The 72089-nt window shown below is 44.1% G+C and overlaps 1 protein-coding gene across 1 annotated transcript; it reads left to right on the plus strand.

Annotated features, from left to right (window-relative positions):
- The first annotated feature begins 3147 nt into the window (after positions 1 to 3147).
- On the plus strand, positions 3148 to 41890 carry MCM5 (minichromosome maintenance complex component 5). Its single transcript, XM_053469052.1, has 15 exons — positions 3148 to 3410; positions 8965 to 9091; positions 9361 to 9489; positions 10385 to 10557; positions 10681 to 10836; positions 11147 to 11313; positions 21195 to 21366; positions 31402 to 31513; positions 31769 to 31912; positions 33098 to 33340; positions 38369 to 38481; positions 38677 to 38805; positions 39693 to 39835; positions 39915 to 40042; positions 41347 to 41890. The coding sequence occupies exons 1-15, from the start codon at positions 3244 to 3246 to the stop codon at positions 41446 to 41448; spliced, it is 2205 nt and encodes a 734-aa protein (XP_053325027.1). The 5' UTR covers positions 3148 to 3243; the 3' UTR covers positions 41449 to 41890.
- The last annotated feature ends 30199 nt before the right edge of the window (positions 41891 to 72089 follow it).

Consider the following 72089-nt stretch of genomic DNA (forward strand, 5'->3'; position numbering starts at 1 on the left):
AGATTGGGACCATCATGAGTATGGCTTTCTACAAAAAATATAAAATTCACAGTCTCTTCCTCTAAACTTGCCCCTTGCTTTATTGGTCTATTTCTTTTTCTTCAGGAGATTAATCCAGTAGTTTACGAACTTCACCTTCCTGCTAATCTTTGTATTCCAAGATCTTTTCTTGTATTGTTACTTAAACCTCTGATCTGTAATCGTTACACAAAACAAATTCTTCTTCCCATTAAAATAGATACTCACCTTGAATATGAGATGCAATCCATTCTGGATTTGAGAAAATCTAGGAACACTGTCCAATATCTTGTTCACTGGAAGGGTAATGGCCCAGAGGAAAGATCCTGGGTTTCGATTAAGGATTTACATGCTCCGCAGCTTCTGAAAAGATTTCACATGAAGTTTCCTGACAAAGCAGGGATTATTTGGCCTACTGCCGGTCCTCGAGAAGGGGATAATGTCACCCGCTCTCGTGGTCCCCGTTGCCCCGCTACACATACCTCACGTCAGGATAAGGTGCAAGTGTTGGGCAAGGGATCCTCATGTCGGAGCGCTCCCCATGCTGGGTGCGTATCCCGCTGCTGCTAGTTTATACGCTAGTGATCCCTCCTGGATCACGAGAGAGCAACTGCTGCCACTGGCACCGGATTTTAAAATCCGGAAGTCACAGTCTCCATACCCTGGGGTCTTCAATTCGTTGCCTGTACTGAAGTTTCTTTTCGTGTATCCATCCTTATCCTTACAGATTTGGCTTTGTTTTCTTCATCCAGTGTATGATCCGGACCGTCTGACTACCCGCTCTAGAATTTGACCCATTTTTCATCTGACTACCCGTCCTGTGTGTGGCCCTTGGCCCGTCTGACCCTCCGCTCCGATTTTGGCTCTCAGTTTATCCGCTTGAGATTTTTGCTTGCTTACTTATTTAGCGAATCATGCCCCAGACCCGATTATCTCTGTTTTGGGAAATCTAACAGGTCCTCACCTGTCATACTCAAGGACTATCTGCTGTGTATAAAAATATATATATACCAACTCCAAAGCCTCCTCCCTGTTGGGATCGTCGAAAACCTCGGAAGCTTTACTAGCGTTAGTTTCTGGTACGGCTCTTCTGGGAAAAAAACTTCTGCAGTGAGTGCAACGGTCAACGGTAGGTGTGACGGCTGGTATGCAATAGAGACGGAGACTTGGGGTATTGCTATATGGGAAAAAGAATTGGACTGCAGTATAGACCGGGAAAGCGGTGTAAATCTTTTTTTTAAGTAACTTCTGCCGTCCATTCGTTTGATTGCAGCAAAAATAACTATTGCCTGACATTGGAAACAAGAATTAAATATCTCACGGCGTATGGTCGTTTCCCAGTTGAAACTCATGCGTTTATATAGAAGATCCCGTGTCTCCCCATCTTGATGTGCACAAATCTCTTTATTGTGCTTTTTCTTCTTGCCGTTCTCCTTCATACTGAATTTCTTAACTGCTACTTTAGACTTTCAAACATACAAACTGTTTTTGTTTCTGATTGTGTCTTCTTTATGTATAAAACCAAATATGTAAAAAAATTGTATGCCCAGGCAACATAGTTAGTAACCAAAATGAGGACTCTGCACACTCCTAAGGAACTCAGGTGCTTAACTGTGCCAGGAAGGGCCAGCTCCCCAGTAGATCAAAATACCGTGTTTGCTCGATTATAAGACGAGGTTTTTTTCAGAGCAAATGCTCTGAAAAACACCCCTCGTCTTCTAATCGGGGTCGTCTTATAATCAGACCTCAAATAGAGGTCTGACTATGAGACTAAGATCCAGATCCCCCGCACCGCTGCAGGGGACCTGGATCCTTCTGTCTCCCCACCGGTGGAACTCTGATCTCTGACAGCCGGGGAAGGTCTGCGCGATGGACGCAGACAACCCCCGCTGCTAGCCACACCTCCTTCCGGCTGCAGCGTAAGTTGTCCACGCGGATCGCGTGGACGTCAACCCGCTGCCCCGGTATACAGCAGGAAATTGGAAGCACCGGTAAGTGTGTGGGGTGGGGTGGAGTGTTAAATGGGGGGAGACAGAAGGAAGACTGCTGCCCCGGTATACAGCAGGAAATTGGAAGCCCCGGTAAGTGTGTGTGTGGGGGGGGAAGTGTTAAATGGGAGCATAGGGCATTTCTGGAGACAGAGTGCTCTATGAAATGCCTTTTAACCCCCTCAACGCCACTCTGCCTCCTGAAATGCCTTATACCTCCCTATATTCCACTCTGCCCCATAATATGCCTTTTAACCCCCTAAATGCCAGAGTGGCATATAGTGGTATAAGGCATTTCTGGAGGCAGAGTGGCACATAGGGGGTTAAAAGGCATATCATGGGGCACAGTGGCATATAGAGGGTTAAAAGGCATATCATGGGCCACAGTGCCATATTGGAGTGGCAAGCCTGGGGGCAGATGTGCGTAACTGGGGGGCAGGTTGGAAAATACAAGGAAATAAAAACAAAAACAAAAAATTTCTCAATCATAGCTTTTATTAAAAAATGTACTAGTTTACATTAACATGAATTAATTAACATTTACTGGTAAAACTTTTTTCCTAGAGGGCTTATATTCAGGCTTCCCCCCCCCCTAAATTAATATTCAGATTTTGGGGGGTCATTTTATAATCGAGCAAATACAGTAGATAAAGGCTCCAGGCACTCAAGGGTTCCAGCTCAGGCAGATTTATTAAAGGAAGACAGAAACGTTGTTTCTGTCTTCCTTTAATAAATCTGCCTGAGCTGGAACCCTTGAGTGCCTGGAGCCTTTATCTATTTTCAGGCAACATACCGAGACTATTTTGAGTCATTCTCTCGATTCATAGTACTGTAGTTGTGACACGAAATGTGTTTGAAATGTTTTAAATTGTGCAGTTTCTATTGGAGACGGCTACTATAAAGCAAATCGAATACCCTCTATATTATTTAGCTTTTCGTTATTTGTTGCCATGCAACTGAATATCACCCGTGTTTTGACCCCTGTCCATTTTAGCACTGTGCGGTAAACACCCTACCCAATAATCCTGCGAGATTACCGAAAACTACGTTAACGTCAGGGACGTTACTAAACGCTTTGAAGGTTTATCTTCCAACGAAAGTCAGAGGCGTGGGCTACGGCCGGGCGGAGCCTACAGGGTGACGATAATTGTTTTGGCGCGAAAGTGGAAGGGTAGTTTCGCGCGCTTTATCGTTTCTGTCGTAAGCCGTTTTTTCGCTTTCTTGTTTGATTAGAACAATGTCTGGGTTTGACGATCCTGGGGTGTATTATAGTGATAGTTTTGGTGGTGAGCAGGTTGGTGATGATGGCCAAGCAAAGAAGTCCCAACTTAAGAAGCGATTTCGAGAATTCCTTCGACAGTATCGTGTGGGCACCGATCGTACTGGATTCACTTTTAAGTACAGGTCTGTATGGTATTAAGTAAACTTGCGTTTGTTCTGATAGTATTGCACGCTTCGTTGTACTGTTGCATAAGTAGTCGTTTAAAAGTAATTTGTCAGCGATCACCGAGCGCTGTTGAGTAGCACCAGTAGTCTACGCTTTACGTTATACAGTGGCATGGAACTAAATACGCATATGGACTAGTTCGTACGCCTGTTAGTAAGCAACACGTTTTGTAGCTGTTAAATCTAGCGTCTTGAGTTTTCATATCTAAGAAATAGTATTGTGCTCTTCGATGGGTAGCCACGAGGTGCTTTTATTGCATTATCGCTTTAACAATTCTTCTATCTCAGTAGTCCTGTAAACTCGGCAGTTTTGTAAGCCTTTCGCCCTGTAATACGACTTGCGAATAGTGGGGCTTGACAAGATGTGCGTTTCACCTGTGGACCGATATGCTGCATAAAACATGATGCTACATTCCCATTCCTCGCATCAGGGATTTTACATATGCTATGCATTTGGTCAATCTGTGCCTATGCCCTATCTTTGAGCCCTACTTATCGTAACATTGAACCCCAGGGCTCCTGGTGTGAGAACTGCCCCGTGGCCCCCTAACTTCACCAAGCAACATGCCTACGGTGTCACCCTTGCCCCCCCCCCCCAACTTGTGGTATGCCACACATGTAAACACACATTTATGCAGACGGGCTCTGGCGCCCCTGTCTATGGGCAGGTGGGCTCAGGGTACACCCCAGGGTATTCCAACTGCTAGTATTTTAACTCTTTCTATGTTCTTATTCTACCACCAGCCTTTGTCAAAGTAGTATTTTTTGTGTGTATTTTTTCCACGCAGTATTCAAGGTATGATTTTAAAGGTCCTGGTATACGTCACTGTCACACAGCACCCCAATATGTCTTCAGCAACATCTTGTGAGTGCAGAGATAGCCCACGTGCATGGGTTTGTCGGGTTAAAAGGCCACATGTGCATTTTTCAAATTGGAAATTAGACATGGTCATCCTTCCTGTGTTAATTAGGACACTGTTGAACCTGGCCAATTCAATGTACCCCAGCAAATCATTCATTTGTTTAAAAGTAGACACCCTATGGGCATTTAAGATGCCAGTATTTTAACTCTTTCCATGTGAGAAAATAAACCGCTAACTTTAGGACTTGCTCATAAAATTTTTTATATCTATAAATATTCTGGCTTTTTTTACATTTTGGGACTGGAAGGTTCCCCTGATGGTGACATCATTGGGGAATTATTTTTACGTTACCATTTAAAAAAAAAAAAAAAAAAGTGTTTTTTTTTTTTGTTTTACATGTATTTTACTAATTAGTGTGATTAGATGGCTAGGCTCCATTGACTTGTATTCAACCAGCAAGTGGAGCCAGACCCTCCTGGGAACTCTTCAACTCTATTTCTTGAAACGAGTGGTAAAATCTCGCTGTTGCGCGTCCTGGGGTAGGTTTTTGGTGTCGCTGAATGCCTCGCTGTCGAGGCATTTCAGCGACACCGTTGAAGTTTAGGAGGTGATCGCCTCCTAAACTCTTCTTTAAAGCGGACTTCTGCCCCCATACAGTGTATGGCGCATGTTGACACCTCGGGGAGGGGCTAGACATGGCCCCGATGCCGATCTCTGTGTTGCTGAATGCCTCAACATCGAGGCCTTACAGCAACACTGTGCAGAAAGCGAACGTAGATCGCTCTCTGCACTCGGAAGTCATGACGGTCAATTGTCGTTAACCGTTTGTTTTCATGTGACGTGCCCGGACCGTCAATTGTCATCAAGGGGTTAAGGACCCCAGACTGTTTTCTAGTCTTTGTACCCTTTGGGACCGAGGCTGTTTTAACACTTTTGCACTGCTCGTGTTTAGATTTCAACTCTGCAGGGAATTCTCTCTGGAGTGGCATATGTGGGAGGCAGCGTGGAGTGGTATATGTGGGAGGCAGCGTGGAGTGGTATATGTGGGAGGCAGCGTGGCATGTCTGGGAGGCAGCGTGGCAAGCCTGGGCTCAAATGTGCATCAATTGGGGGGCCTGGTTGGGAAATAAAGACAAGAAATGCATTTTATCCGTTTATTTTTTATTCTGCTGTTTGTATTTAACATTTGTTTATTAAATTATTTTAAATAAATGAAAAATTTACATTCACTTTTTTTATCCGATTAATCGAAAAAATAATCGGCCAACTAATCCATTATGAAAATAATCGTTAGTTGCAGCCCTACTACCATCCTTTGTCAAACTTTGTGGTAGTAATTTATTGGGGTTTGGGTTTGTCGGGTTGTTTGTGAGGTAAAATGCCACATTAGGAAGTGAGCATTTTTAAACTTGGACCTTTAACATCTGATTCTTCTGCTCATGTCCTATTTCTGCCTTTTTTCCCCTCTCAAATCTGTTTATTAAAAGGTAGTACAGTAGATACATGTGATAATTGGTAATTGGTTTGTAAAAAGCTTATTTCACAACTGTACTTGGCCTCCATTAGGCAAAGGTTATTTCAATGTTAGAATCGCATGGTTGGATTATGTATCTAGGAAAACCAACTCGCTAGTAGGCTTCGATTTTGTTGATGGGCTCCAAGCTATTTTTTTTTATTTCTTCCCGGGACAGGAAAAAAACACTTTTACTTTCAGTAAAAGGCTTCGTTTTTATCTTACATCAGAAGAGCCATGAGGGTTCTAGGTCTTTTGGCTGCATCCATTCGCGCAGTGCCATTATCCTGAGGTCTTGAAACGGGAATCAGGCCTTCCCTGAGACCTCATACATGTTTTCGGGGTCCTAAAAGTACACCTCACCTGGTGGCTGGTGCAAGATCTTTTGGAAGGGTATGTTGATTTATATAGTAGTGTTGCCTCATCGGTACAGATGGATCAGGAAAGAGTTGGGAGAGTTGTATGTAAGGTCATGTGACAAAAGGAAAAAGATGATTAAGGACAATCAAAAGCCCTACAATTTCCTAAAACTAAATGCATGTTGGTTGGTTCTTACTAAATGCATGTTGGTTGGTCCTTCATCAGAGGTCTTCAGTTCAAGTTCATTCATAGTCTACTTTAAGCAGGGAGGCACCAGATCCTTCTCCTCTGGTGGCATATACAAGGATCATGATTTGGATGGAAAATCAGGTGGCTATTTCCCATCTTTGGAACTCAGAATGTGTTAGCAGACAAGTTGAGCAAAGATTCTCATTCCGAGACAGTTTGGAAACTCTGCAACAAGACCTTTTCAGAGATTGTTCATGGCAACAAAAGAGAATTTGAGACTTCCAAACTTCACTTTCCTAAGGACAAGAGATACTTGATGAAATTGGGGTTATAGTATAGTTGTGTCTTCCTTCACATACCTCTGATTCCCAGTGTTATAAAGAAGATACTGGAAGAAGTAAATGGCATTGTGATTGCTTATTGGCCCAGAAGAGCCCAGTTCACTAACCACCTATCTCAAGGGAATTTCTAGATTATTCCTCAGTCTGTGGGCATTTAAGAGCATGCAGAAGCCTCACTGATCTCAAACTGAAATTTATAGCATGGCTTCTGAACAGGACCTTCTTGGACAAAGGGGATTTCTAAAGGCTTGTTTGGGGGTTCTACTTTACTCCAAAAAAAAAACTCCTACTTCTGTCATCTTATAATAGTTTGAGGGTTTTTTTTTAGATGTAGCAATTAGTGATGGGAAGTTCGGATCATTAAAGTGAATCGGAGCATTTCGATTCGTTCACTGAAATGATCAGATTCATGATCCGGATCTTCGGATCACTCAGTGTGCCTGCACAGAGTTACTGTTTTCCAGTAACTCCGTGCAGGCACACTAACGATTGGCCCCGCCCCTTTTATTATGAATCCTCCCCCCCTGCCTCCAGTGATGTCAATGAAGGCATAGAGTCGTTCAAAGTCCTGGGGGCAGTGTGAACATTATTAATGTATTTATTTATAAAAGTATGGTATCAGTAATATTCTCTGAATGATTTGAATCTCTGTAAGATTCGGATCCTTGTAAGATCCGGATCCCTGTAAGATTCGAATCATTCGACTCTTCGGTTCATTCGACTCTTCGGTTCATTCGACTCTTCGGATCATTCGATTTTTTTTTTTTTTTTTTTTTTTTTTTTTTTTTTATTTTTTTTATTTTTTTTTTATTATTTTTTTTTTTTTTTTTTTTTTGAACGACTCTCTGACTGAGTCATCGTTCCTGTGTGAATTAATGAGCTGTAACCTGACCCCAGAGTCTGTCTGAGTGCTCTGCAGATGACTCACAGCTCTAGGATCAGGTTACAGCTGCATGATTCACAGACTGAACCGCTACAAATGAATCGTTCAGTCTAGTGAACCGATTCATCCGGATCACTAAAAAGAACCGGATCAAATGAACGATTCGTTCATGATCCGGACATCACTAGTAGCAATATCAGTGTTAGAGCATCAAGTGTTGGTTCCTTAGATTTTTTCTGAAAGGTTTTGAAGATGGCCTAAAACCAGCTGCCATCAAGGTGCAAGTTTCTGAAATCCCTTCCATTGTTGTTAGACCTGGTACAAGAACCCTTACTGAAAAGTTTCAACAGGGATATTTGTAATCTCTCTGCAGCATTTCATAACCTTATACTTCCTTGGGACTGGAATCTGGTGTTTGAAAATGTATCCTTTTGAACCTCTCAAAGATTGCCATCTAGCACCTCAGCTAAAAGCTGGAGAACTTCAGGATTTGTTTTGCAAAGCCACATATCTAATTTTTCATCAAGATATAATTATGACAATATTGCCAGAATTTATACCCAAGGTTCCTTCTGTTAGGAGATTGGCCTTCCCACCATCTCAAATCCTCTTTCACAGCTTGGTCTAAAGAATGACAATTTACTTTGAGATATTTAGGCTACCTCTTGAACTGTATAGCTTCATCAGATCTGCAAAGCTGCTACCTGGTCATCTCTAACACTGTTACAGACCTAACATCTTGACCTGAGAAAACTGCTTTTGGGTGTAAGGTTTAGGAGGCAGTGGTTTAGCATCCAGCCCACATTAGCTCTGGCTTGCTACATGCTAGTTTATGCTGCCACTTGGAAGATGGGGGAGAAATATTAGCTTAATTTTAATTTCCCCGATGGCAGTACAAAAACCCAGTGTATGCTGCTGCTTGGAGTCTAGGAAACTATTGGGCTTTATCCTGATACCTTTGGACAGGACAATCTAAAATACTGGCCACAACCTCCTACCGGCACCAACCCCCCCCCCCCCCCCGCAAACTGATCACCAGAAAGTAACAACCCAAAACAATTTCACTGAAAAAGAAAAAAAAAGCAGCTTTAATTAAGGCAGGGAGTACTGCCACTTGGCATCAGGGGAAATTCATATTACGCTAATATTTCTCCCCCATTGCAGTAACACTTTTTATAATTTTAATATATAAAGGTTTTGTACCATGTTAGCTGTTGAGAAAACAGGATAATTTTAACTATACTTTTCTCCTATATTATATATTGAGTCTTAGGATATTTTCTAGGAAACCTACTTAAACTTTGTTATCCATTCTTGATAGCTGTGTTTAAACCATTGAGTAATTACAAAATCTGTCCTGCAGGGATGAACTCAAACGCCACTACAATCTGGGGCAGTACTGGATTGAGGTCGAAATGGAGGATCTGGCCAGTTTTGATGAGGACCTTGCAGACTATCTTTTCAAGCAGCCCACTGAACACCTGCAGTTGGTAAGGGTTTTTATGCTTGTTTTGGCAATTCCAAATACCGTAGTTTGAAGGTACACTTAAAAGTTCCCGTCTGCTTTTTGTTATGCATGGTAGGATGAAATGCAGTCTGCCAACGTTTAGTGATGAAGCTGATTCGTTTGCAAGGGGATCATAACACAGATTTAAAGTGACCTCCAAGGGTGTTAAAAAGCAAATGAGTTAGATATTCTGAGAGATTGTAACACATTTTGTCTGTATCTTAATAAGCAGCTTTCTCAATGATATTTCAGCTGGAAGATGCTGCTCAGGAGGTAGCAGATGAGGTCACACGTCCTCGACCCCTAGGTGAAGAAACAATCCAGGAAATCCAGGTCATGCTGCGATCTGATGCTAACCCTGCCAGCATTCGCAGTCTGAAGGTGAGAAGCAAGTAAAATAAGTAATGCTATTGACAGGTTAACGTCAAGTGAATGCAAATGAGTGTTTCAATTTATACGGATTGATCAATTAGCTGAAAAATACAGCTAAATCTACTTCATTAAGGATTGGTGTGATTTATCCTGTCAGCATGTTAATTGGTTCCCATTTTCTGTTTTTTAAAATGTTAGTTTTCAAACAGTAGCATCCAAAATATTAGTGTTAATGGCTTAAGAACCATGCTGTTTTTTGTGCCCTTTGTGACCAAGGCTGTCAACATTTCTGCCGTGCTTGTGTTTAGTTGGAATTTTTAGTGTAACTACACGATATCTATATTTTGAAAAATCTTTTACGCCTCTAACAAGCTAATAAGAAAACTGCAAAAAAGTAGATTCTACGGTTTGTCCTGAGCTTAGAAATACCTAATGTTTTTTTTTGTTTTATTATTGGGCAATAAGTTCAAGTAGCGTTCTGCTATTTCACAACCATTTTTTCCAAATCTAGTACTTCTGCCTTTGTCTGCTAATTCATGTATCTTTGAAGCCAGTCAATGCCGTTTACCCCATCAAACCATATATTTTTGAAGACTAGACACCTGGTGTATTTCAAATGGCAATACTTTAGAACTTTCCATACACTCTGTTCAGGTATGAATTTACCACTCATGGTATATCATTGTCACACAACACCCCAGTATGTGTTCAGCAACATCTCCTAAGTACAGTGATACCACCCATGCACGGTTTGGTCAGTCTCTGCCTATGAACTCTTTGGACCTGGCCAGTCCAATTTACCTTATAAAGCCCCCCCCATTGCTTTTTTACTTCACATTAAGGCCTTAACTAATACTATAGCTGTCCTAATTGTGCAGTTTTTTTGTTTTTGTTTGCATCTTAGTCGGAGCAAATGTCTCACCTTGTAAAGATCCCTGGTATTATTATTGCTGCCACTGCTGTACGAGCAAAAGCCACAAAAATCTCCATCCAATGTCGCAGCTGTCGAAATACAATTGGCAACATCTCTGTACGGCCTGGTTTAGAAGGTTATGCTTTGCCACGGAAGTGTAACACGTAAGTTTTTAATTTGTTGTACGGTGTGAATTTGCTTTTGAATACAGGTAACATTTTAAATATCCCGATGTTTAAATTGTGGACATTTTCTAGAAATTCCTATATTTTTTTTTCCCCCCTCAGTGAGCAGGCTGGACGTCCAAAATGTCCACTGGATCCTTATTACATCATTCCAGACAAGTGCAAGTGTGTGGACTTTCAGACATTAAAGTTGCAGGAATCCCCAGATGCTGTGCCCCATGGCGAGCTGCCACGACACATGCAGCTATACTGTGACAGGTATTCCCTTTTTAACATTCTTGATTAGTTTGTGAAACAGGTTTGTGAGGATTTTATGCTCCTAGTGAACTACTCTTGACTGTTCTCTCCAAAAATATATAACCTTTTTGTAGGTGTATTTTGAGCTGGTGGGCTGCTAAATGATCACAAGGCATAGGCAGCACAATTAAAATTTTGAACTTACAAATGCTTAGTGTGATCTAAACTTAAATTGCACAATATGTCAAACACATTTGTAGATTTAAGAATGAATGAATTACAAATTGCAGGCAATTTAAACAATGACAAGTAATTCTATATTTCTCTAAAGGTACCTTTGTGACAAGGTTGTTCCGGGGAACAGAGTCACTGTCATGGGTATTTACTCTATTCGAAAGACCGGCAAGATGTCCTCCAAGGGAAGAGACAGAGTAGGAGTAGGTATTCGCAGTTCCTACATACGTGTGGTTGGTATCCAGGTGGAAACAGAAGGCACAGGTGAGATGTATGATCATCCAAAGTACTTATTCACACCTAGGTTTTTGAACAGTTTGAAGAGACGCCAATAACCATATGCACTTTAATGCATAGGATACCTTAGCAATTTCATTACATTTTCGGTTACCCCCTTTCAAATTGATTAAAATGACTGTTCAGTTGTGAAAACCTTATGTAGTCCCATATGCATTATCTAGTGGATTCCCTTATTTTTTTTTTTTTTTTTTTTTTTTTTTAGTAAATCACCAACTTAATCTTGTAATCTGCTTGATGGTGCTGTATTGCTTATGTAAGATAAACAAAAAACCATGAGGAGGGTGGACCATTCATAATATCAAAATATTTTAAAAAAAAACTCCACCACCTGTATTCGGTAAAATGCAATAATCGCAAAAAACACTTACCACTCACATTTTTAGGTCACTCTCTGCAAGCCAACATTGTATTGAAAGAGGTAAAAATTCGTACTTGGCTGCATCAGAATTTCAAAGTCCTCGTGCTGTAGTAATTAATGCAAATTATCTTCAAGTGGTGTCGTCAAGCTCGCTCCATACTCTCCTGCACTCTCAAAAAATATAAAAATGCTCCGGATTCACAAAAATGAAAATAGTTTTCTCATGTTAAAAATAGCCAACATATTAAAATGATAGAGACCCAAACTTTACAGAAAAAAATGACCGTTTTGACGTAGACAGTGTCTTTTATTTTCTCTGAAAGTAATAGTTTTTTGTTTGTGGCAGCTACTTAAATCTCTGCTTTTGCCACTTAACAGGAATAATCTGGGTCCCAAAAATTACGTAACTCCTATTAGAAAAGAATAGTTATCTCCTTGTTGGGGGGTGACTTTAATATGACGATGGACCCGCGACTGGACAGCTCCTCAGGACGGTCGTGCATCTCCTATTCGCGCATCGCCAGGGTTAAACAGGCCCTCCACGCTATACAGTTAGTGGATGCGTGGCGTGTCCAACATCCCTCCACCAGGGATTACACATTTTTCCCCTTTACATTCTCGTTATACGAGAATTGATACTATTTTCGTGTCTCACCATCATTTACCTATGCTGTCCTCCTCCAGTGTGGGCCCCATCACTATAAGTGACCATGCCCCGGTCCATGTTACTCTCTTTTAAGTGTCTCCCTCCTTGCTCCTGGTGTTGGAGGCTTAATGAGTCCTTGCTTTCCACGCCTGCCCATGTTCAAATTCTTGATAAGGACCTCAAACAATATTTTTCGGAGAATGTTTCTGCCATCTGCCCTTTTCCACTGTTTGGGAGGCCCATAAGTCAGTGATATGGGAGCGGCTAATTCAAATGGGGGCTACTGTTAAGCGTATCAGTTTGGGTGAAATCATGCATCTTACTAATGAGATAGCTCGTTTGGAATCTAGGCATAAACCCGCCTTAGACCCTGCCCTCCTGGTCCAGTTGGTTGCTCTGCGAGAGAGGTTGGCGTCCCTGGTGGATAGTCGGTCTAGGCGACTTTATCTCCTAACCCGTAGTCACTTCTATGAATCTGGGGACAAGGCGGGTAGATTGCTTGCTAGGGCTCCTCGTGCCAAGCGGGCTCAGTCCTTTATACCGAAGGTCTGGGATAGCTCCGGTGCCACCCTCCACGCCTGACATAGCAGCTTGCTTCCGCGATTATTATGCATCCCTGTACAACCTGCCTCCAGCTCCGGGCTTGGCGCCGTCCTTTCGGGATTCCCTGCGGCAGTATTTGGCTAAATATTTAACAAAACATATTTCCCCATCGGATGCTGCGCTTTTGGATGCCCCGATTGACCTTGCTGAGGTGGTGGCGGCCATTAAATCTCTCCCTACTGGCAAGAGTCCTGGTCCTGACGGACTTATGAAAGCATATTATAAACAGTTTGTTGCCACTTTAGCCCCCCATTTGGTTACCTTGTTTAATGGCATGGCTGATGGGGACCACTTTGACCCTCATACCAACACTGCCCACATTACTGTTATACTGAAGCCAGGTAAGGCAGCTGACCTATGCGAAAGCTATCGTCCCATCTCATTGCTCAACACTGACATAAAATTATTGGCCAAGATTCTAGCTACTCGTTTGGGGCCCCTTGTACCGTCTCTCATCCATCTGGACCAGGTTGGCTTTGTCCTGGGGCGGGAGGCGAGGGATAACTCCACCAGAGTCCTTGACGTTCTTGACCGGGCTGGGCGCCTTCATACCCCGCTGGCTCTGGTCTCTATGGACGCTGAGAAGGCGTTCGATAGGGTCTCGTGGCCCTATCACTTCCAAGTGTTGCGCAGTTTGGGCCTGGGTGCGACTTTTTGTAACTGGGTCTCGGTACTCTATTTTAACCCCTCTGCCAGAATCAAGATTAATGGCTTTCTCTCGGACCTGTTTCTCCTGGCCAATGGTACTTGTCAGGGATGTCCACTGTCCCCCCTCCTGTTCGCGCTTAGCATGGAACCTCTGGCCAATGCCATTAGAGCCAATCCTGGTATCTCTGGAATGTTAGTTTCGGGGGTGGAGCATAAACTGGCCTTATTCGCGGATGATATGTTGGGGATCCTGTCTGCTCCCCTTACGTCCCTACCTCATTTCCTCCTGGAACTGGAGACGTACCAAGCATTTTCTAATTACAAGATAAACTTGGGTAAGTTGGAGATATTGGGGGTCCACCTGGCGGACTCTACTAAGCGGGGGTTAAGCTCTTGTTTCCCATTAAATGGTGCGGCTCGTCCCTTCGATTCTTGGGCCTCCAACTCCCTGCGGATCTCTCCCTGCTATTCTCATTGAATTTTGTCCCCATCCTGCAGCGGGTCTCTCAGGACCTGTGTAAGTGGGCCTTCCCGCATGTTTCGTGGTTCGGGAGGGTTGCCGTCGTTAAGATGAACATCTTGCCACGGTTCCTGTACCTCTTTCATGCCCTACCGATTTTTATTCCCAGGGATTATTTTAAGCAATGCCACTGTTTTTTTTTTTTTTTTTTTTTTTTTTTTTTTTTTTTTTTTTTGAAGTACATTTGGTTGTCCGGACACCATCGCCTCGCTTTTTCCCATCTGGTTCGTCCTAAACTCCTGGGAGGCCTGGGTGTCCCACACTTGGAGCTGTATTACCATGCGGCTCATCTGCGTTGAGTGGACTATTAGGGCTCCTAAGCAGTGGGTGGCACTGGAGGAGGACGCACTCCCGCACCCCATACACTCTTATCCGTGGCTACCCACCCCCAACCGGCCCACCGCTCGCCTTAAACATTGCACCATTTCCCCGACTATCCGTGTCCTCCGGAAATACATGACCAAGGGTTTTTTGACGTCCTCCACTAGCCCTCTCTTCCCCATTTCTGGCAATCCTGGCTTTGCCCCTGGCTACAGAACAGGCAGGACTAGACCGTTTTCTCCTTTAGTTTCCGGTATTTTGCGTTTCTATCAAGTTTCTGACTTGGACTCAGTCAAACCGCTGCAGACTCTGTTAGGGGCGTCTCGGCCGCGCCCACAAGACACCTTTTTTTTTTTATGCCCAAATGCGCCACTTTATTGCTTCTTTACCATGCCTGGCGGGTTACCGCAGACCTCTGACGGAATTTGAACGCCTGTGCACCTCTAAGTCTGAGCCGCCCCACCTGGTTTCCACGCTGTACTCCATTCTCTTTACTCTCGAGTGCTCCTCTAAGCCGTATTTCCTGGCCCTTTGAGAACGGGATCTCCCGGCTCTCTCGGGGATGAGGTATGGGGTAAGATTATTCAGTTGGTTCACAAGGGCGCTATTTCAAGTAGGATCCAGGAAACCTCTTACAAGTTATTGATTCGGTGGTATCGCACCCCACATGCATTACATCGATTCCTCCCGGATGTCCCGGACCGTTGTTGGAGGTGTGAGACGGGCCCTGGCACTATTTTACATATTTGGTGGACTTGCCCCTAGGGCTGCAACAACTAATCGATAAAATCGATAATCGATAATGAAATTCGTTGCCAATGAATTTCATTATCGATTAGTTGAATCGATTATCGATTATAAAATGAGGGTTTTTTTCAGAGCAAACGCTCTGAAAAATACCCCTCATTATATAATCCGTTTAGTCTGACTCACAGCAGCAGCTCCTACTTACCAGTCCCTCCCTGTAATCACTGTGACAACTGGCCCCGCCCCTTCCTTCTCCCAGAAGGCCAGAACCACATGGTGGTAAAATGGTAAATTAATATTTGGGCTGCTGAAAGTTAGGGGAGGTGGGGGTTAATTTAGGGGCAGTTATGGTTAATGGGGTGTTTAGGGTTAATGGGGTGTTTAGGGGCAGCTATGGTTAATGGGGTGTTTAGGGTTAATTTAGGAGCAGCTGCGGTTAATGGGGTGTTTGGGGTTAATTTGAGCCAGTTGTGGTTAATGGGGTGTTTAGGGTTAATTTAGGGGCTGTTGTGGTTGACAGGGTCTTGGGGTTAATTTAGGGGATGCTGTGGTTAATGGGGTGTTTAGGGTTAATTTAGGGGATGCTGTGGTTAATGGGGTGTTTAGGGTTAATTTAGGGGATGCTGTGGTTGATGGGGTGTTTAGGGTTAATTTAGGGGTAGTTATGGTTAATGGGGTGTTTAGGGTTAATTTAATGAGGACTGAGGGTTAATTTGATTTAATAAAGTTAACTTAAGGTGCAGTTAGATATAAAGGGGGGCAAACTAAGGGGAATCTAAATCCTGGGGGCAGTGAAGATTAACCCAGTACTTATTTATTAAAGTATGGTGTCAGTGTGATGCGAACAGGTCTGTGACTCTATGAGGGGACTATGAGATCTGGGGGGTATAAGGCATATACATTATATAAGACATATGTGGGGAGGGCAGTGTGGCATGCCTGGGGAGGACGGAGTGGTGTATGGGGGTGTATAAGGCATATCTGGGGTGGAGTGGCATATGTGGGGAGGGCAGCGTAGCATGTCTGGGGAGGATGGAGTGGTGTATCAGGCACAGTGGCATATGTGGGGGTACAGTGGAGTGGCATATGTGGGAGGCAGCGTGGCATATGTGGGAGGCAGCGTAGCATGTCTGGGGAGGATGGAGTGGTGTATCAGGGGGTATCAGGCACAGTGGCATATGTGGGGGGCAGCGTGGAGTGGCATATGTGGGGGCTGGTTGGGAAATAAAGACAAGAAATGCATTTTATCAGTTTTTTTTATTCTGCTGTTTGTATTTAACTAGGGCTGCAACTAACGATTATTTTAATAATCGATTAGTTGGCCGATTATTTTTTCGATTAATCGGATAAAAAAAATGTAAATTTTTCATTTATTTAAAATAATTTACTAAACAAATGATGTTAAATACAAACAGCAGAATAAAAAAACTTTGATAATACATTTCTTGTCTTTATTTCCCAACCAGCCCCCCAATATATGCACATTTGAGCCCAGGCTTGCTACGCTGCCTCCCCACATATGCCACGCTGCCTACCACAGCACTCCACGCTGCCTCCCACATCTGCCACTCCACGCTGCCTCCCACATATACCACTCCACTCTACCCCCCACATGCCACTGTGCCTGATACGCCTTATACCCCCTGAAACACCACTCCATCCTCCCCAGACATGCCACCCTGCCCTCCCCACATATGCCACGCCATGCTGCCTCCCACATCTGCCACTCCACAATGCCTCCCACATATGCCACGCTGCCTCCCACATCTGCCACTCCATGCTGCCTCCCACATCTGCCACTGTGCCTGATACGCCTTATATCCCCTGATACCCCACTCCATCCTCCCCAGACATGCCACCCTGCCTCCCAGACATGCCACTTCTCTACCCCTAGATATGCCACTCTACCCCCAGATATGCCTTATACACCCTGATACACCACTCCGCCCTCCCCAGACATGCCACACTGCCCTCCCCACATATGCCTTATATCTGGGGGTATAAGGCATATACAGTATGTCACTTCACTGCCCCCAGGATTTAGATTCCCCTAAATTAACCCTAAACTCCCCATTAACCATAACTGCCCCTAAATTAACCCTTAACCACAGCATCCCCTAAATTAACCCTAAAGACCCCATCAACCACAGCATCCCCTAAATTAACCCTAAACACACCATTAACCACAACTGCCTCAAATTAACCCCAAACACCCCATTAACCACAGCTGCTCCTAAATTAACCCTAAACACCCTATTAACATAACTGCCCCTAAATTAACCCTAAACACCCAATTAACCATAACTGCCCCTAAATTAACCCTAAACACCCCACTAACCATAACTGCCCCTAAATTAACCCCCACCTCCCCTAACTTTCAGTAGCCTATATATATATATATATATATATATATATATATATATATATATATATATATATATATATATACATACATACATACATACATACATACACACATACACACATACACACATACACACACACACACACATACATACATACATACATACATACACACACATACATACACACACACACACACATACATACATACATACACACACACACACACACATATACATACATATACATACATATACATACATATACATACAGTTAGATGAGTGTCACAGCCATGTGGTTCTGGCCTGGAGAAGGAAGGGGCGGGGCCAGTTGTCACAGTGATTACAGGGAGGGGGAGTAAGTAGGAGCTGCTGCTGTGAGACTGAGTCAGACTACACGGATTATATAATGAGGGGGATTTTTCAGAGCGTTTGCTCTGAAAAAACCCTCATTTTATAATCGATGATAATCGATTCAACTAGGGCTGCAACTAACGATTATTTTAATAATCGATTAATCGGCCGATTATTTTTTCGATTAATCGATTAATCGGATAAAAAAAAACAATATGCAAATTTTTCGTTTATTTAAAAGAATTTAATGAACTGGATGTTAAAAAACAACTTAAAATTTACATTAACATTCTTATTTTGTTATGATGTAATAAAAAACAATATTTTCAAAGTACAAGAACCCAAACACAATATTTATGAAACAAAATAACCCCAAACATTCTGAAAAGAGGTGGACTATTACTGTTCAAGAAACTTTGCCCCAGCACTTTGCACTTTGCACCCAGCACTTTGCACCCAGCACTTTGCACCCAGCCCTGGCACTTTGCACCCAGCACTTTGCACCCAGCACTTTGCCCCAGCCCTGGCACTTTGCATCCAGCACTTTGCACCCAGCATTCAGCACTTTGCACCAGCACTTTGCACCCAGCCCTGGCACTTTGCACCCAGCACTTTGCACCCAGCCCTGGCACTTTGCATCCAGCACTTTGCACCCAGCATTCAGCACTTTGCACCAGCACTTTGCACTTTGCACCCAGCACTTTGCACCCAGCCCTGGCACTTTGCACCCAGCACTGGCACTTTGCACCCAGCACTTTGCACTGTGCCCCTGCACCCAGTCTCTAACTCTGCCCTGCACCCAGCCCTGCCCCCACATTCTGCCCTGCCCCCACACTCACACTCTGCCCTGCACCCACTCTGCCCTGCACCCACACTCACACCCTGCCCTGCATCCCCACCCCCACTCTGCCCTGCACCCAGTCTCCCACTCTGCTCTGCACCCACACTCACACCCTGCATCCCCACCCCCACTCTGCCCTGCACCCAGTCTCCTGCCCTGCACCCCCCACCCCCACTCTGCCCTGCACCCCCACCCCCACTCTGCCCTGCACCCCCACCCCCACTCTGCCCTGCACCCACACTCACGAACCGCTCTGTGCGAATGGAGCCACTCGCACAGAGCGAACCGCTCTGTGCGAATGGAGCCACTCGCACAGAGCGAACCGCTCTGTGCGAATGGAGCCACTCGCACAGAGCGAACCGCTCTGTGCGAATGGAGCCACTCGCACAGAGCGAACCGCTCTGTGCGAATGGAGCCACTCGCACAGAGCGAACCGCTCTGTGCGAATGGAGCCACTCGCACAGAGCGAACCGCTCTGTGCGAATGGAGCCACTCGCACAGAGCGAACCGCTCTGTGCGAATGGAGCCACTCGCACAGAGCGAACCGCTCTGTGCGAATGGAGCCACTCGCACAGAGCGAACCGCTCTGTGCGAGTGGCTCCATTCGCACAGAGCGATTCGCTCTGTGCGAGTGGCTCTGTGCGATCCGTGCACATAGACATGAAGAATACTTACCTCCGGAACGCGTCACATCCGTCACGTAGCTTGAAGAAGGCGGAGACTGCAGAGCATGTAGCAGAAGCGGGGAACGCTCGCGGAGGTAAGTAAAAGGAGCCGAGTGCTCCAACAACGAATTGATCACTCGATTAATCGATAACGGAAATCGTTATCGATGATTTCCGTTATCGATTATTATCGATTTTATCGATTCGTTGTTTCAGCTCTAGATTCAACTAATCGATAATGAAATTCGTTGCCAACGAATTTCATTATTGATTATCGATTTTATCGATTAGTTGTTGCAGCCCTATATTTAACATCATTTGTTTATTAAATTATTTTAAATAAATGAAAAATTTACATTTTTTTTTATCCGATTAATCGGCCAACTAATCGATTATGAAAATAATCGTTAGTTGCAGCCCTAGTTGCCCCCTTTTGGAAGCTAGTGGAAGGGTTGATTTGGGAAGTAAATGACCCTCACTATGTGCTGACCCCTGAGGCGGCTCTCTTGCACCATACATCGCTCCCGGTCGCTGTTTATAGACACTCAGTGACGTACCATATATTAAGTGCGGCCAAAGCTGTCATCCCCCGTTTTTGGAGAAGCCGTGACACTCCGCCGATCCAGGCTTGGGTCAGTAGGATGAACTTTATTGCCCACATGGAGGAGTTGGTGTGGGCCTCCAGGGGCAAGGAAAAGTTGTACATCAGGCGCTAGTTCTGGTGGAAGGAGCTCACTTCTTCCCCGCGCTTCCCTGCCCTTTTACAGTCAGTCTGAGGAGCCCTCGTGTGGGTGTGCCACCCCTGGGTCCGCTTGCACGGCTCACCCTTCCCTGCTCTGGGTGTTCCCCTCTTTGTGCCCCTCGATTGCTTCTCCAGCACTTGGGTGTTATGTGGTAGTAGTGACACGCGCCGTCTGACTCTGACTTTTATGTTGTGTTCATGATTTTGTTTTTTTGTTTGCTCTCTCCGTACTGACATCTCCGTGTGCTTACATACGTACCTTTTTGCCATATGCATTGTGTTGAGGGGGTCTTTGTTGGACACCGCTCTCCTATTATATACCCTGATTATTGAGCACGTCTGCTCTGCACTCTGTACTTCTCCCTTTCGTTACGTGTCATGATCTCTATTATGCATGGTTATCGCCCTGTGAACTGATGTCGTTTGTTTATGACCATTGATTCATCGTGATTTATTTTGCAGTGCATTGTGCCTCTGTACTATACATGTGCCTTTTGGTATGTTCTCGGATGTAACACATTGTTGTATACCTGATCTTTTATTAAACGGAGACTTGAAAAAAAAAAAAGAATAGTTACGCAGACTGCGTTTTGCATAAACATGGGATAGAGTTCTCCTTTAACTGATAGTTCAGTTATGTCAGGGAAGGTTTTGAATGTTCGAGAATACTGCGAATGGTGTCTGCCGAATTTGGTTGCAAAAGTGTTAAATTCAGCAGACTAGGTGGAACACCTTTTAAGACTGTATTGACTAACAAAGATTGCAGGTGAGTCTGAACTCAAGCTTTCTGACATCCCTATTTCTAATAGAGCCAACAACATTCAGCTCTTTCAAAGACTGACCAGTTGAGCTGTCAATTACCAAATGTAAGCCTAGACTGACACCGCGTTGCAGCATTTCCCCTTTTTTGCAGCAAGTTTTAAGCAGACTGAGTGTCACTAATTTAGTGTGCCGAATGTCATATTAAACATGTATTTTTCATGAGCTTTAACAAGTCTATCATTGTAAATAATATGGCTGTGTCTGCCCTTTTATAGGGAGAAGTGCTGCTGGTATTGTAACCCCTCAGGAGGAAGAAGCGTTCAGACAGTTGGCTTCAAAGCCTGACATCTATGAGACGATTGCTAAGAGCATTGCTCCTTCCATTTATGGGAGCAGCGACATCAAAAAAGCCATCGCGTGTCTGTTGTTTGGAGGGTCCCGCAAGAGGTAGACAACTTTTCTTAACATTCAAATTAATGTACCATTTGAAATCTTTGTTCCTTTTTTTTTTTTTGTTACGTTACATTGATTTTTCAAGACTTTTAATCCTGCCGCTACTGCTCCCATAAGCAAAGATCACAAAGCGGCAACACCGCTTTCTTAGTTACCATTATCATACAAACCTGTTTCCTTCACAACAATTGACTTCCCAGGCACGTTTCGGGAAAAACATCCTGTTGACAAAATTGCTTTCTTCTTGTAATGCCTCCACGGGGAGGCTTTCAACAGCAGAAAACTGCAGCAGGGGCCTTGTCTGATCGCTACCCAGAGCCTTATTAAAAGGGCTATATGTCATTCCATGTGGCGGTGCACAGAGATGGCTCTGTTTATCAGGTAGGGCAGAAACAAAGTTAACCTCCTCAGTGTTTCTGCCTTACTCAGACTGTTTATCTGTTTATTTTTTTTAGGACTCTTGTCCTTTTCTCATACTCATCCAATGTCCTCAGTGAGCCATGGGTATTTGGGCTTCTGATGCCAGGATTGTTGGTGACCTCTAGCACTGATGGGCAGGGTCACTTTTTATTTTCTGCTGTGCTACAACTTTAGAAGTCTAGGCTCTGTGGTTACTATGGCCGGTGCAATACAGTATGGACCCCCCCCAATCGAAAACATCATAAGAACTGGTGTCCTAGTTTCACTTTTGTGGCAAGCCCTGTTTAACCACCTCTCTGCTCCTCTGTACTCTGTATGAGGAAGTGCAGTTTTCCTGCCTCCGGCCATATTTTGACCGCATTCAGTTCCACTTTGGTGGACCTGTGGGCATTGCATGCTGGTAAGACTTACTTTTTCTTTAGACAACACTGTTCCTGAGCTTTTCTGCTGCTTATTACTACTTGTGCCTGAATCTGATTGTGTGTTGCACCCAAGTAAATGCTGTCTACTGGGAATGCCCTTTCCTCTGTGTTCTAGCTGTGTTTTGTTCCTCATTTTTTGGCCGTTTGTATTTTCATGATCATGATACAGACCATCCTATCCAAGAAGATTCACTGGGTGGGGGGGGCGAGCTACTTCTAAAACCAAGCATCGTGTATGCTCCTTGTGTGACCTCCTTGCTTAAGGAAGCACTACAGTTAATTATTTGCCCACTTCAGCTCCTCATTTTTCCATCCTGAAGAGGCTGGCAATAGTCTGAAGCTGAATTTATCCCTTATTATGCTCCCTCTTTGGAGGAAGGAGGAATTACAGAAGCCCCCCCCCCCCATTAAAATAAAAAGGCATAACCAACTTATAGCTATCAGTGTCTAGGTGTAGGAGAAGTTGCACAGATCACTGGGGAGACCTCACTTGGAGTATTGGAGACCGTATCTCCAGAAGGATATATATATGTTGGAGAAAGTTCAGAGAAGGGCTACTAAAATGGTTCATGGATTAAAGGATAAAACTTACCAGGAAAGGTTAAAGGATCTTAACATATATATAGTCTGGAAGAAAGATGTGACATGTGACAGGAATCAACAAGATAAAGGAAGAGTTTATTTAAATGGAGATATACTACCAGAACAAGAGGAGTGCTCAAGCAATTAAATACTGTTAAGGTAGACAAGGCCCCTGGATGGTATACACCAAGCCTAATTCTGGCCCAACCATTATTACTGATCTTTAGGGATTCTTTCAGTTCTCAACCGGGCAATTACTGGCCAGTAAGCTTAACATTGGTAGTGGGGAAGTTATTTGAGGGCTTGCTAAAGGTATACATTCAAGAACATATCTTGATCCAGAATCCAATTGGTAGAAGTCAACATGGATTTGGGAAAGACGGGTCTAACAGGTCAAACCAACCTTTAAGCATTCTATGAAGAAGTTGGTAAAAATATAGATCTGGGTGTGGCTGTCAATGTGATTTTATATGGACTTTGCTAAGGCATTTGATACGGTCCCACATAAAAGGTTACTCTACAAATTAACAGAAATAGGCTTGGGGCAAATGCCTGTACTTGGATCGGAAGTTGGCTAAAAGAATGCGGCAGAGTTATGAATGGCTGTTTCTCAGACTTTATGCAGGTATTAAGTGAAGTGCATTAGGGGGTCTGTCCTGGGTCCTCTATTTTATAAATGATCTCCCAGGCTGCATTGAGAGCCATGTCAGTTTTTGCTGATGAAACATCCAGATTAGTCTGAATTACCCTGCCTAGTTTTCTTTGCAGGAGGATTTAGACAGAGTTTGGGACTGGGCGTACAAGTGGCAGATGAGGTTCAACATAGATAAATGCAAAGTTATACATGATGGTAAAAATAATACAAATGCAAACTATACTATAAATGGAATATCCTTGAGGAAAACTACCAATGAGAAGGATTTAGGAATATGGTAGACAATAGACTTAACAGTGTGCAATGCCAGCAAGCAGCTGCAAGGGCCAATAAGGTTTTGGCATGTATAAAAAGGTATTGATTCACAGTAGGAGGATATCCTCTTGCCTCTTTACCGGTCACTTGCAAGACCTCGCCTTGAGTATGTGGTACAATTCTGGACACCAGTCCTTTAAAAAGGACATTATGCTACTAGAAAAGCTGCAAAGGAGGGCTACAAAATGAATAAGGGGATTGGGAGATACTAGTTGCGAAGAGACTGAAAAAGTTAAAATTATATCCATTGGAAAAACGCCATCTTAGAGGGGATATAACACATAAATGTATGCATAGCCAATATATAAAGAGCTCTTCAGTAACCTGTTCACTAACAGAAATGTACAAAGAACAAGAGGTCTCCCTCTGAGACTGGAAGAGCGCAGATTTCATGGATGACAAAGGAAGGGATTCTTTACAGTAAGGACAATAAAGGTATGGAATTCACTGCCTAGGGAGGGTGGTGCTATCAAATACATTAGATGCCTTCAAAAGGGGTCTGGATATTTTCTTAGAAAGGCATGACATACAGGGCTATAAATAGAATATTTTAGAGCTTCTTGATCCAAGGAGAAATCCTTGAAAAGAAGGATGTTTTTCCCCGATGGCAGAATTTTTTTTATTATTATTTTTGCCTCCTTTTGGATCAAGAGTAGGAAGGCTAGGTAGAAGGGTTGAACTTGATGGGCTTAGGTTTTTTTTTTTTCAACCTTATGTGCTATGTAACTATGCAATATGACATAGTCATAAGCTAGAGGGGCAAACAGTAACATCAGGAAATATTACTTTACGGAATGGGTAGTGGATGCATGTAATAGCCTTCCAGCAGAAGTGGTAGATGTTAATACAGTGAAGACACTTAAGCAAGCATGGGATAGTCATAAGACCAAGCTAGATATAGGATAAGACCAGGTACTAAGGAGTATTCAGAGGTTGGGCAAACTGGATGGGCCTAATGGGTCTTATCTGCTGTCACTTTCTGTTTCTAATTCTCAAATCTGATCCCTTGGCTACACAAAAATACAAGAGACTCTATTCTGATGGCAGTGTAAACACTAGAGAAGCCATGAGGAAGACCCCCTTACCCATTGAAGGTATCCCAAGAAAACCATGTTGCCCCTGGAAGATGGGTCTCTCTTTTCAGATTACATGGACAAAAAAGCAGCAGCGGCGCTGGAGAAAAAAATCATTTGAAGACTCGACATCCTCCTTCAAACTGGGTATTGCCTCGGTTGCTAGGGCCATTAAAGCTCGGATCTCTCAAATTGAAGCCACCATTTTCTAGCAATGACATCCTAAAAAACATTGCTGCTGTGAAGCTGGCTGTAGACTTTGACTCTTCTTGTGCCACAGCCCTTTCTATCACAACTAGGAAAGTCCTCTGGCTTAAGACTTGGTCAGCAGATAATGCTTCCAAGTAGGGCTGAAACAACGAATCGATAAAATCGATAATAATCGATAACGGTAATCGTTGTCGACGATTTCCGTTATCGATTAATCGAGTGATCGATTCGTTGTTGGAGCACTCGGCTCCTTTTACTTACCTCCGCGAGCGTTCCCCGCTTCTGCTACACGCTCTGCAGTCTCCGCCTTCTAGCTACGTGACGGATGTGACGCGTTCCGGAGGTAAGTATTCTTCATGTCTATGTGCACAGATCGCACAGAGCCACTCGCACAGAGCGGTTCGCTCTGTGCGAGTGGCTCCATTCGCACAGAGCGGTGCGAGTTCGCTGGGGCAAAGTGCTGGATACAAAGTGCTGGGTGCAAAGTGCTGGGTGCAAAGGGCTGGGTGCAAAGTGCCAGGGCTGGGTGCAAAGTGCCAGGGCTGGGTGCAAAGTGCCAGGGCTGGGTGCAAAGTGCTGGGTGCAAAGTGCTGGGTGCAAAGTGCCAGGGCTGGGGCAAAGTTTCTTGAACAGTAATAGTCCACCTCTTTTCAGAATGTTTGGTTATTTTGTTTCATAAATATTGTGTTTGGGTTCTTGTACTTTGAAAATATTTTTTATTACATCATAACAAAATAAGAATGTTAATGTAAATTTTAAGTTGTTTTTTAACATCCAGTTCATTAAATTATTTTAAATAAACGAAAAATTTGCATATTGTTTTTTTTTATCCGATTAATCGATTAATCGAAAAAATAATCGGCCAACTAATCGATTATTAAAATAATCGTTAGTTGCAGCCCTACTTCCAAGAACATACTGCTGAATATCCTCTTTAAATGTTCCTCGTTATTTGGGGAGAACTTGAAGCCTTGTTAGAAAAGACCACTGGGAACATACAATGGATGCCACAGATGAAAACTGGTTAAAAGATTTCATCCCTTTTGGCCATTTTCCACTGACCAGTCCAGGGTTATAATCAGGAATTCTAGATCAAGAGACCAGTATTTTAGAGGAAGACCTACAAGTGGGGGATCAGAGCAAGGACCCCAAGAAATCTTTGATTCTTCCAATGTTCCAGTGGGCGGATATTTTTCTGTGACATTGGCTTCTGGATTACTTTGGGTCCCTGGGTAAGAAACAATTTCAGAGGGTTACCGCCTTCAATTTTGAGTAAGCGTGATTGAGGGAATCAATGAGTATCTGTGACGATAGCATAGATGTGTAAGTGTGTGGGAAAGCATGGCAATACACAAAGGGGGCAGCTAGCCAAGTTTTAGCATGTATTAGCTGCTTGTGCGTGTGTATATATAGTCAGTTTCAGCCACATGCATCCTGAATGTTTGGTTTCGGTCCAGAATTTTCAGTTTCGTACATCTTTCATTTGGGTACCTTCACGTACCCATTCGCCCATCTCACTAGAGATAGCGGCTCCATTTCCCTCAGGAGTGATCCACCTTCAGTATCAGGCCCTCCCCTTTGGAACTCGGCCCCCATGTCTTTACAAAACTTTTAGCAGTTGTGGCAGCACACCTCAGACTCTGCTGTATCAGTCATCCCGTACTTGGATGACTGGCTTGTCCAGGCTCATTTGGCATCCTCCCTGCACTCTTGCTTATCAAAGGTCATCTCCATGTTGCAGGATTTGAGGTGGCCTCGTCCCAACACAAGAGATTGTATTTTTTTGGGCCTACTCCTGGACACGTGGTCAGGGAAGACTTAACATCTTCAGGGATTAGATCTTGTCATTGGTCTTGTCTTTCAACAGTAGCTCCATAAGAACTTGGATGTTCTGGACTCTCGCCCATCTACGGGTCCATCAGTGTTTCACCCTACACTGGTGGAACGGGAGTCTGTCCTCTCTGGGCCCACGTCTGAACATGGTGACTTTTCAAAGAGTGTGTGGTTCAAACTGATGCATGCTCCAGGGGATGGGGAACTACTTACGTAGACCAATTTGATCCCACCGTAAGCTCTCTGCTCTCAAATTGTCTACGGTTTCTACTGTGGAAAGCTTTACATCATTGGATAACTCTATTTGCATGAAAGGATGTTCTGGTTTGATCATTCGATCCGTGTTGGCTTACATAAACAAACAAGGTGCCTCTTTTCTTTTCCCTAACCTCCGTTCATACCGTATTGGCTCGAATATAGGCCGCACTTAAAGTGGGGGTGCGGGCTATATTCGGGGAGGCAGCAGGTTTAGGATACAGGTCCCCCGCAGCGGTGCAGGGGACCTGCATCCTACTCTCTGATATGCTCAGACAGCCTCCCCTGCCAGCACTTTCCACGGGGGGGGGGTGTTGGCTGCCGGCACGGGAGGTTGTCTAAGCGCATCGTGCGGATGGTCACCAGCTGCGGCGATGTGGGTAAACAGCCTCCGGCAGCGGAGGCCGTTTACCCGCATCGCCGCAGCCGGTGACCGTCCGCACGATGAGTTTTAACTCTGCCCCCCCCGACTTACCAGAGCAGACTCCCAGGTGTCTTGCGGGGGACATCTACGCAATACACGTATACAACTTCCGGTGCCGGCACATCTGCTGAGTTTTTCTTTCTTTCTTTAAAAAAGCACCAAACTTTTAGGGGGTGGCCTATATCCGAGCCAATACGGTATATCCTCATGCTGCTTTAGCGCCTTGTGTTTACCTCTCCCATATTTTCGACTTTCTCCAGGAAGGTTTCGATAAAGGTCTGCAACATTTCTCTAAAGCGCTGAGCTGGATCAAGCCTTGATCTGTAGTCAAGATGTCTCCCTGGGACATTTAATCTTGTTCTGAAAGCACTTTCTCTCCCTCCATTCAAGACTCTTCAATCTTTCTCGCCACCTTCTGTCATTGAAAACAGCATTCCTGATTGCCGTTACCTCCGCTAGGCGCATCAGTGAGCTACAGGCATGGTCTACCACAGAGCCTCTTTGGATCTTCCCAAATAAAGTGGTCCTTTCATTGCCCTTGGAATTCAGTCTGCTCTTCATTCTGTAGGGCTAGGGCAGGGGTGTCCAACATGCGGGTCAAATGCGGCCCGTGGGACCCTGAGGTGCAGCCCACGTGAGATTGGCAGCCAGGGCAACCGAGATCACAAGGGCCCTGCTGCTTACCTATGGGAGGGTCTTTTGTACTGCACAGAGGAAGCGGAACCCAGCAGTTAAGTGAATGTATGTGACATCACATGAGTCTGCTCCAGTCCCGCTTCGTCTGTGCAGTACAAGAGAATGCAGAGGGAGGCCGTGCCCTCCTGCTGAAGTTTGAGCGGCATCGAGAGAGCTGTGGTGCAGGTAAGGGGGTGTTTGAGTATATGTGACTGAGGGAATGAATCTGAATGTGTGTGTGATAGCATGGATGTGTAAGTGGGGGGGCATGGTACAGGGGGCTGTAAGTGATGTGCAGACCCCATACTGCTGGCAGCATCAATACACAAGGGAGGCAGCTAGCCAGGTTTCAGCATGTAGTGGCTGACTTGGCATGATAGGAGTGTGATTGCTAACGGCAATCAATCCCATCATGCCTAGGTTCCAGCGTTTACTGGTTGCTGTTAGCAATCACACTCCTATCATGCCAAGTCCAATTTTGGTGTTAACCACAATTTTATTAAAAGTGATATACCAGAATTGGGCAACTAAATACAATAACAATTCATTTTATATAGGATTGTTGACAGCAATCACACTCCTATCATGCCTAGTCAACCAGTACACGCTGGAATCTGGGTATGCCTGAGATTGCTCTTAAGAATAGATATAGATATATATAGATAGATATATATATATATATGTATATATATATATATATATATATATATATATATATATATATATATATATATATATATATATATATAATGTGTTTATTTATTTTTGGTGTGTAACATTTTATTTTATGGTGTGTGGGGTTTTTTATTTTTGGGGGCTCATTTTCAGCTTTGGCTAAGTGAACCCTGAATTCTCGGTTTTGGTCCAGAATTTTCATTTTGGTGCATCCCTAGAATAAATAGAACTATTTCATTTTTACTTATCCAGAATTTGTAGTCAAAACTTTCTAGGCCCAGAAATCGGTGAGAGGAAATGTAAAGGTTTTGTCATATACTCTATTTTAATCTGCATATCTTATTAAAGGCTAAAAATTACAGTGAAAAATGCGGCCCTCGCAGGTATACAATTCTGATCACGTGGCCCACTGCAGAAAAAACTTGGACATGGCTAGGGTATAAACCTGCAACCCCCCCATCTCTACAAAAACTGCAGAAGCGTATCTTCACTCTAGATCTAAAGAGATGCATCTTTTTGAAGAGGACTCAACCGTTTCGCAAAGCATCTCCTGTTGCTTCCACAGGACCTAATAAACATTTAAATGTTTCCAAACGTACCATAGCTACTTGGATCTATCAGGCTTGCTTATTCATCAGCACGCAGGAATCCAGCATCTGTGCCTGTCCACTCAAGCCCCCTCGACCTGCGCAGAATGGTTTTTCAACAAATCTTAAACTGCTATGCGGTGTAGCCTCCATACCTTTTCTCAATGTTAGTGATTTGACTACCTGGCCGGAGAGGACACTGCCTTTGAGTAAAAGTTTGGAAACTGTTCTTTGATTGCCATTTCACTCCCATTTTGTTTGTTACGGCTAGCTGTAGTGTCACCAGGGATTGCAGAGAAACGGCAAGTTCTACTTACCGATAGCGGCTGATCCCTGGTGACATGCTCATTCTCTTCCCCCTTGTTCTTTGAATTTCTGAATTGCCTCTGTGATTTCCTGAAGTGGTCTTTGTTCACCAGGTGGGGAGGGGTTTTATAATTTGAGTTCTGCCCTGTGTCTGGTATAGAGGAGCAGTCTATCTGTAGTGTCACCAGGTATCAGCAGGGAATACTGTTTCAAATGCTGGTGTATTTGCTCTTTTCATGCACTAGTTCCACCAAAGTTTGTGGTATTTTATTCTCCCACACACATAAATTGTACTTAAGGTATGAATTTGCAGTTCCTGGTATGTCACTGCCAAACATCCCAATACGTGGTCAACAGTGCAGTGATACCACCCATGCATAGGTTTGGGAGTTTGAGAGTGACAACTGGTGAGCTCTGCAACACAAAAAGGCCTGGACGTCCACGGAAGACAACAGTGGTAGACTGTAGGATTATTTTTTTTCATGGCAAAGAAAACACCTTCACAACATCCAGTCAAGTGAACACTCTTCAGGAGGTAGGCATATCACTGTTAAGAGAAGACTTTACAATGGAGCCAGTGGGATGCCATGGCATTCAAAGGCATAGTGTTTATGATGTAAAAAGCCACCAACTGAATTCTGAAGCGCATAGGGATATATTGTCTACTTTGATTCAGCCTTATTCTGCAAAGTTGACTGGACGGTGGTTTGCTTTACAGATCGATAGTGACCCCAATTTTTTTTTGAGGGAAAGCAACCCATTTCTAATGCAAAGTCGAATATTCTGCAATGGCCAAATCAATAAACTGACTTCAACCCAATCGAGCATGCATTTAACTTGAGAAGGACAAAACTGAAGACGGCTGCAGTAAAATCCTGGCAAATCATAAAGGAGGAAACCCAGCATTTGTCAATCAAGCAGTAGTTTTGACTTCAAGCAGTAGTTGACTGGAAACTGTTTCTCAACAGTACTAAAAATACATCTAAGCTCCTGAAATAAGGGGACTGTGTGAAAATGTTTTTTTACATTTCTACGCACTCTTATTTTATATAAATTTTAATATATATAAAGGACAGTTATTGGTAAGATGGATTCCATGGACTTGCATGGTTGAATGCAGTATCTACTAAGTTCCCGTGTTTTTTTTGTTTTGATGGGCTCAACCATCCTGCTCGCTATGGCGCTTGTGGTCGTTCTCCGTAGTGTTCAGTGCGTCCTGGAGTGGGTTTTCAGTGTCGCCGAATGCCTCTATCGAGGCGTTTCAGCAACATAGTTTGAGCTCTTTTAAAGCAGGCGTCCATATTGTATATGTTGCACGCGGACACTCCAGAGATGGGTTGCCTGGGGCCCCTGGAGCAAATTTCTGTATTGCGGAATGACTTGACATTGAAGAATTGTTGCTGCAACACAGTTTTAGGGAAGGGAGCATTCACGTCACAGACTAGATGTTCCCAATGGCTCTCATCCACTATCGTGTCTGACTCTACCCCTATGATGCCTGGGGGTATTCCTGTGTTTCTTGGAAGTTTTCAAAATCTACAAACTGTCATAATATGACCAGTGAATTTGTATTCACACCATTTAATTTTCTCCATAGACTTCCAGATGGACTGACTCGTAGAGGGGATATTAACCTGTTAATGCTTGGTGACCCTGGAACAGCAAAGTCCCAGCTGTTGAAATTTGTGGAAAGGTGCTCTCCTATTGGGGTAAGAACAGTGCAGATTGCTAATGGTGCATGCTATCTACTGCAGATTTGCTTCATGAATATTTAAGTGTTTTGTGAAGTGTGGAAGCAAAGATGCACCACTTTTCCCTGCCCATTCAGCGGATTACAATAGAAGTACAGTAGCAAAAATGTTATGAGGGTACATTAAGCAAAGTCCACACTGTACTAGTTGTGAGATCGCCTATTTAAATGTAATGGTATCATTTCTGCTGTTTATCTCCCATGTCTCTTGTAGGTTTATACTTCAGGGAAAGGCAGTAGTGCAGCTGGTCTAACTGCTTCTGTCATGAGGGATCCTGTGTCCCGTAACTTCATTATGGAGGGCGGTGCTATGGTGCTCGCAGATGGAGGTGTAGTTTGCATTGATGAGTTTGATAAGGTAATAAGGAAAACCTGTTTAGTTGCATGTATATCAAATAGTGTTTTATTTCTTTACGGATCGCTTAATACAAAACAAATATTCAAGGGTTATGACAAGACTAGATAAACTGATACATTAGGTGGCGAGCCCTGCTCACAATCTTGAGGTAATGGGGTGGGGACAAACTAAGGAAAAGGGTGAGGGGTAGTGTGGTGGCTGTATCAGTGACAGGAAAATTCTAGCAGCTAAAGATGGTATGCTTCTCTGAAGAAGTGAGTTTTGAGACGTTTCTTGAATGTTGGGAGGGATGGTGAATGCTGAAGGTTCGGTGGAAGTAGATTCCAGAGATATGGTGCAGCCCGAGCGCAGTCTTGTAGACGGGAAAAGGAAGAGGTGATAAGGGACATGAGATGGAGAGAGATCTGGAGAAGACGGGTAGATTTGGGTATCTGCATATAGATGGTCCCGGAGGCCAAATTAGTTGATTGGTTTGCCAAGAGATGAAGTATAAAGAGTTGAGGGCCAAGGACTGAACCTTGGGGGACGCAAAGCGGAAGGGGTACCCTTATGAAAAATTACTGCAGTTTTTTCTGAAGTAATACTGCAGTTTTTGGACATGAAAAAACTGCACTATTACTGCGCTATTTTGCAAACCTACAGTTGTACTTCAATGCACTGTAGCTTTATTGCATTTGTACTTATTTTTGTAAGGAAGTACAAATGCAATAAAGCTACAGTGCATTGAAGAACAACTGTAGGTTTGCAATATAATGTAATACTGCAGTAAAAGTGCAGTATTGCAGTTTTTTCATGTCCAAAAAACTGCAGTAACTTTTCGTAAGGGTGATGTCTTCCCAGAGAAGCTGACAGAAGAAACTGTTGCATAAAACAAAAAATGAGACAATGATTAGACAGATATGAGGAGATCCAGGAGGGAGCTGTATCTCAAATGCCTGTAGAAGCAAGTCAGTAAAGAAGATGGTGATCAACAGTATCAAAAGCAGCAGAGATCCAAGAGTATTAGAATGGAGAAGTGATATTTTGCTTTGGCAGAGAGCAAGTCATTGGAGACTTTTAGAGCAGTTTCAGTAGTGAAGGGGCTTGAAACAGATTGTTTAAACTTGCGTAATGCCATTGTATCTAAACACCAACTTAAAAGGCGGATTATGTGAATTTTAATTAAAAAATTTGACCTCTTTCCAGATGCGTGAAGATGACAGGGTTGCAATACATGAGGCGATGGAACAGCAAACTATATCTATTGCAAAAGCGGGCATCACTACTACCTTGAACTCACGATGTTCTGTGCTAGCAGCTGCCAACTCTGTGTATGGGCGATGGGATGATACAAAAGGGGAGGAGAACATTGATTTTATGCCCACCATCCTTTCTAGGTTTGATATGATCTTCATAGTAAAGGATGAGCACAATGAACAGAGAGACATGGTAAGTGCAAACATATGACTTTAGCCTCCAACTTTTGTTTTATAGTACAATTCACATTCTTAAACTGTTATAATCCAGAACAGACCCAAAGGAAAATAAGATGTATAACATTTTTAGATAAAGCAATGATCTGGTTATGATGTAACGTTGTGTAAGTAAGCTAACAAAGTCCTTATGTAATTCATATGCTATGTTACATTGTGTTGTGCATTGGCGTATGGGCCCACTAGTGTCTTACCAGCATTAGCACCATACATTCTATTGTGGAAATGTCCTGCTGTATGTATTGGTTACAGAACAGCCAAATGCACTGAATGATTAGCCATAACATTATGACCACTGACGGGTGAAGTGAATAACAGATAATCTTGTTATGGCACCTGTCAGTGGGTGGGATATTAAACGGCAAGTGACGACTGGGTCAAAGCATATCCAGTTTTGAGACACGGTAGAGGTACCATATTTCAATTTAACCACATAAAACTATATATTCAAAAACACAGCACAGGGTGTCCAGTTAGGGGCATATACCGACTTCAAGAACATGCCGCTTACACCAACTTTGGAAGATGCTGGTGTGGTATAACATGTTTTTTCACATCCGCTTTACCATTGCACCATGTTTTTTGAGGTGGGTATTTGAAGGGCAACACCCAAACTACAGCAATAACCCTCAGTGGTAAATCATGTTTCTCAGAGGCTGTGGGGTAAAAATGTGACTGGCCTTAATATATTGAGAGATTTTTTGGTATACAAAAAGAGATGGCATGAGCTCTTCTCAACACTCTCCGAGCTTGGTCCTTAGTAACATTCTTTTCTCATTGCAACTACTTCAGAATTTCCAATAAATTAAAGGATAGGGTTCTAAAAATCTTACTAATCATGATACTGAGGAGAAATATTGCAGACCTAAATTTAGATAAATGGTATAAAGACATTTTGAAAAGAATTGATGACCTTATGGTGGCACATAACATTAAGCCATTCCCTTTGTTGATTGCAGAATTTCCTTCGCTCCAAGGGGAAGTGTTTACGCATCTACTCATTAACCCCTTCAATCCCAGGGGTTTTTGGTACCTCAAAGCCCAGAGCAATTTTGCCATTTTTGGGGTATGTCGGTTTAGCGATTATTCTCTGTTCCTGTGAATAGTGTACCCATGTAAACTATATATTGTTTTTTCAAGGAGATAGAGCTTTCGTTTGATACCATAGTTGGATGATTAGCTGAAAATTTAGAATGAGAAATTTAGTAAAAACTAGCGAAGATTAGAAAAATAAACTAACTTTTTTTTACATTTTCCCTCTGAATCCTCACAAAATTAGGTAAAGTGATGGAAAATCCCCTCCAAGTTTATCAATTCAGGTGTCCTGATTTCAGAAATACCTAATTTATATAGATTTTCCAGACTTTCCCAGCACCAGGGAGCATACTATTAGGTGTACAATTTTGTATATTTTTATGCCTATGGCTTAACCGGTTTGGGGGTTGTGAATGGGGGCAGGAGGGTTATACTGGCTAGATGTTGTGCTAGGGCAATGGGATGTAAGGTTTTTTTAAGAATTTTTTTTATCTTTATATTTTTTTTAAATTTTTTTTTATTTTAATTTTTTTACATTTTTTTTATTTTTTATATTTTTTTTTTTACACAGTAATGGTAAGAGGTCCTCCTAGGGACCTCCTGAACATGCCAGTGATGTCACAGTGACATCACAGCTCACATTATATTTTTTTTTTAGTATTTATATTATTTTAATTAAATTTTTTTAATGAATTATCTTTTTTTTTTTTTCTTCAGCTTTTCCGTTTCAGGACGGGAGGGGGAGTGAGAGAGATGGTCTCACTCCCCTCCCCGCGATCCCCCTGCACCGATCACACTGATCTCTGTGCAGGTCCTCACAGACCTGCATAGAGATCGTAGCGTCTCTGTGCCTCATCGGAGGGTCCTCCGATGACCTTCCGGGTTACGTCAGCAGTGACGCAACCCGGATGGGAATGCCCGATCGCGCGTTTGAAACTGTGCGATCGGGCAGTTTACCGGTAACAGCTTACCGGCTTTCGTGCCGGAAGCTGTTACAGGCGATCGGACAGCAGAAAGCCGGCAAAGCCGGCTTCTGATGTCAGTGGGGAGTCCAGGCTGTCAAACGACAGCCTGGTCTCCCGTGCAGCGGCAGGGATGTGTCCCTGACACTGCACGAAGGGCTGGACGTACCGGGACGTCCATAGGGGTTTCTTTGTGGGCGTTTTTTGGACGTCCCGGTACGTCTATAGGGGAACGAAGGGGTTAAGGGGTGCCTTTTGAAACATTTATGCTGTGATACTATTGACATAGTGAAAAAACTGCAAAAAGCTATGCTTAAAAAGGAACAGAGAATTACTTTCATTATCCATTGAAATATTAAGTAATGATCTAAAGAATCGACCTAAAGCAATAGATGGGAGCAAGAATTGGGAATCGAAATTGTGCAGAAAAATTGGAGAAAGGCTTTCCAGAATACCTTTAAAATTGTGGGATGTCTGAGTTTAGTTGAATTGCAAGTACAAACGGCTGGGGACCGTATGTACCTAGTCCCCAGTCGTTTGTCCAAAATGTATGCAGATCATTCTAATATTTGCTGGAGATGTGAATGCCAGATAGGAGATCTATTCCATACCTGGTGGCGATGTGGACCTATACAGACTTTTTGGAATATGACTATAAAACATTTCTTAGACATTCCTAGAGTACCTATAGACGTTTTACAATTTACTATACACCTCATGCTTTTGGGTGTAAGAACAACCCCTAACATCAAAATCCCATAAACTGTATATTCTCCAAAAGCACACAGCCTGAGTACCTCAGGAGATTGAGGTTTCTGTTTCTTGCATGTCAATGTGGATATCAAGATTTCCTTTTCTCTTGCCGAAGTTTCTTCCATGGTTTTAGGGCTACTTTTTTTTTGGTTGTGATTTTAGCCTTTTAGAACCAAATAGCACGCAAATTACCGTTTATTACTGGTTATAAGACGACCCCCCCAAAATCTGAATATTAACTTAGGAAAAAAAAAGCCTGAATATAAGACGACCCTAAAGGAAAAAAGTTTTACCAGTAAATGTTAATTCATGTAAACTATTTTTTTTTAAGAAAAGCTATGATTGAGAAAAATATTTTTTGTTTTTATTTCCTTGTATTTTCCAACCTGTCCCCCAGTTACGCACATCTACCCCCAGGCTTGCCACACCAATATGGCACTGTGGCCCATGATATGCCTTTTAACCCTCTATATGCCACTGTGCCCCATGGTATGCCTTTTGACCCCCTATGTGCCACTCTGCCTCCAGAAATGCCTTATACTCCTATATCCCATTCTGGCATTTAGGGGGTTAAAATGCATATTATGGGGCAGAGTGGCATATAGGGAGGTATAAGGCATTCCAGGAGGCAGAGTGGCATTAAGGGAGTTAAAAGGCATTGTATAGAGCACTCTGCCTCCAGAAATGCCTTATACCCCTATATGCCACTCTGGCATTTAGGGGGTTAAAAAGCATATTATGGGGCAGAGTGGCATATAGGGAGGTGAAATGCCTTATACCTCCCTATATGCCACTCTGCCCCATATAGGGGTATAAGGCATTCCAGAAATGCCCTGTGCCCCCATTTAACTAACACGCTTCCAATTTCCTGCTGTTTTGCCGGGGCAGCGGGTTGACGTCTCCTTCCGCTGCAGCCGGAAGGAGGTAGAGTTGGCAGCGGGGGTTTATCTGCGTCTGTTGCGTATACCTTCCCCGGCTGTCGGAGATCAGAGTTCTCCGCACCGGTGCGGCGAGCTCTGATCTCTGACAGTCGGGGAAGGTATGCGCGACGGACGCAGACAACCCCCGCTGCTAGCCACACCTCCTTCCGGCTGCAGCGGACGTGGTCTACGCGGATCGCTGCCCCCGCAATACAGCAGGAAGCACCGGTAAGTGTGTATGGGGGGGGGGAGACAGGAGGATCCAGGTCCCCTTGCGGGCGCGGGCGGTCTTACTGGGGCTGGGAGCGGGCAGTCAGGCACTGTACCTGCGGGTCCCGGTAATCCTGCGCAGTCCCGCAAGGCTGCCTTCTTGCTGCTCCCTTACAGTGTCTCCTAGCTTGCTCCGCCCAGGAACAAAACGGAGTCACGTGATGTGATGTCACTTCCTGTGACTCCGCCTTGTTCCTGGGCGGAGCAAGAGGAGACACCGTGAGGGAACAACTCGAGGGCAGCCGCGTGGGAAATCAGGTAAGGAGGTGGGCATGATTGGCCACACGTGGCGGGAGCGGGTGGGATTGGCCACAAAAGTGGCGGGAGCGGAACACCCACATTGCGGGAGCGGGCGGGATTAAAAAAGTAGTCCCGCGCAGGGCTCTACACCAAGGTACTGTTGATAGTGATAGTATTAAGTACTGTACAGTGTTAGGATAGGTGTGGTCAGGGTCGATCCCTGGCTATTGGTAGACATGACTGATCAGTGACGTAAAGTGTCAGTGGTTACTAGGTTAAAAATTTCAGTGTTTTTTTATATAAAGCATATTGGCCCATCAGTGCCCTGAGATCATTATTGACCATGATGTCTCTGGTTTTTATGGGGCTTACGAGACCCTTGTGCATCTGGTTTTAGTGATGGCACACTTACCAGTGACTGGCTGTTTCAGCACCTATCTTTGGCTCAGAGCAGATGAGCTGTAATTTCAGCCCTTCAGCTGCATTGTTTTAACCCTAATCTCGATACTGGGGTCCCTTAGTCTGGCCAAATTACTTGCCCCGCAATAATGTTACTCTCTCCAAGACAGGGATGCTTTATTAAAATGTCTATATTGCTCACCACTGAGCTAAATTGTGGTACTGCAACACTTCTGTAAGCCACTGAGACCTCAAAAGTACAACTCTATCTGCCATATTCCTGGGCTGTATAATGCCTTTATAAGTGGTTTACTTACCTGTGTGGGAACTTTGCATCTAACTTTTGTTGCAAAAATTTTTATGAATCAAGTATGTATTTTTTTTTTTAATTTTTTTTCTTTATAGACCCTGGCCAAGCACGTGATGAATGTACATCTTAGTGCACGGACACAGACTCATTCTGTGGAGGGAGAAATTGAGCTTGCAACGTTAAAGAAATACATTGCGTATTGTAGAACGTGAGTGTTCATGCATAGTTTAGTCTAATGATACAAAAATGAGATGCAGTATTGTAGGTATGGTCCAATAATTGATATAATTTGTTGGATAATGGCTAAATTAAATGGTAGACCTGCACAATAAAAACAGTTTGCTAGTTCTAATTAGAAGATGAAAACATTCGCAATCTACATTTTTTTTGTTCCTTTACACAGAAAATGTGGCCCAAGGCTGTCTGCTGAAGCAGCAGAGAAGCTAAAAAACCGTTATATTCTCATGCGTAGTGGTGCTCGGGAGCATGAGAGAGAGAGTGAGAAGAGATCCAGTATTCCCATCACAGTCAGGTAGTTTCTTGATATGTAATAAGATAATGGAATTAGTCTGTTTTTAATATTTTGATTGTGGTGCTACTGCATACTGTAATGCTTGTCACCCAATGTGAGGTGTTAATACTTAACCTTTACTATGTGCCTTTCCTCAACCTGTCTTATAAGACTGGTGATCTGTACCTGTTACGGTACTGGTGATTTCAAATTCTGTTTTTAGTCTTTAGGAAGCCTTAATAGCAATTTCTCCCTTTGTGCATTCATTTATGCATGTTTACCTTCAATTAGTTATGAGCCTACGATTGGGGTGCTTAACCCCCTTCGTTTTGCGAATTGATTCCGCATTGATGGTACCCATGGAGCGTACCTAGTGTGTAAATTAGTTCTTGTGAGCCCCGAACCAACCACTCTTTAATAGACGTCTTTGCTATTGCTTTAAAGATGAGGATGCTGGGGCCTTGCTGGCATCCTACTGGGAGGGTCCAAAGTGTATGATGCAAGGACACTTAATAGCCCTGGCCCCCAAAGAAGACAAACTTTGAAACCAAACGTGACACAAATTGTTTTCCTTGAACACAAACTGACACTAACCTATTTTTAGACCTGATAGTAGCCTGAAGGGAACTGTCAAGTGCCTTTAATAAAGGTCTTGTGCTCCTTCACATACAAGAAACACCTCTTCCAGGAAAAGGGCAATAAATGTGGTAGTCTACTAGCATACACCCTTAGGAAACACAATGTCTTTCAGAGATTGCTTCCTCAGACTGTGTAGGCACATAAGTTGAAGCACTGTCAAATTATTTCCTCTGCCTTCATTTTTAGGCTAGTTGTGATGGTTTCCACTACAAGATTGTGTGTGTGTATATACGTATGTGTATTTACATGTAAATGTGGAACTCTTACAGGCAATTGGAAGCAATTGTAAGAATCTCAGAATCTCTCAGTAAGATGAAACTGCAGCCATTTGCCACTGAGGTGGATGTTGAGGAGGCACTGCGTCTGTTCCAGGTGTCCACATTGGATGCTGCCATGTCAGGAAACCTTTCTGGTATAGACTTTTGGAAAATGTTAATGAAACTAAAAATGTGAAATAAAATTGATTTTGACGCCTCTCTAACTTTTTTGAGGTGTGGAAGGATTCACTACTCAAGAAGACCAAGAGATGCTGTCGCGCATTGAGAAGCAGCTGAAGAGGAGATTTGCTATAGGGTCCCAGGTGTCTGAGCACAGCATTATCCAGGATTTTCTAAAACAGGTGAGGAAGGATGAGTTGTTTAATGACTAATAATGCCACAGTAATGCTTAGTGTTTTTTTGTTTTTATCCCTTCACGACAGCCCGTATATGCACCGGCTGCGTTTTAACTACAATGGGAAGCTTTGCAGCATCCACGGAGACCTCCCAAGTGAGGCTAGCCATGGACATTGGGAGGAAAGCCCCTGGGTGTGGCCGACCCTATCAACAAAGATGACAGCGGACGGCTAAAACAGCTTAGGAAGCGACCAATAATCGCTAATCTGTTTTGCTGACATGCCCCAATATTAAGGCATTCAGCAACACAACCCCCTACTTTGATCGCCTTGTAATTGCTCCGAAGAGCAAGCGCCATCAGTGTGTAACATTGCGGTCAACTCACAAGATGGGCGCGCCAAATGGAAAGCTAACTTGTTAAGAGGGTTTATCCTGCAAGTTCAATACAGCGAATGGAGCCCAGCTTAATCACAATAGGATTAGTAAATTAATAAAACATTTGGTATTGTGTAAAAATTCTGCACTGATGTTGCCATCTGGGGAACCACCCACCAATTGTTTTTATAGTAAATTAGATGTAAAAATAATGGTATGTAAAGAAAGCCCTGCTTGTTGTGGGGAAAAAACAATATATATTGTGTGGGTACGCCAAATGAGAAGAAAAACACCGCAAAAATGTTTGCCTTTGTCCCAAAGTGTACTACAAATAAAAAGAAAAAAAATCTTGCCATTCAGGGGTTAGTTTACAAGGTTTACATACTAGATTTTTCTTAAATATGTCCAGAGTATGGGTGCAGTGACATAAAGGGAAAAATCAAAATAGTGTAATATTGTGTAACACGTGTGTAACTGCACGTGTAAAAAGTGTGTAAGTTCCACTCACACTTTAGATAGGAATATCAGGCCCATCTGAAGGTTCTTTATAAAACTTCTTTTATTCTTCGTAAAATTCTAAAAATGGTAAAACAGACCAATGGTCTAAAGTGAGTGGAACTTACACTCTTTTTACATGTGCAGTTGCACAATTGGCAATTACGCTATTTTGATTTTTCCCTTTGTCATTCCGCCCCTACTCTTGACATATTTTTACTATCACACTCTGAGGAAGAGTGAAATTTGGGAAGCAGCAGTTGGAAGTATTACTAATATATTGCACTTTTATACACGAGTTGGTGCGGACCGCACCTTATTTAGATTTTTCTTAAAGCATTTTTCCTCTAAAGAACCTGCACAATCGACTTGAATCTGTGCCTTGCAGAATGTTGAAGATCAGATTGACTTTAGCTTGCAATATATTTTTTTCTTACAGAAATATCCTGAACATGCAATTCACAAAGTACTACACCTAATGATGAGACGTGGAGAAATACAACACCGTTTACAACGCAAAGTCCTTTATCGGATAAAGTAGTACTCGGACAGCAAGCCATACACAATTTAGTTGTAACTTTACGATATTTCTTGTGTATTGAGTATTTTGCAGTTTAACCCTTATGGGAAGCAGCCTGACCAAATTAGTTTTTAGCAGCAGATTGTGCATCTACACTGTAGTTCTTTTGTAGAGACCACTGCTACTTATTCAGATGGAAAATTAATCTACAGCACTAGATGGAATCAGTGCATCCATAATCTCTAGCTTGTAAAAGGGGTTTTTGTCTGTATTGTATAGGTCCAAATGGTATACTCGGACTATATGACAAAGCAAACTGCATAGCTAATTTTTCAATATTTTGTGATAAAACGGCAAGCTCCTATAAGAAATGTTACAAAACTACAGGTGGCCTGTAATGTTTCTGGTTATGAACTAAGTATTGTACTGTAATTTTCTGAATAAATGCAGCATTCAAAATGTCTCCAACAGCAAATAAGCTCCACACTGTGTACACTCTAACATCAAACAAGCTCCACAGAGTGCACATGCTTTGTAGATCTATATCTTACACTTGTGAAACTGTAATCTATCTTGAAACAAAAGTTTATAGATGGACATCTCATAACATGCTGACAGGTTTTGTACATGTGAGCTCTAAGGTACAGAAATATACCCCCTACCATGACAAGGTATTGGCAGCCACACAGCATTTCATATAGAAGCGAGTTCAATGATGGCACTTTAATGTCTCACATTGGCAAAGCATACTATGCAGACTCCATGATACCTTCCATATTAAATATTGAGGCACATAAAATAACATGTTATTGAATAGAACAAATATTTCACTGCCATCCCAGGTGACACTATGGATAGACTCCAGACTCCTCCTCTGTACCTGAGATGGGGCAGGACTTGAAAAGCCCCTCCACTCCCAGATAGCCCAGTTTTTTTTTTTTTTTTTTCCTGGCCTACATCAGGTAGGGTGGACTCGTCACTAGCTTGTCAGGGCGGCTTGTACGTCGCGGAGCTCCATGGCGACGGCGGTTCTGTGGCTTCCGGTTGGGAGCTTTACATGTTTCTGGTAGGGCGTTTCAAGCTTTGTATCCATGTAATCTGAAAGTCACTGCTGTTGCAGCTTGATTGCAGGCTTTTTAACCCCTTAAGGACCGGGCTCGTTTTTTCTTTTTGTACCCTGTGGGACCGAGGCTGTTTTAATACTTTTGTGGTGCTTGTGTTCAGCTGTAATTTTCTCCTCACCCATTTAGTGTACCCACATAAGTTATATATTGGTTTTTTTTCAGGACAAGATGGGCTTTCTTCAGATACCATTATTTTGATCGTATCATCTTATTTACTATAAAAAAAAAATGGTGAAAAATTGGAAAAAAAACATTTTATGACTTATTTGAAAAATATTTTACTCACCTTAAAAAAGCAAGTAAAAAAACTAGCTAAATAGATTCTACTACTTGTCCTGAGTTTAGAGACCCAATGTTTTTGGTTTTTTGCTGTTTTTTGTAAGTTATAGGGCAATAAGTATAAGCAGCGTTTTATGATTTCCAAACCTTTAACAAATCTGGTCAGTCTGCCTCCATCTCCTCTTTGGAACATCTTTGAAGCCGGTTAACTCAATTTAACCCATTCAAACCATATATTTTTAAAAACTAGACACCCCAGGGTACTTCAAATGCTGTTATTTTAACCCTTTCCATGCACCAATTATACAACTACACTGTCAAACTTTGTAATTGTTTTTATTTATTTTTTTTCGCACAAATTGTACTTTAGTTATAGATATACAGGTTCTGGTATATGTCACTGTCAAACACCCCAATGTGTGTTCAGGAACATCTCCTGAGTGCATTGATACCCGGCATGCATGGGTTTGTCGTGTTTGAGATTTAAAATGCCACATTTGGGAAGTGCTTTTATTTTAACTGAGATTTTTGAGAAATTTTTAGCACTTGCTCAAAATAATAAACTTTATTTTTTTTTTTTTAATACTTTTTTTTTATATTTTTTTTCACACATTTTGCTGGTACTGGATGGTTCATCTAGTGACATCACTGCATAATTTTTATTTTTTCCATATTTTTTTTATTATTTTTTGAATATTTTACTAATCACATTGTGATTAGAAAGCTGGGCTCCATTGACTTGCATGGTTGAATGCAGTACCTGTATTCAACCTGCAAGTGGAGCCAGAGTTCTCTAGAGGGTCTGGAGACATCTAGCGAACTTTCATCTTTGTTTTTTTTTCCCGGGCCGCCGCCATCAGCAAGATCACCGGCAGCTGATGCGGTCTCGAGCGGTCACAGCCCATCCAGAGGTAAGTGTTTGATCGCCTCCTAAACGCTTTTAAAACGGGCGTCTGCCGCCATACAATGTATGGCAGCTGTTGACGCCCCGGGGAGGGGCCGGACATGGCCCCCGATGCCGATCTCGGCCTTGCTGAATGCCTCGACATCGAGGCATTACAGTAACGCCGTTTAAGCGAAGAAAGTGATCGTTGATCACTTTCTAAGCTTATTTAATTTTTTGACGGTTCAGGACCGTCAAAGGTCATTAAGTGACTGTTTTTCCGTGACGGTCCTGAACCGGCAAAGGTCGTCAAGGGGTTAAACAGGAAGTAGAAAATTGTTTTTAGTTCCTGCTGTTTTGTTCTGTAGCGTGCTGTTGTATCCTGGATTAACATGTCTGCTCCTGATAATTCTGAGCCCCCCCTCTATTAAGGACAAGCCTAACACGGCTTTAACCCCTTCAATCCCAAAACGGTTTTTGGTACCTCAAGTCCCAGAGCAATTTTGCCATTTTTGCGCTATGTCGGTTCAGCGATTATTCTAGTTTCCTGTGAATAGTGTACCCATGTAAACTATATATTTTTTCAAGGAGATATAGAGCTTTCTTTTGATACCATAGTTGGATGATTAGCTGAAAATTTAGAATGAGAAATTTAGTAAGAACTAGCGAATTCTCTTTTAAATTTTCCCTCTGAATCCTCACAAAATTAGGTAAACTTCGTGGGGATTTTCCATTAATTTATCAATTCAGGTGTCCTGATTTCATAAATACCTAATTTATATAGATTTTCCATACTTTCCCAGCACCAAGGAACATACTATAAGGTGTACATTTTTTGCAGAATTTTTATGCTTATGGCTTAACGGATTTGGTTGTTGTGAATGGGGGCAGGAGGGTTATATTGGGTAGATGTTATGCTAGGACAATGGGATGTAAGGCTTTTAAAATTGTTCATTATAATATATATATATATTAGTTAGATGTCCTCTTAGGTACCTCCTGAACATGTTATTAATGCCAGTGATGTCACAATTACATCACTTAGCTCACTATTTTTTAAATGAATAACAGTTTTTCTTTTTCTCCTTCTGTTTCAGGACGGGAGGGGGGTGAGACATGGTTTCTCACTCCCCTCCCCCCGGTCCCCTCTCTGATCACACTGTAGGTGTGATCTATGCAGGTCCTCACGGAAATGCAGAGACCGCAGCGTCTGTGCTTCATCAGAGGACAGGATATCACCTGCGGCTTTCATGCCGGAAGATGTTACATCAGATCAGAGAGCAGAAAGCCGGCGATGCCGGCTTCTGCTGTCAGGGGGAGTCCAGGCTGTCAAATGACAGCCTGCTCTCCCGTGCAGTGGCAGGAATGTGTCCCTGACACTGCAAGAAGGGCTGGATGTACCGGTATGTCCATAGGGGATTGAAGGGGTTAACTATCTTGGGCATGGAGTTCACCAGAGCTTCACAGGTTGTCACTGGAGTCCTTCCACTCCATGACAACATCACGGAGTTGGTCGAGGTTGGAGACCTTGCGCTCCCCCTACCTTCCGTTTGATGATGCCTGCAGAAAGCTCCTTTAAATCCCGGGATATATAACCTTCACCCGTCTGGCTTTCCTTTAACTACTACAGATTCCTCGTCGTATGAAACTCCGCTTACACCAGTGGCTTAAAACAATGGGTTTATTAACATAACAAAAACATATATATGAGTATACAGAGAAGCATCTGAAATACAAGGCTCTATGACTCTAACTACACTATGCTAATGACTCTATGTGTGCATGTAAGGATGGGGTGTCCCTGTCACCTTGATGTTATCCTTCCTTTCTTTCTGGTTCTCTCTCTTTGTTGCTCACACCTTTCTAGCCACCATGCCCAAATAGTCCCAGCCAATCATCTTCTGAGTTTGTGTCCACTCATCCTTAGGAAGGCACAATCTTGTACCTGCACCAGCTGCCTGTAGAGACCGCTCTTGTCCATGAAGTTAGATTGCCCCCACAGTGAAGTTGATGGTTCTCAGGGCAAATTCAGGGTGGGTCTCTGGAATGTTGATATTGTCTCCTTTTGTTGTAGGACAAACACATGCTTGTCTCCAGCCCAGATAATATCTCCTGCAGTCCTTTTGTTGTAGGAGATTGTAGATTGTATCTCCTGTTTATTGTTCCCACCTGGTAGAGAGATAGCTCTTTGATGTATTGTGAGTTCCTGGACATTTGGGTTTCGCCACTAGTGTAATTCCTTGAAACTGGTTTACACAAGAGGAATCCCGTTGTCTTGGGAGCCAGCTGTTGTCCATGGAGATTAATAGTTGACTTATATTTATTACAATGCCCCACAGATGCTCAATAGGGTTTAGGTGGGGGAGACGTGTTTGGCCAGTCTCTCACCTTTACCCTCAGTTTCTTTAGCACGGCAGTGGTCTTCTTGGAGGTGTTTGGGGTCCTTATAATGTTGGAATACTGCCCTGCGGCCCAGTCTCCGAAGGGAGGGGGATCATGCTCTGCTTCAGTATGTCACAATACATTGGCATTCATGGTTCCCTTCAATGAACTGTAGCTCCCCAGTGCCGGCAGCACTCATGCAGGCCCTGACTATGACATTCCCACCACCATGCTTGATTGTAGGCAAGACACACTTGTCTTTGTATTCCTTACCTGGTTGCCCCCACACGCTGGACACAATCTGAACCAAATAAGGTTGTCTTGGTCTCATCGGACCACAGGACATGGTTCCAGTAATCCATGTCCTTAAATTGCGTGTCTTCAACAAACTGTTTGCAGGCTTTCTTGTGCATCTTCTTTAGAAGAGACTTCCTTCTGGGATGACAGCCATGCAGACCAATTTGATGCAGTGTGTGGTGTATGGCCTGAGCACTGACAGGCTGACTACCCCCCCCCCTTCATATCTGCAGCAATGCTGGCAGCACTCATACATCTATGTCCCAAAGACAACCTCTGGATATGACACTGAGCACGTGCACTCAACTTCTTTGGGCAACCAGGGCGAGGCCTGTTCTGAGTGGAACCTGTTCTGTGAAACCGCTGTATGGTCTTGCACACTGTGCTGCAGCTCAGTTTCAGTGTCTTGGCAATCTTCTTATAGCATCAGCTATCTTTATGACATTAAAACTATGGCAGGCACTCCCTGGTTTCATATCCTGGCTGCCTGCCAGAGATAATCCCCTCAGCAAGTGATGACATGATCTGCTTCTGGGGGTAGACACAGAAGTCTTTACAATGTCCAAACGCTGCTCCTTAGGTGGGGAAGTACACTTGCTCTGGCTCTCAGGCCTCCTCACTATTGATTATGGCTTTGTAAATACTTCTGTGTCTACCCCCAGAAGCAAATCATCCCATCGCTTGATGAGATTATTTCTGGCAGACAGCCAGGATATACAACCAGGGAGTGACTGCCATTGTTTCAGTTTGTCAGACCATACCTGGATACCAGAAAAATCGTAGTCAGAGAATGAGCCAAAATTAAGATTAGAAAAAAGTACTTAGCTGTTCTCCTCCTTTAGTCCCTAATCATTTTCGTTTCCCGGCCTTACAGTACATAGCAAGTGGTCCGCTTGCCCGCAATGCAAACAAGGGCCATGGTTCGTTGCAGCTTTTTTTTGGGGGGGGGGGCTTCTGCTAAAACAACGCAGTACAGCTACACCCAGGTTGAAAAAGAAGGGTTAGAATCATCCAATAAACCCTGACAATGCAGCAGTGTTGCAGGGCAACAGGCACGTGGGAGCCTTCGCAGACAGAAAATGCAAGGAGGGAAATGAAATGGCAGCAATGAGACATGGATGACCTTGGGTACCTGAGGATGCTGTGCTGGAAGTAACAAATGGATTGTTATTGAGGCATTTCAACGACACCCGTCAAGCTCTTAAATCAGACATCCGTAGCCATACGATATATGGTTATACCATATTTGCTCAATTACAAGTCACAGAAAAATACCCCTCGTCTTATAATCAGAGCTGCGGAGGACCTGGATCCTCCTCTTTGGCAGCCGGTGGACATCTGTGCAATGCACGCAAACAACCTCTGCTGCTGCCAGTATTTCCTCTGGGGCTTCTAGGATGGAGGGCTGGCATCACATGACCTTCCAGTGCTCAGTCATACAAGCCCCAGCGAAAGTGCCAGCAGTAGCAGAGGTCATCTCTGCGCAACCCGCAGACGTTCACCGGCTGCCAGAGAAAAAGATCCCCCGCAGCGCTGGATCCTTCTCTCTGGCGGCCGGTGAATGTTTGCAGGATGCGCACCGACAACTTCCGCTGCTGCCGGCACTTCTATGATAGAAGCACCGGCGTGACATGATCTTCTGGTGCTCAGTGATAGAAGCCCCAGCGGGAATACCGGCCAGCAGCAGCAGAGGTCCTCTAGACACCAGGGAATCTGAAGCACGGGGACAAGTCTAGGGATGCACTGGGGTAAGAGTGGCATATGGGGGTATAAGGGATTTTTGGAGGCAGAGTGTCATATAGGGGGTTAAAAGGCATATCAGGGAGGCAGTGTAGCATATAGGGGTGTATAAGGAATATCTAGGGGCTGAGTGGCAAATAGGGGGTTAAAAGGCATATCATGTAGGCAGAGTGGCATATAAGGGTGTATGAGGCATATCTGGGGGGGCAGAGTGGCAAATAAGGGGTTAAAGGCATATCTGAGGCCAGAGTGGCATATCAGGGGGTATAAGGGATTTCTGGAGGCAGAGTGGCATATAAGGGGGTATAAGGCATATCTGGGGGCAAATGTGCATAACTGGAGGCTGGTTGACAAATAGGAAAAAATTGTGAATTAATATTAATATTTTCTTTTTTTTATTTTTCTTTTATGATCATAATGGTCATGATAGGGCCAGAAGGAGGGAAGACTGTGCTGACTCTCAGTCTTCCCCTGATCTGCAGTCAGTGTGGCAAATATTATTTTTTTTTTGGTGCGGGATAGGAGGGAGTGATTGCATACTAGGGAGCATGGAGCAGGGCCCCAAGGCAATGCTTGCATAGAGTCCATTTTTTTCAATATAAAATGTATCAGCAGCAGGGGCTTATTTATAATATATATCAGCGGCAGCAGGGGCTAATATTAAAGAAACTGCCAGTTCAGCTATTATATTGAAATCATATTTCAATCATGGTCTTTACTTCGAAGAGATAAGTAATAGTTAAAAATGCAAGTCTAACGTGTGTATATATATATATATATATATATATATAGATATATATAGATTATATATATATATATATAGATATATATAGATTATATATATAGATATATATAGATTATATATATATATATATATATATAGATATATATATATATATCCCTGTGTGTGTAATCTCATGTGCTTCATAGTGTGTCCCTGAATGGCAGAAATAAAATGTGGTCAATACCCTCTCGCCCCAGGGAGTGGGAAGAGGTAACAACAGTAGAAGATAGCCGTAGGTCATGAGAGGAGCGAAGGGGGCGGGTAGGGATGTATTTGGATAGAAGGATAGAGATGTAAGGTGGTGCAGAGTTGAGGGCTCTATAGGTCACAAGTCTAAATTTGATTCCGGAGGGTATGGGGCGCCAATGAAGTGGAAATGAGAGGGGGAAAGTTCAGGAGCAGAAATAGAGATTAGGGTGTCATCTGCATATAGGTGGTACTGGAAACCAAAGGAAGAAATAAGTTGTCCGAGGGAAGAAGTGTAGATGGAGAATAGCAGAGGCCCAAGAACTGAGCATTGAGGAACACCTATAGATAGCAGTAGGGGAGAGGAGCAAGTTCCACTAAATGAAACACTAAAAGTACGGTTAGAAAGGTAGGATTTAAGCCATGAAACAGCCGTGCCATGGATGCCATGGGCATGGTGGGTTTGTAGGAGGAGGAGGGGGTGGTCGACTGTGTCAAAGTCTGCTGAGAGGCCCAAGAGAATACCCAGTGAGAATTGGCCTTTCGTTTTAGCTGCGAGGAGGTCATTAGTAATTTTAGTGAGTGCAGTCTCTGTTGAATGCTGTGGATGGAAACCGGATTGTGTTAGAGGGTCAAGTAGAGAGTTTGAAGAGAGAAAGTTTGTTAGTTGATTGTAGGTTAATCGTTCCAGCAGTTTGGAAGCTAGCGGGAGAAGTGAAACTGAACGGTAGTTTAATGGGGATGTGGGATCAAGGGAAGGTTTCTTTAGGATGGGGGAGATGATGGCCTGTTTGAATGAGGATGGGAATACACCAGAGCAAAAGGAGGGATTAAAGATGTGGGTTAGGGTTGGGGTAAGGACACTAGAGAGGGATGGTAGGAGATGTGAAGGTGCAGGGTAGAGGGGACAGGTGGTAGGACAACAGGAGCTTGGAAACCTCAAAGGGTGTAACTAGGCTAAAGCAGGTGAGGATGGATTGAGGTGAGGAGGGAGGTTGAGGTACCATATGATTGTCACTATGGGGGAGGATGTTATCCCTGATGGTGTCAATTTTGTTTTTGCAGTAGGTGGAAAGCTCTTGGGCAGAGAAGTTGGAGGGCAAAGGAAGTGCTGTGGGCCTGAGAAGGGTGTTAACAGTGAAGAATAAACATTTAGGATTATGGGAAAGAGAGGTGATTAATGAAATTAAATATGTTTAGAGAGATGGAGGACCGATGTTTAGGAACGGAGCATGAGTTTGTAGTGAATGAAGTCTTCTACGTGAACACTTTTTTGAAGTAGGAGTATCTGAGTGGAATGCCATGGCTGAGGTGGATGGCGTGGGGGATTGCATACAATTAGGGGCAACCATATCTAGGGCTGAGGCTAGTGTATGGTTATACTGAGCTGTGTCAGTACAGGAGGAGGATATACTTGAGAGGAGTGGCCGTAGTGAAAGCCAAGCAGCAAAGTGATCAAAGAAGTGTGAGGTGGGGCCAGGAGGCTGATAGATAACTGCAACACGAAGAGCAATCTGGGAGAAAAGCCGGACAGAGTGTACTTCGAAAGAGAGAGAGGGAATTGGTGGTAGACATTGAAATGGTGCAGCGGGGAGAGAGGAGAATACTAACACCACCTCCCTGTTTGTCTCCAGGTCTGGGAGTGTGGCTGAAGTGAAGGCCACTTAAGACACGGTGAAGGCCACAATAAGAGAGAGCAGCAGGAGAGGTAGTGTCTGAGGATGTCAGCCATGTTTTGGTGAGTGCTAGAAGACTAAGGTGGTTAGAGATGAAAAGGTCATGGACAGCAGTTAGTTTGTTGCACACAGAGCGTTCATTCCAGAGGGCACAGGAGGAAGGGGTGCCTGGGTTACAGTGGACTGATGTAAGATTGGAGGGATTGTGGAAGTTTGTGTTAGTTCCGAAGATGCAGGTACGGAGGATGGTGGGGATAGTGGGGCCGGGGTTACGTTCAATGTCACCTGAGCACAGAAAGAGTTGGATACAGACAGATAACAAATGGGATTGTGATTTGTGGGCATGGGATGCCAACACTTGAGCATGGTTAGTGGTGTTGGGGTATGAAGAAAACAGAATGGTATATGAGCTAAGGTGGGGTGATAGACGGGATGGAGATAAGTGGACTGTTGTCAATGGGTGCAAAGGCTGCAGTAACTGTAAGATTTATGGGAAAAGGACATGGTAACATGTACGGGTTCATAGTAAGGATGGGGATGCGGCAAGCAAGTGCTTATGTGGGTTACCTGCTTTCTGCAATGGTACTCAGTATGTTGTTTGTAGTTTCCCTCCCGTTTAACTCTAAACTATCCACTTATGAGGAGTACACTTGGGGAGAGGCCACAGCAGCAACATTTTCCAGTGCCTGTGGACACTGTGCTATGATCCAAGTGTTGATGTATCCCACCTCAGGGACAGCGTCATCCAAGTCATCTAGACCAGTCCGTAGCAGTAAATTCTCTAATCTGGGCATGAATACAGTGTCTGATTTGGAAGTGTGATATGAGGTTAGGCAGTTTCAGCTTATGGTCTGATGTGGTCTGATGGTTTAATGTACCTAATTCACCTTTTCGACCAACTTATAAAGGGGATGGCGGCCTTGCCATCCTGGAACCTGGGGTTCCCCAAAATCGGCAAGAACAAGGAGTGGTTCGCAGATAGCAACAGTCATGATTAAATCATCCGACAAGCCCTAATAGTGCTAATTAGTAAGGGATTGGCACAGACATAATGTAGGATCTGTCCCAATGGGGTATGTAATAAAGCTACTAGGTCTAGCTGACACATTGACTGGTCCATAGAAGGTATTGTGTATTTAGAGTCGTCCACTATCTAGGGCAGCCAAATTGTAATTGAAGGAGATTTAGTACGTCTGATTAGATACATAGCCACGGACTTGTCATAATTAATACGGAGACCACTGACCCGACCAAAGTGGTCAAGGAGTGAGTGAACCACGAGCTATTCGATGCTCGGGTTAGCTATAAACAACAGAGACCTTAAGTGAGTTTGTCCCGGTTGGAATCCCCAAGAGAGTTGGGGTATGTTCTACAGGGCATAGCAGTGGATCCAACACAATATTAAAAAGGAGGGGGGCAGAGGGCAGCCCTGGCAAACCCCTCTTTCAATCAAAATGGGCCTCAAATGAACTCCATTAGTAGAAATCACTGTGTGTGGTTTAGAGTAGATGTTTCTAAAGAACCCAAGAAAATTAGTACCAAAATATATCTGAATTTCGAAATCCTCACTATGTGGGGCAACGCAACCGAATCAAAAGCTTTGTGTGCATCTAGACTAATTAATGTGTAGTGGTGTTGGTGGTTCGCCAGAGTAGCGCTCATGACTGCGGATGCCTATGACGGAGCTTTGTGATCGTATGAAGCCAATCTGCATATTGGAGAGAATATGTGGCAAGATAGAATGTAGCCTGATAGCTATGATTTTGGTAAGAATCTTAATGTCGGTATTCAGTAGTGTAATGTGACGGAAAGACGTTACCAATTCTGTGTCTTTATTCGGTTTAGGGAGTAAGATAATTCTAGCCTCCAATTGGGAGGAGGTGTCAAATTGATCTAAATAGATCGCATTATACAGCATTAATAAGGTGGGCACCAAATCTGCCTTCAGGGACTTATAATATTCCAATGGGAACCCATCGGGCCAGGGGATTTGCCATTAGAAAGGGACATTATGGTTCGAGACAATTCTAGTTGCTATATGGAGGCATTAAGTCTGTCCCGTTGCACATTTGTGAGTTTTAAAAGCCCCGCCTTCTGATTGTCGGGGTGAGACCTATAGAAGGTCGTCATTTATTTTCTCCGGGTCCGCGACTAGGTGTGCGTAATTTAAGGGTTTTAGATGGTGGCCGTCTAGTTTTAGCGACACGTGCCAGCAATCTACCCACCTTCCCGCCCCATTGGAAGAAATGCTGTTTTGTGTTTGTCTATCGGTCAATTCCTCCAGTAAGGCCTTGTATAGTTCTTGTTCCACTCTAATTTACTTTGTGCAATGTACTGGATAATATGACCTCTCATGACTGCCTTAGAGGTATTCCACAGCGGGAAGGGGTCATCTGGGTGTATTATATTGTCGTCAAAGAAAATTGGCCCAAGACTATTTCAGTTATGGAGATAAGATGGATAACAGAGAGTGTAAGAGATATTGGGGCATGCTCTGTCAGTAGGATGGGGTATATCCTGGAATCCCCAACTTTGTGTAATCAGAAGTATGTGTTTAGTCTATAAGAGCCTCAGAGTTGTGAACATGGGAGTGATGTGTGTATTCCCTTGAATTGCCATGTAACAATCTCCAGGGGTCTAAAAGGTGTAGGTTACCTGAAAGAAACCCAATGCCCTCCATCTGTGTGGTCCACGCTCGTCTGGAGTTTGGGGAAAAGTATCCGCCACCGTATCACCCCCCGTGATCAAAGGAGTCAAACTGTCATCTGCTAAGTGTTCAAAGAGATAAACAGAAAAAAAAGTGGTTTGGTGCGTTAGGAGCATAAACGTTAACCAGTTTGAGTCTCATGTCATAAATTATTATTATACTTTATTTATAAAGCGCCGACAGATTCCGCAGCGCTGTACAAGATGAAAATTTTACAGATGACAAGTACAATACAGCAATTGACATACAGATACAAGATGAATGAAGGGCCCTGTTCCCGCAGGAACTTACAATCTAGGTGGATATGGGTAAGAAATAGGAGGTGAGGACTGCGTGGTAGTGAATGATGTTAATGTAGGGTGGGATAAGTGTTTTAAGTGGGTGAGAGGGAAGTTTTGATGTTTTATGTCAGTGGTAGGCTTCCCTGAAGAGACAGGTTTTTAGGGAGCATTTGAAGGAGGGCAAAGTTGGTGAGAGTCGGACAGCATAAAGGGAAGAGAGTTCCAGAGGGTTGGTGCTGCACAAGAGAAGTCTTGTAGGCGGCGTGGGAGGAGGTGATAAGTGAAGATGCAAGGAGCAGGTCATTGTTGGATCTTAAAGGGCCGGCTGGAGTATATTTGCTGATGAGGGAGGATAGGTAGAGGTGAGTGGCGTTATTTTAAATATAATTCTGCTATGAATGGGGAGCCAGTGGAGGCACTCGCAGAGAGGTGCGTCGGGTGAGATAGATTAGTCTGGCAGATGCATTGAGGAGGTGGGATAGTCGGGAGAGCGGGAGGCTGGTAAATTGGTTGTTGCAGTAGTCTAGACGGGGGATTACGAGGGAGTGGATTTGTTCTTTTGCGGTGCTGGCAGTCAGGAATGGACGAATTTTGGAAATATTGCGTAGTTGGTTGTGGCAGGATTTAGATAGTGATTTGATCTGAGGGATAAAAGATAGGTTAGTGTCAAGGGTCACTCCGAGGCAGCGGGCTTGTGGTCATGGAGAGATAGTGGTACCGTCGACAGTGATAGGTCAGAAAGGGGAATACAGTAAGAGGGAGGGATTAGAAGGAGCTCAGTCTTAGACATGTTTATCTTGAGGTGGTGAGAGGCCATCCAGGAAGAGATGCCAGATAGGCAGTTGCTGATCTGAGAGAGGACAGATGCAGAGAGAGACTGGGTGTGGAGAGATAGAATTGTGTGTCGTCTGCATAGAGGTGGTATTTGAAGCCAAAGCTGTCAGGGTGGTCGACTGTCGAAAGCAGCAGAGAGGTCAAGTAAGATTAAGATGGAATAGTGGCCATTGTTTCTAGCAGATAGAAGGCCGTTTGTGACTTTGGTGAGAGCAGTTTCAGTCAAGTGCTGTGGGCGGAAACCAGATTGCGCGGGGTCGAGCAGGGAGCTTGAGGACAGAAAGTGGGTTAGACGGTGGTAGATTCGTTTTTCTAAGTGTTTAGATGTTATTGGAAGTAGTGATATGGGGCGGTAGTTAGCAGGGGAATTGGGATCAAGGCAGGGTTTCTTGAGGATGGTAGTGACCTGTGCATCTTTGAATGGGGATGGGAATATGCCAGTAGAGAGTTGAAGATGTGAGTGAGGGCAGGAGTAAGGCTAGAGGAGAGTGATGGAATTAGGTATTAACTGATGGGGTCGAGATGGCATGTAGTGAGGTGTGAGGAAGACAGTAGAGCGTGAACTTCGTTCACTGTGGTTGGTGGGAAGGAGATGAGAGAGTTGATTGCAGAAGGAGGAGGAACAGGAATGTTGTTGCGGATGGATTGTGTTTTATTTTGGAAATAGTCTGCAAGGCACTAAAGGCAGGTTTGGGTGGGGTGAGGAGAGTGTGGAAGGTGGAGAAAAGTTTTCATTCAAGTTCCATTCTATTAGAAAATTCGAAATGATCAACATCGCGCAAATTTCTGCAGGTGTGGAGGCGAGGAGGAGGGGGAAGTATGTTTAGGTGTTAGTGTAAGATTGTAGGTAAGGAGATGGTGATCGGATATGGGAAAGCGGCGACAGGTGAACTCTGATATGGAGCAGAGATTACCAGGTCAATACAGTGTCCGTCACTATGAGTAGGGGATAGAGAAGATTGTAGGAGACCAAAGGAGAATGTGAGAGAAAGAAGTTTAGAGGCAGCAGGAAGGGTGGGTTATCGATGGGGATATTGAAATCACCGAGGATTACGGTTGGGATGTTTGGAGAGAGAAAGTGGGACAGCCAGGCAGTAAAGTTATCCAGGAACTGAGAGGTAGGTCCAGGAGGGCAATATATGACTGCCACTCTAAGAGACAGAGAGAGAGAGGGGGGGGAACAGGCGTATGGAGTGAACTTCAAAGGAGTTGAATGACAGAGAGGGGAGGGGACGCAGGTGTTGATAGGAGCAGGAGGGGGAGAGCAGGATTCCAACACCGCCCCCATGTGTCTCGCCTGGCCTAGGAGTGTGGCTAAAGTGTGGATTTCAAAACAGCTAGTAAAAAACTTTATATATAAAGAGTGCTTAACATCAGGCATCAGCTTACCACCATTCATTTTTTGTTTGCAAACTTTTTATATTTAGTTTCTCACTTCTGGAATTTCAGAAAAACATAAAACAAACATGCATACGTTTCTTTGCGTACAAGTCAGAGGGGGTGGGATACCAACAGTATTGTCATCGTGCATGTCTGTAACAAGGCCAAACATTAAGGGGTATGTAAACTTTTGATTAGGCTTCATATGTTCACTATCCTTAAATCAGATCAGTCATATTTTCAAAATGAATGGCAACATTTTACAATTTTTGCAATGGGTGTGCAAACTATATATTTCCATATTGTCCTGTTGGACAGTGGCATCTCCAGCTTTCATATTTAGAGGGGCACATGGGGAAAACCAAGGTAGGGAGGGAAATTATATATATAATCTGCATCATGCATTTTTAACTACATTTGAGGGAGGACCATGATCGAAATATGATTTTAAAATAACAGCTGAACTGGAAGTTATTTTTCATTCTTTAATATTAGACTCTGCTGCCAATATATATATATACAAATATTAGACCCTACTGCCAGACTAATTATTTATATTAGCCCTTGATGACAATATATATTAATATTAACATATGCTGCCAATATATATATATATAATATATATATATATATATATATTATATATATATATATATATATATATATATATATATATATATTGGCAGCAGTGTCTAATATTTATATATTTGACCCTGCTGCCAATATATCTTATATAGAAAAAATGGGACCCTAGGCAAGCATTTCTTTGGGCTCCCATCCAGTCAGTTGTCACGCGCGCCGCTGTACCTACCTCTGACGCCAGGGCTGCCTCGCCTGGTCCCGACTCCTCCATCGCTGCGGTTCCCGCCGTGCGCACACGGCGGTGTCGCGGTCCCGCATCTTCCACCTCTGCTGGGACCGCGTCTGCTTGCCGTGGGCGCGTCGGTGCGTCTCCCTCGCGTACCGAAGGGGACGCGGTTATGACGCGGCGCAGGTCCGCATCGGGCGTACCACTGCGTACGCGGCGTACGCAATCTACGCAACGTACGCAATCTATGCAGTGTACTCAGCCTGTGCAGCGTACGCAACGTACGTAGCGTACGCTACACAGCTGTTTGCAATCACTCACCTATTTAAACGCCACTTTTCTCTCCTGTCTTCACCCGTTCAAAGTGTAATACTTTTTGGGTGTGCTGATTGCGTTATATTATCTTGAATTCCTTGTGTACCGACCTTTGCCTGTTTTTGACTACGATTCTCGCTACCTGCCTACGACCTCGGATCTGTTTACCCGTTTTGCTCCTATTCTGCCTGCCTCGACCTCGGACACGTTTGACCTCGCTGCCTGCCTTTGCCCTTTTGATTACGGACTGTATACTGGACTTCTCTACAGTGCTTATCTGCATAGTAGGATCCTTCCTCTCTCCCTGACCTCGTGACAGTTTTGAACGGGTCATAACATGGATCCCGCGGATATGGCGCGGTTGCAAGCCCGCCAAGACCTACAGGACCAGCGTCTGGCGGCGCAGGCCACCCAGCTACAGTCCCTGGAACAGAAGGTGGATGCCATGACGGACTTGTTGCGTTCTTTGACGTCTCTCCCAACTGTGGGAACACCCCATCACAGAGACGCTCATCACGAGGACACAGGTGCTGTTGCCAGGCTCCCTCTGCCAGACAAATATTCTGGAGATCCGAAGGAATGCCGTGGCTTCCTTAATCAATGCATGCTCCACTTCTGAAATCACCCCCAGGCGTTCCAGACATCCTCCAAGAGGGTCTCGTTCATCATTTCGCTGCTCAAAGGTGATGCCTTACTGTGGGCTTCTCCCCTCGTGGAGCAAGATTCCTATCTCCTCGAGGACTGCCCCGCTTTCATGGAAGCCGTACGGACTGTTTTCGATGCGCCAGGTCGTAAAGAAACAGCGGAGTCTTCACTGCTTGACATCCAACAAGGCCGCAAAACCTTGGCTCAGTATACGGTGGAATTCCGCACCCTGGCCCATGAAACCAACTGGGAAGAGGGCGCTCTCAAAGCAGCCTTCCGACGAGGCCTCAATGAGAAGATCAAAGACGCCCTCGTCTTCCATGATACCCCTGCGGATCTTGAGGATCTCATAGCCCTATGTCTCAGAGTGGATAAACGTATCCAAGAAAGGGCGAACGAACACTCCCGTGGGAAAAGACCAGTACCGCTCGCCTCCGGCTACACAAGGCCTTCGGCTGCCACATCTTCCTCCTTCGTGGTCGACGAACCCATGGAAATAGGGACAGTGCGCCACCTCACTGAGGCCGAAAAGAAACACAGACGGACACAGGGGCTCTGTCTATACTGCGGCCGAGCTGATCACCTGTTGTCCTCCTGTCCCAGCAAACCAGTAAAAGACAACGCTTAGGTTGCACCGGAGAAGGCAACCTAAGCACACGTCCTTTTTCTTCTCCTCCCACTACACGCCTGACGGTGCCCGTCTCCATCCGTTGGGAGGAACACGTTGTAGCCACCCGCGCATTCATAGATTCCGGGGCTGCGGGCATATTCATGGATCACCAGTGGGCGAAGGAGCAGCACATACCGCTTCGTACCAAGACAGCTCCCTCACTGGTCGCTTCCGTTGATGGCTCACTTCTGGGATCAGGACTCGTGACAGGAAACCGTACCTCTGACCCTACTGGTAGGGGTAACCCACCAGGAACAGCTCACGTTTGAGATAATCAAGTCTCCTCATGCCCCTCTAATCTTGGGACATCCCTGGCTGCGACAGCACAACCCACACATCGATTGGGTAAAAGGAGACATACTAGCGTGGAGCAACTACTGTCAAGAGTCCTGTGTCATGCCTTGTCGACGACTCAATCTCGTTCTCGAGATCACACCCACAGATCCCAAGACCATAGTACCTAAACACTACTGGGATTATCTGGATGTATTCTCCAAAAAAGATGCGGAGAGGCTACCACCACACCGTTCCTACGATTGTGCTATCGATCTGTTGCCTGGAACCGATCCGCCACGGGGACGTACTTATCCCCTCTCCGAACCGGAGAACAAAGCTCTGGAACGATATATCCAAGAAAGCCTGGACAAAGGCTTCATCCGCCCATCCTCTTCTCCTGCTGGAGCTGGATTTTTCTTCGTGGCCAAGAAAGAGGGTTCCCTACGGCCATGCATCGATTATAGGGGGTTAAACCGTATCACCATAAAGAACCGGTACCCGCTTCCTCTCATCACGGAGATCTACGACCTCCTGAAAGGAGCCAAATACTTCACTAAGCTAGACCTCAGGGGTGCTTACAATCTGATCCGTATCAAGTCCGGGGATGAATGGAAGACGGCCTTCAACACCCGCTTCGGGCACTATGAATATAAAGTCATGCCCTTCGGGTTATGCAACGCTCCTGCAGTATTTCAGTCCTTCATAAATGACGTCTTCAGGGACATGCTCTTATCTCATGTCATCGTGTACTTGGACGATATTCTCATTTATTCTCCAACACTCGAGAAACATCGACACCACCTACGAGCTGTTCTACAAAGGCTAAGGGAGAACGGGTTGTATGCCAAGGCTGAAAAATGCATATTCGAGAAGACACGTCTGCCCTTCCTTGGCTAGATCGTCTCCTCCGAAGGGCTTCACATGGATCCTGCCAAACTCGAGGCCATCACAGCCTGGCCCCTCCCTAGAACACTCAAAGCCGTCCAAAGGTTCCTGGGCTTTGCAAATTATTACAGGCGATTCATCAGAAACTACGCTACCATAGCAGCGCCTATTACCGCCTTGACGAAAAAAGGAGCCGATCCGTCTCAGTGGTCCACACACGCCCGACAGGCGTTCGAACGGCTAAAACAAGCCTTTGTCTCAGCTCCCCTGTTACGTCGGCCGGATCCTACCAAACAGTTTCTCCTGGAAGTAGATGCATCCGAAACCGGAGCAGGGGCTGTCCTATCGCAACGTCATGATCAAACCACAAAATATCATCCCTGTGCCTTCTTTTCTAAGGGTTTCTCCGCAGCCGAACGGAATTACGACGTTGGTAACCGTGAACTCCTAGCCATCAAAATGGCACTTGAGGAGTGGCGCCACCTTCTAGAGGGTACAGAACAACCCGTGATTATCCTAACAGACCACAAGAACCTGCTGTATATCGAGAACGCCAAGAGATTAAGCCCTCGACAAGCACGGTGGTCGCTATTTTTCAACCGGTTCAATTACTATATCACCTACAGACCAGGCTCCAAAAACATCAAAGCTGATGCCCTCTCTAGACAACACGATAACCACAGGGATCAGCACATCAACGAACCCATCATTCCATCCACACGTCTTGTTGCCAGTCTGTCCATACGCACGATGAGCAGGATCCGTATGTCCCAAAGGGCCATCCCGTCTTCTGAACGTCCTCCTCCGGGGCGTCTCTACGTTCCTCCCGGTCTTCGTACGGATGTTCTTCACTGGGGACATAAGTCCTTCCTCGCTGGTCATTCTGGGTCCCGGAAGACAGAATACCGCATCCGCAGGTCATTCTGGTGGCCATCACTCACCAGAGACGTCCGAACATATCTGGCCGCCTGTCACACCTGTGCATGCCAGAAGACCTCTCGGAGTCAACCTCAAGGTCTCCTGCATCCTCTTCCCGTTCCCACGGCTCCCTGGACACATGTGTCAATGGACTTCATCGTGGATCTCCCCAAATCACAGGGTAACACGACTGTCTTGGTGGTCGTCGACCGTTTTTCTAAGCAAGCTCATTTCGTCGCCTTACCACGCCTGCCATCCTCTTCACAACTTGCCGATGTTTTTCTCAATCACATCGTCCGTCTTCACGGTCTTCCGCTCCACATGGTGTCCGATCGCGGTACACAATTCATATCCCGTTATTGGAGACACCTCTGCCAAAGGCTCGGAATACAGCTCCACTTATCGACTGCATATCATCCGCAGACCAATGGACAAACCGAAAAGACTAACCAAACACTCAAACAATACCTACGAATGTTCAGCAACGACAGCCAGGACAATTGGTCGTCTCTCCTGCCGCTCGCAGAGATGACCTATAATGGCTCTCTGCATGAGTCCATTGGATGTACCCCGTTTTTTGCGGCCCTGGGCTATCACCCTGTCATACTGCCTCCTCCGTCTTCTCGTTCCTCCTCCATGGTACCGGCGGTAGACAAACGTGTATCTGACATGGACGCTCACTGGAAGAAACTCCGGGAGGTTCTCCTGAAAGCCCAACTTCGCTATAAACGCTTTGCTGATGCCAAGAGGACTCCACCTCCGGACTATCAAGTGGGCGACCGTGTCTGGTTATCTACGCGACACATCCGTTTGCGGCAACCTTCCCGGACCTTGGGGCCTCGTTTTATTGGGCCTTTCCGCGTTCGTGCCAAGCTCAACGACGTGACGGTGTCCCTTGCCTTGCCACCTACCATGCGGATTCCGCGGTCCTTCCACGTCTCCCTGCTGAAACCCTATGTATCCAATCAGTTTACCGTTCCATTCAAGCCTCCAGCCCCGCTTGCCGTCCATGGTCATGAGGAATACGTCGTCGACAGAATCCTTGATTCACGTAGGGTTCGTAACGGCCTTCAGTATCTCGTGGCTTGGAAGGGGTACGGCCCTGAGGAACGGACGTGGGTGCCCGCTCGCTTCGTTCATGCTCCCCTTCGTGTCGCTCGGTTTCATGCGCTCCACCCTCTTCGTCCGGCTCCGTCTCGCTCGGGACGCGCTCCTGGAGGGGGGGGGTACTGTCACGCGCGCCGCTGTACCTACCTCTGACGCCAGGGCTGCCTCGCCTGGTCCCGACTCCTCCATCGCTGCGGTTCCCGCCGTGCGCACACGGCGGTGTCGCGGTCCCGCATCTTCCACCTCTGCTGGGACCGCGTCTGCTTGCCGTGGGCGCGTCGGTGCGTCTCCCTCGCGTACCGAAGGGGACGCGGTTATGACGCGGCGCAGGTCCGCATCGGGCGTACCGCTGCGTACGCGGCGTACGCAATCTACGCAGCGTACGCAATCTATGCAGTGTACTCAGCCTGTGCAGCGTACGCGACGTACGTAGCGTACGCTACACAGCTGTTTGCAATCACTCACCTATTTAAACGCCACTTTTCTCTCCTGTCTTCACCCGTTCAAAGTGTAATACTTTTTGGGTGTGCTGATTGCGTTATATTTTCTTGAATTCCTTGTGTACCGACCTTTGCCTGTTTTTGACTACGATTCTCGCTACCTGCCTACGACCTCGGATCTGTTTACCCGTTTTGCTCCTATTCTGCCTGCCTCGACCTCGGACACGTTTGACCTCGCTGCCTGCCTTTGCCCTTTTGATTATGGACTGTATACTGGACTTCTCTACAGTGCTTATCTGCATAGTAGGATCCTTCCTCTCTCCCTGACCTCGTGACATCAGTGAAGTCTTCCCTCCTTCTGACCCTACCATAACATTCATAGGTCCTCTCATCCCCAGAGTCCGTTTTGTCCTCATTCACTAAACCACACCTTTCTTTTACTTACTCCCTGTAGTTCAGGTATAGATCAAATAAACAACACATGTAAACAGCACTTGCACGTGTAGATCAACTGAATCAGACATACAAACCTTATATTTGCAGGTATACATATACAGTATATATGTCCCCTCATGCTCGCTGTCTTGGTGTCACCCTTGACTCCAACCTTTCGTTCACCCCTACATTTAGTCTGTCTCTAAAAACTGCTGTCTCCATCTTAAAAACATTGTCCGCATCTGTCCCTTCCTAACACAGGATGCGACTAAGGCTCTTGTCCATGCCCTTATCACCTCCCGCCTTTATTATCTGGGAACTCCCAGATAACTCTGTCTTTGCTGGTCTTCCTCTTAACCATCTCACCCCTCTACAATCCACCATGAATGCTTCTGCCAGACTTATCTTCCTCTCCCATCGCTTTACTAACACCTCTCCCCTCTGTCAGTCTCTTCACTGGCTGCCTGTGCGCTTCAGAATTCATTTCAAGATCCTGACTCTTAACTTTCAAAGCCCTTTTTCACAGGGTTCCTCTACCTACATCTCCTCACTCATCTCTAAATATAAGTTCTGGCTCTTGACCTTGGCTTGATCCTCGACCAGCCGCTTGTCTTATGCTTTGGCTTCTTGTAGTTAACATTTTTTTTTTATTTTTAATAAACATTTTGACTGGTACCGTTCTGCCTTCATCAGATTCAGTGGTATCCTGACGGCGACGGCTATATAAAACAAATAAAAAATAATAATAATAATGTATGGCAGATATAAATCAACAGAATAACACCAGCTTTGCATGTATAGATTACATGTGAACTCAGCATTGAAAGTCTAGCTCAAATAAACAACACATGTAAACAGCACTGTGGGCCTGGATCAACTGAATAAGACATACAACCCCTGTAGTTGCAGGTATACATAAATAATGTATGGACGGTATAAACAAAGGTAATGGTGGTGTGACCCACCATCAATGAGTGGAGTGTAAAATAAGGACTCATCCTTGTAGGGTTAAAAGAATATTCTTTGGAGCCAATAAGACTGACTACAATCTATGTCGCCTAGTGTGATATAGGAATCACACACCCATCTATAGCTGGAATGTGGATATCTACAATGGATAAAAGCCTTCATAGAGCAGTACAGCAATGATATTTAGCAGCATAAACAGAAAAAGGTGGCCAAAATGGGCTCTCACCTTGCCTTAAGGCCGTAGCCTGGCTCCAGGTGTAAACAGCACTGTGCTGACATAGAGCAGCACTCCCCCTTTAGGGTGAATAGTTTGGACAGCAAAGCAATGTTTGGGTAGGTAAGTATAAAATGCACAGCTTGTAGCCTAAAGATATATTTAATGTTCATGTACAACATAAATATATTATCAAAACTCAGTGCTAAAATTAATACTCAAGTGTCCTCTCCCCAGTCGCTGATACACTTTCGCCCATGGGCTTTCTCAAGTTGGTATGCTGTCCAAACAACAAGTACATGCTTTTAAACCCCCCTCTGGGCTGTGTGAAATCATTCCAGCTTGTTTTCTTGTCAAAACGAGGCTCCCAACGGGTTCCTCATGTGTCCAAACTTTCATTAGCAAAGTCTGTGGCAGTTCGCGCTGCACAATCCTATACCCATAGCCGCAATGCAGGGGATAGAATCTATACCAGAGCTCTGTTTTATAAATATGCATTGCGGCATTCTCGGGCAGGGAGTAAAAAATAGGGAGAGGTAGTTTAGAGGTATTTATGGGTGTTTATAAAAGTATAGGCCTATATGCCACATATCTATATAAATTAAATTAGGGATACATATGAATGTCTCAATGTTACTTTAATACATCGTTGCTGTACTGCTCTATGAAGGCTTTTATCCTTTGCAGACATCCACATTCCAGCTATAGATGGGTGTGTGATTCCTATATCACACTAGGCGACATAGATTGTTGTCAGTTTTATTGACTCCAAAGAATTTTCTTTTAAGGCTAGGTTTCCACTTGGGTTTTTGTCCGGCGTTTTTTTCTTGATGAAAAACGCCAGGAAAACTGCCGCTGCATTTACCTGCGTTTTGGCGTTTTTTCTGCAGTTTTTTCTGGCGTTTTAGCCTTTCTGTGGAAATTGTTTTTTTTGACCTTAGGCAGTTTTTCCAGCCTTTACAAGTTAGAAGTTTCACCCAGCTAAAAGGGATTAGGATAAATGGCAAGTATCTGCCCTCTCCTGATGTCATTTACTTGGTAGACCCTTTTGTCTCTTTTCTGTGGTTTGTAAGGCATGCTTTATTCCGAATGTCTGCTCCTCTGGGAAGATTGGCCCCAAATGATGGTGCAAATTGTTTGCTGTTGCTTTTGGCACGCAGGATCCAGTCGCGTATGTTTGTTTGTAATGGCATGTTTGTTCCAAATGGTGTAAAATTCAATATAAACCAGTCCAGGACTTTGTTTTGTGTGAAACTGTTTGTTTTCAGCCTATTTCTCGTAGGACACACAGATACTGGGTCCATCCTCTGCATTGTAACTGTGGAAAAAACGCCATAAAAAACGCCAAGGCAATAAACCCACATGGCTTTTTCATGGCGTTTTTTCTCTCCCATAGACTTCTATTGGAGGAAAAACGCCAAGATTTCTTGCAAAAAACGCCAGAGTGTCAACATGCTGCGATTTTGAAAAACTGCCACAGAGCCCAAAAAAGCAGAAAAACGCCAAAGAGGATTGAAAAAAACGCCAAACAGAAAAACGCCAAGTGGAAATGGCATTTTGCGATTTCCTATTGAATTACAGCTAACATCTGGCTGCAGCCGTTTTTCACAAAAAAAACGCCAGGTGGCGCTATTGGCGTTTTTATAGGCGTTTTAGCAAAAAAAAAAACAAGTGGAAATCTAGCCTAACCCTTATTTTACGCTCCACTTACTGGTGGTGGGTCGCACCACCATTACCTTTGTTTATACTATTGTTATTGTGGGATAGTGGGATTGCCATAGAGTGTTGTAGCATGTGTATGCTTTTACCCATTGTTTTTACTTTTCAACGTATGGACGGTATTCACCCACGAGTACTTAAACAGCCAAGTGGGGAATTAAGTGAACCTCTGTTTTTAATCTTCCAGAATTCTTTTCTTTCAGGAATTGTACCAAAGGATTGGAGGAAGGCAGATGTGGTTCCTATATTCAAAAAGGGTTCAATCTATTTGCCTGGAAATTATAGACCTGTGAACTTAGCTTCTGTGGCTGGGAAAGTATTTGAAGGCTTATTAAGGCAGGGCTTGACAACTTTGTTGTGAATCTAGGCGCCAGGTAAAAAAGTTAGGAGCCAGGATTTTTTTAAACTAACAGTTGGTCAGGAGTGATCTGATCATCATCAGCCCACTTACTAAACTCACAGCGTTTGACCTGGAAGCACCCTGGACTTTCAGGTCAGTGCTGTTTTTTTTTATTATTATTATTTTTTAACTCTTTCGATGCTGATGTTCCATTGGAGCACAGCATTGACTGATATTTAGTTTCCACAAGCTTGTGGGGACAAATGTTAACCCCTTCAATGCCACAATTGTGTATGACACATTCGTGGCATTGCAGGGGTTAACGCTGCACTGTCGCTCTCATGGAGCGATCAGGCAGCAGGGGAGGGTTGGGGCTGCTCTCCACACTCATGGGGAGACCAAAGAACCCTCTCCCCCTGTCCCTGAAGCTGCCTCTGGCAGCTGGGACTCAATTGCTGGTCTATAGACTTTGATGACTGCTGTAGGCTTCCATGCCTACAGGAATCATCAAAGGGCTTGTGGGGGCTCGTTTTTGCTGTTTCTGGTCTGCCTGGGCTTCCAGGCAGACCACCAGCAGCAGAGCCCCATACAAAACGGGAATTAACCCCTAAATGCCACGATCGCGGCATTGAAGGGGTTAACACTGCACTGTCGCTCTCATGGAGCGATCAGGCAGCTGGGGGGTGTTGGGTCAGGTCCCCACACTTGTGGGGACCCAATCAACACACAACCCCCTTCCCTGAAGCTGCCTGTGGCAGCTGAAAATCACGATTGCTGGTTTTGCAGCAACCGCGTTTTCAGCCTACAGGATCACTCCGTGGGAGTGATCTCAGGCTCGGGGCGGGCTCGGAGTGGCTGTGCTGTCTGGCCAGACTTCTGGGCAGACAGCAGCAGCAGCGCCACCGTGTGGTGACTCAGCCTCTTACATCCACAATTTTTTCTGGATGTAAAGCTGACAAAACCTAGGCGCCAGGACAAAATTCTCCGTCGACTTGGCGCCTGGGATTTGTCGAGCCCTGTATTAAGGGATACAGTGTTTTTAGCAAAAAAAACCCCATGGTTTTATGAAACATAGGTCATGTCAAACTAACTTAACTGCATTCTACAAAAAAGTAAGTAGAAGTGTAGATCAAGGTGTTGCAGTGGATGTAATCTACTTGGATTTGCCAATGAGTTTGACACGGTTCCACACAATAGGTTAGTATTCAAACTGCAAATTCTTGTTCTTGGGTAAAACATTAGCTTAGTGATAGAGTACAGAGAGTTGTCGTAAAAAGTAATTTTTCAAGCTGGACAAAAGTGGTAAGTGGTGTCCCTCAGGGTTCTATTCTGGGACCAATTTTATTCAACGTATTTATAAATGATCTTGCAATAGGCATTGAAAGTCATGTTTCCGTGTTTGCAGATGACACTAAACTCATAGACTGGGGGACTGGGTATACAAATGGCGGATGAAATTTAATATAGATAAATACAATGTTATGCGCTTCGGGGTAATGAATGCACAAGCAATTTACACCCTAAATGGTAGTGAATTAGGGATAACAACAAATGAGAAGAATTTGGGAATTGTTATAGACAACAAATTAGGAAACAATGTGCAATGTCAGTCAGCAGTTCCTAAGGCCAGTAAGATTTTGTCATGTATAAAAAAAGGGGCATCAATTGCTGGGATAAAAATATAATTTTGCCTCTTCATAAATCAATGGTAAGACCACACCTTGAATATGCTGTGCAATTTTGGGCACCTATTCTGAAGAAGGATATTATAGCACTGGAAAAGGTGCAAAGGCGGGCTACAAAATTAATAAAAATAAAATAATTTAGTTATGTAGAAAGGTTAGCTAATTTAAATCTGTTTAGTTTAGAAAAACGGTGACTCAGAGGGGATATGATAGCATTATATAAATATATTCGAGGCCAATACAAACCATTGTCTGGAAACCTATTCGTAAACAGGACTATGCATAGGACCCATAGTCACGCACTTATACTGGAAGAAAGGAGATTTAGTCTATGGCAAAGGACAGGGTTTTTTTTTTTTACAGTAAGGACAATGAGGATGTGGAATTCTGTACAGACATTTAAACAACAATTGGATGAATACTTTCCAAAAACATAATATTCAGGGATATAATTTTTAAATTATGGGGAAACAGCTTCTTGATCCAAGGAAAGATCTGACTGCCATTGTGGGGTCAAGAAGGATCCCCTATTCCCCTAGTGTGTTGCAAAATTGGAAAGAGAAACAAACTGTTTTTTTTTTGTTGTTGTTTTTTTTTTTTTTTTTTACCTTCTTTTAGATCAACAGCAATTAACAGATATGGGAAAGGCTGAACTTGATGGATACATGTCTTTTTCAGCCTATGTAACTATGTAACACAGCACATATTGATCAACATAACGAAACACGAATCCAGCTTTGCAGGTATAGATTAACTGCAATTTACATAAAAACCCAGCATTAAAGGTAAAGATATAACCCTTAAATTACAGGCATAGGTCACAGGTTGCACACCCCAAAGGCCAGCCCTGGCATCCACATTGCCAACATAGAACCTGACCAGCATCCAGATTACACACATAGAATTTGCCATCTTTAATCCACACATTAATTCATTCATTCTCTCACTCATTCACACAATACATTCACACAATCCATTCATACATTCATACATTCATTCATACATTCATTCATTATCTCAATCATTCACATAATCCATACACACATCAATTCATACTCTCACCTATTGCCAGGACCGTCATGACTTCAAACGGGTGCAGAAAGCAACACCGAGATCGGCATCAGGCGCCAAGTCCGGCCCCTCCCCTGTGCGTCAACATCCGCCATACACTGTATGACAGCGGACACCTGTTTTAAAAGAATTTAGGAGTACTAAAGTTCAATGGTCTCGATAGCGAGGCAACACCAAACACCCACCTCAGGACGCGCTGTGACCACTCCAGAGAGCGGTCAAAACCGGGACTGCAAGTGATTTTGCCACATTCTCTCCAGACCCTCCTGACAACTCTGGACTTGCAGGTTGAAAACAGGTACTGCATTCAACCATGCAAGTCAATGGAGCCCAGATTTCTAATTACAATGTAATTAGAAAAAAATGTGGGGGGGTAGTTTAAAAAAAAAAAATTGTAACATGTAAAAATAGTTCCCCACTGATGTCACCATCAGGGGAACCTTCCAGTTCCAAAAAATGTTTTACAGAAGGCCAAAAAATAATAAATAAAAAGGAAAAAAAAAAGAATACTGGCATGTTAAAAGTCCATGGGGTGTTAAAAAATGAATGATTTGATGGGATAAATTGAATTGGTCAACACGGGGATGACCACGTCTAATTTCCAATTTGAAAAATGCACACATACCAAATGTGGCTTTTTAGCCCCCAAACAAGCGCCAAACCCATGCATTTGGGGTATTTGTTGGTGAACAAATATCGGGGTGTTGTGTGACAGTGACATATACCAGGACCTGTAAATTCATACCTAAAGTAAAACGGGTGTGGGGAAAAATACACACAAAAAAATACTACTGCAAACTATGACAAAGGCTGGTGGTAGAATTAGTGCATGGAAAGAGTTCAAATACCAGCATTTGAAACACCCTGGGGTGTCTTGTTTTCCAAAAAAAAATATGGTTTTATAGACCACAATGAATTGGCAGGGCTCAAAAATGTGCCAAACAGTGGATCACCAAATAAAGTTCAACATGAAAAAATATGCATGCCTCAAATGTGGCCTTTTTGACCCAAAACAGCCAAGTATCACTGTGCTCAGGAGATGCTGCTGAACACATATAGGGGTGATGTGTGACAGTGACATATACCAGGTCCTGTTAAATCATACATGAAGTAAAATGTCTGTGGAAAAAAACACAAAAAATGACTACCACAAAGTTTGACAAAGACTGGTGGTAGAATTAGTGCATAGAAAGAGTTAAACTACTACCATTTGAATTACCCTGGGGTGTCTGATATTCAAAAATATATGGTTTGATGGGGTAACTTGCATTGGACGGCTTCAAAGATACCCCAAATAGCACATGGGGGAAGAATTACCAGATTTACAAAAAATGGTTTTGAAATAGAAAAACGCTACTAGTACTTATTGACCCATAACGTGCAGAAAAAACCATAAAAACATTGGGTATTTATAAACTCAAACAGTAGAATCTATTTAGCAGGCTTTGCCATTAGCTTTTATAGATGAGTAAAAGCTATTTCAAGTAAAAAAATTTCACAGTATTTTATACTTTTTTTTATAGTAAATGATATGATACAGTCAAAATAATGACAAAAAAGCCCTTCTTGTCCTGAAAAAAACAATATATAACTTGTGTGGGTTCAGTAAACGGAAAAGAAGCAAATTAAAGCTAAACACGAGCACCGCGGAAATGGTAAATCAATGGTATGAAGGGTACAAAAAATAAAATCAGCCATTGTCACGAAGGGGTTAATTCATTCATTCATTCTCTCACTCTTTATTTATTTCAATATTCTCACTACCCCTTTACAGTATCTACCCCCTTTCGCCGGTCCTGCTCACTCAGGCGGTGGTCTGCCAGTCCATGGGCCGGCAGACCACATTCAAAGCGACTGCCCGGCTGTGAAGTTCAAAACAGCTGTTGTGCGGCTTTGAACACGTGACGTGTGAGGGGGCGGGCCCACAGAAGGTGTTCCTCGTGGCAAGGAGAGGGTCATCAGATCGGAGGAGAGCTGGGGAAAAAAATGTAAGTACCGTATTTGCTCGATTATAAGACGACCCCCCAAAATCTGATTATTAACTTAGGAAAAAAAGAAAAAGCCTGAATATAAGAGGACCCCAAAGGAAAAAAGTTTTACCAGTAAATGTTAATTCATGTAAACTATTTTTTTTAATAAAAGCTATGATTGAGAAAAATATTTTTTTTGTTTTATTTCTTGTATTTTCCAACCTGTCCCCCAGTTACACACATCTGTCCCCAGGCTTGCCACTCCAATATGGCACTGTGGCCCATGATATGCCTTTTAACCCTCTATATGCCACTGTGCCCCATGGTATGCCTTTTGACCCCCTATGTGCCACTCTGCCTCCAGAAATGCCTTATACCCCTAAATCCCATTCTGGCATTTAGGGGGTTAAAATGCATATTATGGGGCAGAGTGGCATATAGGGAGGTATAAGGCATTTCAGGAGGCAGAGTGCTCTATTAAATGCCCCCTTAACGCCACTCCAGAAATGCCCTATGCCCCCATTTAACACACACACACACCCTATACCCCCATTTAACACACACACTCTCTCTCTCCCCCCCTCTCTCACCCCTCTCTCCCCTCTCAGCCCTCTCTTACCGGTGCTTCCAGCCGGGGCAGCGGGTGACGTCGCCTTCCACTAGACGTCAACTCGCTGCCCCGGCAATACAGCAGGAAGCACCGGTAAGTGTGTGTATGATGGGGGGGGTGAGACAGGAGGATCCAGGTCCCCTGCAGCGGTGCGGGGGATCTGGATCTTAGTCTCCTAATCAGACCTCTATTTGAGGTCTGATTAGAAGACGACCCCGATCAGAAGACGAGGGGTATTTTTCAGAGCATTTGCTCTGAAAAAAAACTTGTCTTATAATCGAGCAAATACGGTATTAACAACGGACATAAAGTGTAATTTCTGCTAGCTTTTGCTACTGTGGCTGCTTGTGCATGATAGGAGTGTCATTGCTATATTAAATACCGTATTTGCTCGATTATAAGACGAGGTTTTTTCAAAGCAAATGCTCTGAAAAATACCCCTCGTCTTATAATCAGACCTCAAATAGGTCTGACTATGAGACGACTAAGATCAAGATCCCCCGCAGCTGCAGGGGACCTGGATCCTCCTGTCTCCCCCCCCGCCCCACTTACCGGTGCTTCTGAGTCCCGGTGCCGGGAACTCTGATCTCTGACAGCCGGGGAAGGTCTGCGCGATGGACGCAGACAACCCCCGCTGCTAGCCACACCTCCTTCCGGCTGCAGCGTAAGTTGTCTACACGAATTGCATGACAGGGGAGTCAGAGGCACCGGTAAGGTGGGGGGGGAGTGTTAAATGGGGGGCATAAGGCATTTCTGAAGACAGAGTGTTCTATGAAATGCCTTTTAACCCCCTTAATGCCACTCTGCCTCCAGAAATGCCTTTTTAACCCTCTATATGCCACTCTGCCTCCTGAAATGCCTTACACCTCCATATATGCCACTCTGCCCCATAATATGCATTTTTACCCCCTTAATGCCAGAGTGGCATATAGGGGTATAAGGCATTTCTAGAGGCAGGGTGGCACATAGGGGGTCAAAAGGCATATCATGGGACACAGTGGCATATAGGGTAGAAAGGCATATCATGGGGCA

This window comes from Spea bombifrons, chromosome 6 (assembly GCF_027358695.1).
Source record: "Spea bombifrons isolate aSpeBom1 chromosome 6, aSpeBom1.2.pri, whole genome shotgun sequence".
In the NCBI taxonomy this organism is placed as follows: domain Eukaryota; kingdom Metazoa; phylum Chordata; class Amphibia; order Anura; family Pelobatidae; genus Spea; species Spea bombifrons.

Excerpts from the sequence above, each read along its gene's own strand:
- MCM5 (XM_053469052.1), top strand. The coding sequence starts at position 3,244 with ATGTCTGGGTTTGACGATCCTGGGGTGTATTATAGTGATAGTTTTGGT. Across the intron at positions 33,341-38,368 it reads ACAATGAACAGAGAGACATG|ACCCTGGCCAAGCACGTGAT; the intron begins GTAAGTGCAAAC and ends TTTTCTTTATAG. Across the intron at positions 38,482-38,676 it reads TACATTGCGTATTGTAGAAC|AAAATGTGGCCCAAGGCTGT; the intron begins GTGAGTGTTCAT and ends TCCTTTACACAG.